Source organism: Leiobunum rupestre, chromosome 6, assembly GCF_980474605.1.
Source record: "Leiobunum rupestre chromosome 6, qqLeiRupe1.1.hap1, whole genome shotgun sequence".
NCBI lineage: Eukaryota > Metazoa > Arthropoda > Arachnida > Opiliones > Sclerosomatidae > Leiobunum > Leiobunum rupestre.
In genome coordinates this window covers 25,535,555-25,607,643 of record NC_143389.1, presented here as the reverse complement: position 1 = coordinate 25,607,643, position 72,089 = coordinate 25,535,555, and the positions used below count along the sequence as shown (strand labels likewise).

Sequence of the window (72,089 nt, the reverse complement as noted above, 5' to 3'; positions counted from 1 at the left end):
GCCTATAGCGCCATCTTACGGCAGGCAGTGTTACTAGATTAACATATATGAGTGTTCGTATAATTTCGTCTGCTAGATGTTCAAAATAAGAAGTAGTAGTAATGGGTTGTTCTTTGTTGTAGTAGTGGAAACTGATTTAAATTAGTGGAGGAAGATGAATGTTTGGTTTTAGTAGCAAAATATTGTAAATATTAAACAATATATATTTACCATTATTTGTCTCTTTTTATACTTTTGGAAAAAAACAGTATTGTTTTTTCTTATACTGTTTTTTCTTTGAAAAAGAAATTGAACGCTTTTCCTTGTTTCATTGTAAAAACAAAAAAAACACCTGGCATGCCAACAACTAGCAGACGAAAATATTTTCTTAAGGACAAACTATTTCCGCTAGATGTCTATATTGAATTAAGTTCAATGGTTTAACGTTGTCAAGCCTACGTACCCAGTCTACCCCAAGATTTCCATCCTTCTAGATCTAACAAATTTTCAAGATAACGTACCATCTGTAGAACAATGTATCCCTCGCCCTGTAGAACATAATCGACACGGGGGAGGGGGAAGCGGTCATATTAAAGGAGGGAAAAGGTTGGTGTTCATAGCCACAGTTCGTAAGTAGAGGTTTCTGAAGACGAAGGTAAAATATTTGGATACCGATGGTGCTTGTATTCTGAATTTTCAATTGGTACGAAATTCAATTATCACAATAGTTCAGCACAGTCTCCTACGCCAATGTTTCATGGTTATTAAGAAACAGCTACCCTCGAAGTGGGATAAGATTATAATAACAAAGCCATTGGAGTACACTAATTTTATATTTTTGCAGGCACACCGAGAGTCCCGAATTTGCACAAAACCCGGATTATATTTGGTCTTTGGATTATGATGGTTTTGATCATGATGAGTGCCTTTTCTAGTCAACTGAAAACTGCTCTTATGTTGAAAGGCGAAGACGACACCATGCATAGCCTGGAAGACTTGGCTGGCAGATCTAACATCACAGTCTTTACCAGAAAGTCGGGAGTACTCGAGGAATCATTAAAGGTACAAGCCCGTGTTTTCGCAGCTCTTGAACCACTCTTATTTAAGGGTTTCACCAACATCGTAAGAGGGAGTTACAGGTGCCCCCTCCCGAACCTGTCCGACTACTGAAAACTGAAAGAGGGAAATACTGAATGTAAGGTCCAGATTGTCTGAGCGGGACGCATGTTTCTCCTACATAGTGGCTGGTGAAACCCATTAAGTGGTAATGCGCCAGTTTATAAGTGTGTTGGGTCAGGACCCCACAACACAATATTTGGAAAGATCATCGTACGAACCCGAACCCATCAACGACACTGACCGTCGTTAATTTGCCCAACAAAAAAACACAATAATTCTGGCACATGTTCCATTTAATAAACATAATTCCCTATAAGATCATGTTTTTCGGCTTTTTTCTCTCCCGTCCTCTGAATAAAATCTGAAAACTCGGATAAACTCCTACGTCGAGTTTGCAAGTTATCTCCTCACTGACTAAAGAGGTTTCCCACAGCGTTATTCGGTTTCCCAGTTCACTAAAATAACATTGTTGAGGTTAACGTTTATAGTAGGTGTGGGAAGCTGTTGGTTCGCTTGGCATGACGGGCTGGCCTCTACCTTACTACGTATTGTAACCCGGCCACTTCAATTAATGGCATTAAAAGTCGCTCTACGGTTCCTTTGGGAATGAGCCTAAAAATATTGAAATTAGGTATCGTTACAGTAACTCAAATGTAGGGTTTTCTTTATGGGTTTTCTGTGCCATTATTTCTGAAAAACGGGTATCCAAACCTTCAATTACATATTTTTTAAAAGCCAAACCATTTCCCAACTTATTAAGACTAGCTAATGTCAATCTTTATCTGATACTAAGTAAGAAGCGCTAATCCCAGATAGCACTGTTCTTGTCTTTGGATTATGTTGACGCAACAGCAATAGGTCGAAAACAATTTGAAACAGGGCATTTATAAAATTCCTTGTAGTTCCTGTGAAAAAAACTACATTGGTCAGACGAAACGATCATTAAAAAAATGGATTAATGAACACGAAGGCCACACTCGACGTGGAGAATGGAACAAATCAGCTATCGCTTTACACTGTAAGAACACAGGACAATATGCTAATTTTCCAAATGCGAAAATAATCGCACAACCGAAAATGTGGAAACAGAGAGACGTACGCGAATCTATTGATATATACAAAAATAGAAACTCCTTAATTAATGTTTCAGAGGGACATTTTTTACCGGTAATCTACAAAAAAATAATTGATAAGCATAGTTCAAATTGAATGATGTTTTTTTTTGTTGCTTTTTTTTAATGTTATATATATTGTTTAACAATATCTCGCCGCTCTTCATTCTCGCCTTGACAATGACACAAGGTTGTGTCGAAACTGGTCGGCCTTTTTATATTTCATTGTAAATAAATATAACTACTTTTACTTACGCAATATGAACGTGTTTTTTTGTTTATTATTAGCGTAAGGTGTTTTACATTTTATATTATTATTAAATACCTTAGTATTTACTTGATCTTTAGTCAAGTAAAGTTTATGCTTGAAAAACTCTTTATTTGAAGTTAGAGGCTATGGTACATAACCAGTTGCGCCACGCTTAAAAACTTAAGTCTGTCTAAAAATAAACTATATCGTCTAAAGTCACTTATGATGATTTAGTACAGACAGGCAGTGTAAATATAGTCCGAGTAGCGATTTAGCTCTTGGATGGACAGACTTTATAGATTATAAATTATTTTTATTAATTATTATAAATTAGTCTAATACCAACTTTTCAGAGCTCTAACATGGAAGTAGTGCAAAGAATCTGGCAAAATGTTCTGAAGCAAAACAAGAGGGGCTTTACCACAAATGATTACTTTTTCCGTCGGGAAGTGTACGACTTGGTGAAAGCAGGAGTTGGCACACTTATGGGAGCGTCAGAGATTAACAAATGGGTTGTATCTCATTTTTGTCCCACTATGGTCGGCGATCGTTGGTTCTACTTTATACCTGGAGGAGAGTTCGTCAATATCTTAAGGATTTATACTTCCAACAACTTTCCAGCCCATCAACTGAAAAAAATTAATCAATTGTAAGTTACAAGAATAGCCCTAAAATAGTCCGCTAACTATGACGAACCCGTCTTTCAATCTGTGCAGGTCCTTAACAAGGGGTGCAATAACTGTTGGCTTTACCAGAGGGTCAGCCTGTTGGGGTCCGGCACTTGTAACTCATAAGGGCGGTGGAGCACTGGGATGTTACCCTTGATCAAGTGGTCCGGCCTCCGCCTTCGACTTCGGTCAGGTAGGGGCCGGGAACTGGGCTTCTGTTAAGGCTAACGGAGGGGTCCCTGTACAGTTGGTGATCTAGCGGAGTTGGTTCTTAGGTACACCGGTATATAAATGCTTGCAGGTCCTTAGCGCTACAACCTGATTAGCTACTGCCTGGGTAGCTACACGTGAGCAGATACACCCAAACAGCTACAGAGTAATTAACTGCTACTGGCTCAAACTGCTACAAACGCGGATAGTTGCGACAAAAATAATCATGAGCGCATTTCAACCTTAAATCAATTTTATTGATTTTTTATTATTAATTAATTATTAGTTTGCAAATGGCGTTAACACATTCTATTCGAAACATAAAACGAACAGTCAGTGAATGGCTTATTTCCGTACTGATTCATAACATTAGTTAACCGCGTCTTGAATTGCCGGTATTTGAGATGTCGAGCCGGTGGTGGAGCACCTGCTGCAGTCTGATTCAAACGAAATGTGGTGTGATTCTGCTCTTGCACTTGACACTGTCTTGGTTATTATTTCGCACGGTCGATCCTGTGTTGTCGTTGCCAAGGACTTCATGCTTGCAGGTCCCTTTGCACCTCAAAATGAGATGGGTCGGCGAAGTGATTATGATTTCCGTTGGTGATTTCCACGATTCCATTCTCTGCAATGCTCCCCTTCACACTTGACACACACCCAGTAGGATTTGTCTCCACGCTGCTGAACAGTTGCCACCTTTTCGATTCTTTACGAATTCCATGCTGGGTCAGTCTGAAATTGTGACAACAAATTTAAGACAAGGACCGGAACAAGAAGTTATCACAGCGAAGGCAAGTCGTTAATGAGTGTTTCCTTCCAAAACTCAGGCTGCTTTTATACAAAGAATCCTCTAGGAAAATGAGTATGTAAAAATAGATCAAACTTTCCATTCATTCGTTTTTTGTTAAACTGTAGTTGTTTGAGCCTGTAGCTGTTTTATACTCTGTAGAAGTTCAGGTGTAGCTGTTCTGGTGCAGCTATTCATGCTGTAGCTTTTCAGGCTGTAGCGCTTAGGACATGGAAGGAAAATAAATATCTGACAGAATACACCTTACTCAATATAGACATGGCGGTGCATGGACGATGTGTCAAATATTTCTCAAAACCTTTGAAAAATATAATAATATCATCGAGATATGCGAGGTACACATTCCATAACGAGCTAGATAAAACTTGATCATTCCCCGAAGGTGGTTGTTCTGTTACATTATCCGAGAGCTAGAACGTTATATTCAAAAAGTAATTTAGAGCTGGAAAATGCTGTTAGTCTTATCTTCTTCGGTTAGTTCCACTCCTTACATGAAATTCCCAATTATAAATTATTATACATATGTATATGCATAAACTTCCCTTAATAACCTACGTGCGTGCTTATTTTGCATAATGGTTACTCCATCCCTCGCTAGTTCAACCTGACAGTAGTGAAATATTACCGAAGTGTCTCGAGCAGAGCCTTACCTAGCCCAAATGGCACCCTGGGCATAAAAAACATAATGGCGCCCTCAGAACCTTAGGTAGAAATTTTTAATTTTTCAACATCCAATTTAAATGAAAGTCTTTGATTTTGCGCCCCTAAAACTTTGGCGCCCTGGGCCACTGCCCCGCTCGCCCTACTCAAGGGACGGTTCTGGCCTCGAGAGTATGTAGTAGTCGGTGGACGTTTCTTGGTGATATTATTAACCCCGAGGACGTTAATGCACATTCGATCCTTTGGTCTAACCAATATGGTAGGTCTTCACCAGGGTGATCCCGATTCTAGAATTCTACGGAATCGCTCAGTAGGTTTAAGTACGCCGAGATTCCAAGGACGTTGATCCTTGACAATTTCGTTGAATATGATCAGAACTATCACACGCGGAGCAAATGGATGCGCCTGTGTCTGGAATGCATCTGTGTAGTGCTGAATAGGGCCCCAATTGAATTATGAGATACAGGGTTCACTTTGTAGTTACTTGGCACACAAGAGCTTCCATGAAATTATAAACCGCAGAATTTTGGTGGTAATTACTTGTTTCTTAAGTGGGATTTATTTATCCCTACAGGCTGTAATATTTGTAATAAAGACGGAACCATATGGCACTACCACATAGCAGTCGAAAGACTTACGCTACTAGGTTGTTTAGGTCTTTTTGACTCTTATTAAATCTTCAAACTAATTAACGATACCCCATAGGCGAGAAAATTAAAAGGATAATCTGGTTTGAGTAGATAACGTAATTTGTCGCCATCAGACATTGCCAGTCCATTTTGCCCATGCTTTTCGAGCTCAATTAAGATTCATTAATACTGTCCCAGCTATTTCTTGGCGTCCACATACAAGTACATGTTCAAACAACGTTAGCCATTCATTGATGTTCCCGTCGGGAGTTATTGTAAATTTCTTCGCTTAATGGTCATGCTTAATCGCACTTCCGTGACTTGTATAATTTGTTAGACTTACAAGGAGACTACCCGAGGTGTAACTCACCGATTTTGTTTAAATTCAGGGATTAAGTAGACCTTCGTGTAACTTAAAAAAAAACCCCAAGGGGAAAAAATGCGATGAGCTTTAGTTTTACCATGGAAACCATAAACGTTTTTGACAACTAAACTTTTATATTTATCTATGTAAATTAACATGGGAAAATCGAAATTATTAAAAAAAATTTAAACAAATGTGGTTAATTTTGGGTAAAAATCTAATTTTGGGTAAACATCTAATTTTGGGTAAATATAAAATTTTGGGTAAATATAAAATTTGGGTTACATCAAATTTTGGGTACATATAAAATTTTGGGTAAATATCAAATTTTGGGTTAATATCTATTTTTAGGTAAATATCTTATTTTCGGTAAACATCTAATTTTTGGTAAATATCTTATTTTCGGTAATCATCTAATTTTTGGTAAATATTTAAAATTAAGTATTGAAATTCTTATCCAAATTGAAATACTTACCTAAATTCCATTTAAATATTTAAATTTAAATATTTACCCAAAATTTGATATTTACCCCAAATTAGATATTTACCCAAAATTAGATGTTTACCCGAAATTTTATATTTACCCAAAATTTTATATTTACCCAAAATTTGATATTTACCCAAAATTTAATATTTACCCAAAATTTGATATTTACCCAAAATTTAATATTTACCCAAAATATGATATTTACCCAAAATTAACAACCTTTTTTTAAATTTTTGAATAATTTCATAACGGGGGACCCTTAGAATATTCGATTTTCCCATGTTAATTTACATAGAAAAATATAATATTTTAGTTGTCAAAAACGTTTTCGGTTACCATGGTAAAACTAAAGCCCATCGCATTTTTTCCCTTCGGGGGTTTTTTAAGTTACATGAAGGTCTACTTAATCCCTGGATTTAAACAAAATCGGTGAGTAACACCTCGGGTAGTCTCCTTGTTAGTTGGGTTACCTGCTTACTAAAGGGCTTGCCGTCCATTAGTTCTTGGTGGCTCTACATCCTACTTCTCGTAGCTGGTCCGTCTTAATGTGCGAAATATAACAAACTACAACCCGAGGATAAAATTGGGTTTCCATACATTGGGGAAAAGTAAAGTAAAACGAAATTTTAATAATCAAATATTGTGTTAATTGGTGGAATTCTAAGAATGTATGCGGTTATGGGAGTTCTTCATTACATCGAATGATTTACAGAACTTAGCCTAAGCCAACACGTATTAGCATGTTATGTAGGTGCTAGGAAAACTTAACGAAAAGATATACCCACTAATAATGTTCAAGTTCAAGTTCAAGTTTTATTAACAATCTGATATATTTTTTATACATAAGGTATTCTAGGGCCAAGTCAATGAGCGACTTATAGCCCTTTTAATTTAAGGTAACAATCTTCTTTTAATTGTAAAAAACCGACAAAACAAAAAAATAAATAAAAAGGGACTTGTAAAAAGAGTTCCCTTTTTTGTATAAAAGAGAAAAAAAAATCAACGGACACAAAAAGATTAAGTGTTAGAAAGTTAATTTGCAAATCAATTAAGAATTACTAAGTTAATTAAAGAAATAAAATAAAAAATAAACATAATACATAAATATTAAATCGCTCGCGGCGAAATTAGCGAAATGAAATTAAATAAACTACTCTTTTTTTAGGATACTCTACCTTTCTGAAAGCTTTATTTTTGAGAAGTGGATTGAAAGGGCAAATGACGATTTTTACACCAAATGTCTGACAAGTGATTCTACGGCAAAAGAAAATACAGAAACCAGCTCTTTAACTCTAGAGCATTTACTACCCATGGTGTATATTATACTGTCACTTCAGTTCGTTTCTCTGATAGTTTTAATAGGAGAAATGATAGTCTTCAAAATTAAAAAAACTTAATTGGAATCTGTTTGAACAACAAATAATCTAGCAGCACAACAATTTCATTGAGTTCATTAATTACTGGCAATCAATTAGCAATGTAGCTGATACCAAGTTTACCTGACAGTGCTGAAACTTGCACACAGTGTAGAGATATAGCAGTAATATAGATTAAAAATGAAACGGAATTTAAAAGTCAATCAGATCCAAAATTATAAGACTGCGTATTTTAAAGTGTTTAAGGGGGGTCGGATGACAAATCCCCGCTAACTACTTTTAACAAGTGAAACTTGGTTTTGGCGGATAGAGGAAACCCTATTAAGTATATCTTAAAAAAATGGTATAGATATGTTTACTGGATAAAAAGATATGGCAAGTGTTGCAAATGGGGGCGAAAACAACCACAACAACAACACTTCACATCTATCTGACGAAACCAATAGTTCCACAGTACTTCGGCAGAATATGCCTTCGGGGCAGTTACAAAATTAATTCTAATAAATTGAAGAATTTAAAAAGGTTTCAACACGCGTTAAAAAAACTAGACAAACAAAAAGGGCGGTAAAAGGGACATGGGTACCAAATCAAACAAATTAAATAATAACAAAACTAAAATACAGAACTGTTGAATAAAAACCTTTAGTGAAACGAAAGGTTTTTGTTATTCCCAAAGGGATTTGAGTCCCGAAATTAAAAATTAAAAATTAAACATTATCGGTCCATAATTCAATAACCGTTGGTGGCATCTTCTCATTAAAAGTAATTCCATGTATAGCGTAATTGGCAATAGATCCTTAGACATTGAAAGTACAGACAAATAATTTCCTACTGATAACTATGTGAATTTGTACAGCACTTGGAAATAATATTCCCTATGCCTAACTTGTACCAAATAAAAATCTTGACTAGAGTGAAATAAAAAGCATAAATTTTCCGTGCTACATATATGTAATTAAAAATGTGTTCATTATTAAACTTAAACACGTTGGCAAGCCAAAATATACCTCTCCTCGGAAGAATGGTCCCTAGTGGTATTAATTTCTCGACACGACCCCCAAAGATATCTCCGCAATTCAGAGTTATTTACGAAAAACGTATTCTAGGTTCAAACCCTGCCCGGTATAAAATTTTAATTTTAATAATTGAGACGAAACAATCGAGTTTAATTTATTCAGAATATTATAAATTAAGTAGTTACAACAGCGAGTTAGACTTACTAAAACAATGCACAATTGAATTTAACCCTTTTTACAGTACATGTTTATCAGTTGAATATAATACTAAGCAAATTTTAATGAAAGAAATATCTACAGATGGTAATTGTATTTTTCTCGCTTACGAAATACTTGCCGCATCTTTAACGCTCATTTTATTTCAACCGCATGAAAAAGGCCAATGCCGTCCAATTTCCAATATCATATAATGACTCGCACACCCAGGAAATCATTGACTGCGTTAGAAATCGTAGATATCCAAATATCCACACCAAATATATTTACAAGAAGCAAAAACCTTACCATCAACAGAGAGCCACTTGACTAACCGCAATAAACGTTAAATTATCGTCTTTGAATTAACACAACTATATATAGGTCGTTAAAAATACCCGTAAATAAATAACAAAAAACTAACAAAGTGGACCACCCACAGGGTCTACCCTTTAACCCTCTTATCTCGGCTGACTGCGCTAAAACAAGATTTAACCTTTAAAATTTCATTCGTAAAAAAACCAGATTAGGCCTTTATAAATTCATTAATAAAAAAAGACTTTATTACCTATTATGCTTACGATGCGTGTCTTAATTTCAGTGAACCTAAGCAGCTATCGGTGGTTCTGTGGTAGAGCGCTCGACTGCCAAGCCGAATGGTCTGGGTTCGAAACCTGGCTGGCGCATTTGTTTTTAATCAATAGAGAAACGCTAAATTAGAATTTCTTCGATGCAATAATTTCAATTTCAATTCTATTTCAATTAAACCAAAATTTCGTACTCTATTAAATACGCTTCCGATAAAGCTGAAGGTCTAATTTTCAATAAGGCGTAACAAGTGTCGGTGGTTCTGTGGTAGAACGTCCGCCTGTCAAGCAGGAGATCTCGGGTTCATATCCCGCCCGATGCGATCGCAAATTGATACTAAGACGAATACCGTGTACAACTGGTGGAAACCCTGCCATTGGACGTTGAGAGGTAGCATTACACTCAGCACTCGGTCCGTCCCAAAGTCATTAAGAAGAAGTTGGAGAGAAAACGCCCATATAAACACAACAGACTCAACATGCACAACCATCAGAACACAAACACAACAAATTCAACACTCACAACCTACGCATAAACATTACAAAACGTAATACACCAAACCGTCACGACGGTGAGCGAAAAAACACCATCCAAACCAAACCGCAAATGCATCCGTTAACGCTCACCGTCACACGGTGGTTTTGCCAACCCTTCGAGAAACTGCGTATGCAGTGATTACACTTTGCACCGAAAATGCGAACGCGTTCGCAGGCCTGACAGACAGACCCACAGACAGACACGGTGGTTGTATAACCCCTCCTAGGGGACTTTGTCCCCTCGGAGAGGTAAAAAATGATTAGTTGTTTTCACAGGTAACACAACATTTATGTTAGTCATAGAACGAGCCTTAACTTGACCACAATATTGCATTCAATAAATACAATTTTTTTTTAATTATCGCTTCTAATTGGTATAAACAAAATAGAGCATAGTTTTACGCGACGCTAATTAGTGCTGTATTTTCTTTGGGGGCTGTCAAAGACCATATAAAGCTACGCGTAGCTTTATATAGTCTTTGGTGGCTGTGAAACAAGGTCTCATTTAAATTTTTAATAGAGAGATGTTAAACAGAGGCACACTTATGAGTAACTATGTTACATATGATACTATCAAACTAAAACATTTACGCTAGTATTAACAATACTGTACTTATTTACTACCTTTTCACTAGTATTATTATCTATACACTCTTTTCAGAAACTTTTACTGGGCGCCGCCATTATCGTACAGACAACCAACGAGCCAGCCCTCTACCCCAGAAATTTCATCCCCCCAAAACCGGTTTTTTCACCGCGTATTTAAGTCTATTATCACAAATTATTTTATCTTTGTATCAAAGGAATTTTTAAAATATAATAGACTACTTATTGGTGAATACAGCTGATACGTTTCTGTACTTATTACAAAATACGAGGCGAGGCAACTCCAAAGCCGTTTTCGTTTATCTCTCTCCGATCCCAGCTACCTGCTGCAGAAAATCTTGGTGCGCGCGGTGCAGTGGTGCCAGATCGTTTGGAAATTATTAATTATTTTTAATTTTATAACGCTAGTACGGTGCACCCAACAGCCTAGAAATCGTAGCACTACCAAAAGAAAATACTATGTAGTTCGAATTTAGATCTCAAAACGCAATTATTATACTTCAATAATGGAAATTAATTCGGCGGCGAAATAAAAATGTTTCGCCGCCGCCGAAATTAAATACATCCTCAAATGTGTTGGTTATTTTGGCTCGTAACAAGATTCAGGGCTTTGCACGATTGTGGACTTAAAATTGGACAGGACTTCAGCGGTTATATGGAATTTGCAGTCTGCCCAAACTTCTGTAATGTCTGTTTCTCACGTCAATGTACATACTCCTACTAGTGGCACTTCTTGGTCATTATAATTAAATACTTCGATTTTTGGCATCTACTACCTCTATAGTATTAACTCTACGATGATATCGCTTATTTTTCTTGCCCTTTTCTTTCTCCTTCTTACCAGTTTCACATATTTTTCCGTAGGCTGGGCATTGTCCTCGAGCGTTTTTTCGGCCGCAATATCTTAATTTGTTCTATCTCTTGAGGACTGCTGTTTGTTTGTGGTATGCTTGAAATGGCGTTGACTTCCTACTATTAGAAAACGGGAGATTTAATTTATAACATTTCGTAACTGTTTAATTGAGGTGGTTCCATTAGGTTCATAGATATTTAGTATAATTAGGTGTGTTCCCAGGGAATTAGGGCTCCCACAATATCCAGGTCAGATTTCGACAGTGGCAAGCTGTAAGCATTTATGTTTGGAAATAAAAATAGCGACGATCTTGCAATGGTATGAGCATTAAAACTACTGAGGTTCCACTGTAAAATTCGTAGGAAATTATAGTTAATTGTTTTCCTCCTAGCTTCTCTTGTGAGGTCATGAAAGTGTAGTTCTGATTCTTTGCTATTTGAAATTGGGCATGGGCATCCTTCAATACATGAGTGATTGGACACCTTAAACGACTGCAAGTACTACACTTTAGCTGCGATCACACTAGACACTTTGGAACCGTTTTAAATTTAGTAAATTGGTGTCCATATTGGAAAATGGCGACGACGCAAACTTGAATGCTCAAGACTTAACATAAAAGTATAAATTTTTGCATTTATTTCGTCATTGTTATCTCTAGGAGGATTAATTCGTTAATTAATTAATCAACCAGCTTTATTTATTTTGGTCTTGACCAGCTTGTTTTTGAAATTTCTAATATCTTTCCTCTTGTTAGTTGGATTTTCTTCCGCAATATCTCGAATGAAAGATATGTTTTAATTATATTTGTCAATGGACACAAATATTATAATTTGTATGTGGGTTTTGAATAATATTCAAAATTGTCAAAAGAAAAGTGGGTGGGTAAATTTAAAAAGCGTGGAATTTCAAAAATGGATACAGAAAGCTAATAACATTATAGGAAATGAAATATAGTGCATTGTTGTAGCTTTTAATTGATATATAGTACGAAACATTATGACAATTAGAACCGAAGTTATAGGCAATATAGTAAATCGCGCGTCGGCCATTTTGGAACGCAAGCGTCCTTCAGCTTGGGACTTTCAGTATTTTTTTTTAGGGTAAGTTCTATTTATATGCCAAAATCCAGCTTTTACCTAAAATTCCCCGTATAAAACTCTAATTGCATTGGCCTATCTAGGCCCTCCGGCTAATCTTGGAGTGTATTTAAAGTCCCAAAAAAGTGGATCGTAGTAAATTTTCGCTTTTTGCGTGGTTTGTATTGGAATGATGAAAGCACCATGAAATTAAATTGGAGATTAGCCATTTGTAAATTCATGGGTCAACAAAACCTACGTCGTAAATGCTATTTGGTAAATAGTCTTCTTTTGAAGTTACTGATGGGAAAATGTAGTAAAAGAATGTGAGATTTTCTAAGTGCCTTGCCTATAGATTATGGTGACCCTACAACTGGTAGCTAGTAAACCTTTAAGTAGCCAAGGACTATAAGTAGGTTTTCCCAGAGCTGGTAAAGGGGCAGTCTATAAGATTGCTAAAAAAAGTAAGATTAAACAGTATTTATAAATAAAGTATTCTTAATATACATTTAGGACTTCAAGAGTATGTAGTAGAGTGCTTAAGGTATTATTTATTTAACCTGTTTTGAATCTATCTTTTACCCTCTCGAAAAAGATAACAAGTTTTTGATAATATCAAATTTATTTAGTTTCAATAAAAAATATAAACATTTTTGAACGGCCCATATGTTTACTTTAAACATCAGAGCCAGATGAATCTTCAGGTTTATTTTTCAAGAAATACACAAGTATTTAATTGTTGTAGCATGGATTAATGAAACTTAACGTTGAAAAAGAACAATCGTCAATCTGAAAAACATACTTGAATATTTGAACACATGGTAGGGAAAACCAACATTAGGGCACCCAAGTTTTAATTACAGGGAATAATAAATTTTTGGGACCAATATGTAAATATTTTTAGTAAAAGACCAATTAATTATTAGAAACCTTATCATAAAAAATTTAAGTGTTGTAGGTTATTTACATGCTTTAAAATTATCTGAATACATTTCATTATTGTGTATTGAAATCAGAAATATGTTAAAGGAAATATGAACTTCTAGATTTTTGGTGGATCAAACGAATTTCACATTTCTTCCACCAGAATCTAGAGGTGGTTGGCGCTAGTTACGTTAAAAACAAATCATCGCGTGTATTAGCAGACGATTTCTCGATTTAATTCATACTCCTTGAAACCAAAATTATTAGAGACCACTTTGTAGCGTGGCTCATTTTCTCTGAACCACTGTGCCACAGCAGGATTGGATGGTGAAGCACTCCAAATTCTACCACTCCTAAAATAATCCAGCACATTATGAATAGACTAGTTTGCCACCCAGTGTAATCAAAAGGCTAATTTTGGCCAAATACCAACACAAACGGACGTCCGATTTTTTTTAATTTTTTTTTGATACTTAAGACGATACTGAACATTTCTGTGTCAATTTTTTTTGCGGAAACGAAAATACGATGGGCATAAAAGAAATAAATATGCAATTAAAGCATTTTCCAATATTTTATACGGGAATGATTTAACTTGCGTAAGCTAAAGTTACAAAAACATTTTACATGGTAAAGGAGCAGGGGAGTGCAGGGTAGCTGCTGCCTTAAAAAACGCCAAAAACCAATTCCCCCTTGAACATTACTGTGGAAAAGTTTCAGGAATAAAACTTTTCCTTCGACATGAAGGAGGAAGGGCCCTTTTAGCGTGTGCATAAAGTCCTTGTACACGATTCGTGTGGACCCCGATTTCAGGATCTCTGAAGAGAAGGGAATGGTTCACTGTAAAGTGCCTGAAATCGGGGTCGTATTCCAACAGTCAGTGTAAATTAAGTTTTGGCGCCGAGGAGCGCGGTGCCACCCCAACCCCATTCTTGCTAAACACGATGGGCCGTCTAGCATCGCGACTAAGAGGCCATATTACCAAGAACAATAGAATATATTTGGTCCCCACCCAATAAAAAATCGCTTTATTTCGTGTACCCTACTATACCACAAATGGAAAATGGGATTAGAAAACGTTAATTTAAAACAAGTAATATCCGCGTATTTTCATTTCCGCAAAATAATTTTGACACAGAAATGTTCAGTATCGTATAAAGTATCACAAATAGAATCGGGCGTGCGTTGGTGTGTTGGTATTAACCCAAAAAATAGTAGGTAAAAAGACGAAACAAATAAATTGATTTAAATTTCTTAACTTGATTTTATAGTAGTAACACTAATTTCAACTGGTAAGAATACACAGTTTGATTTAATATCAAATATACTGTCCACTTTTTGCCATATTTAATAGTTAAATGCTCACAGCGGGATGGAGAGCTCCTTCAAGACATCAGGCGAGTAAGTATGGGATGGATAGAGAAAAAGGTGGCTGATAATTTTGGTTCTTATATTCCTGCCATAATTATTTTAAATAATATTTTTTGTTCTTTACACTCTTTCTGGGTGCACCACTAACATAATTATAATAAAGACTACAGGCCCTCCCACCAAAATGTAAGAAGTAAAAGGGAAATAGGAACTATATTTTAGAATATAGGGCTTAAATAGACACAAAAGTTAATGTCTTCACACCTTTGGCTATGTTTCATGATATTTCTTGGGCAGACGATGCCAAAATCGAGGTGCATGACATCATTAACAAGATCACACAGCCACAATAGTAGCCTCTTCCTCCTAGCACTCTTGATTTTACCCCTTTGATTAAAAACAGCGGCTCAGCACTGGCATAGGTAGATAGAGAATTGATACTAATCGAATGACGCCTAAAATAAATTGATATCGAGTGCCGTTGAAGTAGTCTAGGCACTAGGATGGTAAAAGCAGAGGGATAGTTCCTCTATGGTAAAAGGATCACTAGGGCATGAAAAAAATCTGGGGCACACGAGGATTTTCCGTCATATTGTAAAATGGCCGCCATTTTTAAATAATTATTATCTCAGAAACTATTTGACCGAGTTTCATAGAACAATATCAGTAAGGTAAAATAAATTGTAAACGAAATTGGGGAAAGTTGTAGTTTTTCTAACACTTGCGCCTTCGACTCTATAATTCAATTGCTGGCCACTTCGATTTGTGACAGCGATAAATTGAAAGAGAAATTGGAGGACCTTAAAGAAATTCCCATATTTAGCTTAGCTAATTTAATATCCAGTGAAGGTATTAAAGTTACCACTTATCAAAAAAGAGGAATAATTTTGTCGGGTGTTACTGATCCAGAAATTTGGCCCAATAAATTGAAATATTTCAATTGTAACGAATCAGTGCCCATATTGTTAAAGAAACTTTTTAAAAACCATCCTATTTATACCTCTAAAAATCTCTGTTGTAATGCTCTTTGCACGGAACCAAAATTAGAAGAAAACCCTGGTGTTTTATCCCTGGAATGCCCGCCTAAGAATATTACGTGTTTGCAGGAAATTGTGGATAAATTTATTAATGGGAGGGAGGCTACATGCCATAAATGCGAAGAGACAAGAAACATTACAATAACCTATTTCCAATTCCATCTAATGTTAGAATTGACAAATCTTGACGAAAGATTAGATTTTGAAGGCACATATATGGCTAAGTTAAGTGACATACCATTGACGTTAAAAATCGGTGAATTGGAAATGCAGCTCAGGGGCGTAATTAGCTACAAGGGGCCGAAAATAGCAAGTTCGGCACATACAATGGGTCATTTCATTTCCTACGCTTGTAGAGATGACGGGTTTAGTGAAAGTGGGAAGTCTATGACGATTTGGCAAAGCAAAAAATGACTATTCGAGTAACGAAACGGTCTTCGTAAACACACTCTACTGAATATAATTAATTTAGTATATTTTGTATTTTTTCTTTAAAACGTATACGAATAAAACCAGTTTTCGAGTTCAATGGTCGATATCAAATGTTTTCAAAAATTGTCATTCAATTGTGCGAGTTTAGTCTAAACACTACTATCAAGGAGACGACCCGAGATGATAATCACCGATTTTGTTCAAAGTCGGGTATAATGTACACCTCCATGTAACTTGAAAAACCTGCAAGGGAAAAGTTGCGACGGGCTTTCGTTTTTCCATGGCAACCGAAAACGTTTTTGACAACATGATTTGGAATTATTTCCATTGAAAATAACATGGGAATCTGAAGGATTTTAAGCCCCCCCCCCCAATTGACCAAATTGCATTAAAACTTGATTAAATTTAATTTTTAAATCAATTTAAATGTATTTTTAACGGTTTTGAAATTTTCGAAATCTTTCATTTTTTAAAAGGTTTCACAGGGGGGGGGGACACCCTTAAAATTCTTCAGATTCTCATGTTATTTTCAATGGAAAAATCCCAAATCATGTTGTCAAAAACGTTTCCGGTTGCCATGGCAAAACGAAAGCCCGTCGCAACTTTTCCCTTGCAGGTTTTTTAAGGTACATGGAGGTGTACACTATAGCAGAGTTTGAACAAAATCGGCGATTATCACCTCGGGTCGTCTCCTTGTAAGTGCAGTATCGTAAAATTATAGCAAATATAATTTCAATATAGGCTCCAACATGCAACGTAGGCTGCGGATCCCTTTAAAGACACGATATGAATCGGCGCACAGTTGTATCAAGAATGTATTTATTTATACTCAGGGAGAATGAATATGTTGAGATTATTTTTAGCGTTTCTCTAATTCCACCCGTTGGGGCCCCGGTATGCTCCTCCACTTTAATAAAATCAAATAATACTGCAATCTCATTGGTTCTTAAAAATTACGTTTTTCGACGCGATTAACGCTGCTGGGAGGACGCAAAAAATAAGACCACCTCCTTTTTCCCTCCCCCCCCCCTTTAGCGTGACGGGGTTAGGGCCTCAACGTGTCCGTCGCTAGTCTCGACATATTCATTCTCCCTGAGTATAACTAAATACATTCTTGGTTGTATGTACAGTCCCGGACAAAAGTTTCTGGACACTTTGTTTTTCAAATATTCCAAAAACCGTTAAGAGTAGAAAGTCGAATGATACCTTTTTGGAAAGTTTAAAGAACAGAGAAACTTTTGGCTATTTTAAATTTTTAAAATGTTAGGAATTATTTAACCAAGGCTAGCATTTTTCATAAATTTCGGGGTAATATGTCGGCGTCTTTTCGAGTTTTAGATATGTTTTGAACTATTATATCGACGTTCAATTAATTTTGGGTTAATATGGCGAAGTGTTTTGACATTTTTAAATTAGTTTCGGATTAATATGTCGGCGTTTTTGGGCGATCTTAATTAGTTTCGGAGTAATATTTTCGCGTCTGTTGGCGTGTTGAATCAGTTTCGAGCTATTATATGTGAGTTTATGACGTTTTCAATTAGTTTACGGGTTATGTGTCTGGGTTTTTTGACATTTTAAATTAGTTTCGCATTTACGTGTCTGGGTTTTTTGACATTTTAAATTAGTTTCGGGGTTGTCTATTAGTGTTTTTCGACGTTTTAAATTAGTTTTGGGGTTGTCTATTAGTGTTTTTCGACGTTTTAAATTAGTTTCGAGCTAATAAATCGGAGTTTTTGGCTTTTTTTTAAAGTTTCGGGGCTATTCTTCAAGGTTTTTGAACGTTTTTAATTATTTTCGGGGTTATGTATCTAGGATTCTTTGTGGTTTTAATTAGTTTCGGGTTTGTGTGTCTGGGTTTTTGACGTTTTAAATTAGTTTCTGGGTTATGTGTCTGGGATTATTTGTGTTTTAATTTAGTTTTGGGGTTGTGTGTCTGTTTTTTTGACGGTTTTTATTATTTTCGGGGCTATGTGTTTGGGTTTCTTGATGTTTATTATTAGTTTCGGGTTATGTGTCTTTGTTTTTTTGTGTTTTTAGTTAGTTTCGGGTTTGTGTGTCTGGGTTTTTTTGGCGTTTTTAATTAGTTTCGGAGTTATGTGTTTGGAGTTTTTGACGTTTTTACTAGTTTCGGGGCTATGCGTCTAGGTTTTTGAACGTTTTTAATTATTTTCGGGGTTATGTGTCTGGGTCTTTTGGCTTGTTGAATCAGTTTCGAGCTATTAGATCGGAGTTTTAGGCTTTTATAATTTAATTTTTGACGTGTTAAATCAGTTTTGAGCTCTTATATCAGCGTTTTTAATTAATTTTGGGGTAATACGTCGCCGTTTTGTTTGCGTATAATCAATCGCGTTCGTGTTATTATACAGTTTTTTCGCAATTTTGGAGAGGTTTCTGGCGAATATTTTTGCGTTTTTAAGCGTGTAGGGTAAGTGTCCAATTTTATAATTACGTAAATAATGCAGTGGTTAATTGGGCTTAGTTTAATAAAACTCAGGTAGAGAAAGTAAAGCGTGATAAATAATTTAGTTTACTTAAGATTACTGTTTATTTGGTAAAGAAAAAACAAAATTGAAATGTTGTACTACTCCAAAGGATTTTGAGCCTTTCAAGAGATAATCCACTCTTATTGTTAATTTGTAAAGGGCGCACAATATTAAAACCCGGATCAAATATAATACCATCCAATGTTTTAAGTTGCGACACGGCAACATACGTCATTTTAAGTGAAACTCGTTGGGTCCGATGTCCGCAACTGCTTTCTCCAATGTTAAACTCGGCTTCTCTCGTTTCAAAATACTACAGTTTAGTTAAAAGAAAAACTCGGCTTCTCTCTTCAAATTCGAATAACGAAACTTTTTCTTGGACCCGTTTATTTCCAATAAGTTACAAAAGATGTCGCAATATGTCCGTGTCATTCTCCACCTAAATCGGATGGTTCTATTGAATATTTAAAAACGACACACTCAATTTTGGACCTGTTTTAATATAAACCACCTCCTGGTAGCCTACTATGTTTTAACTTCCATGTCATTCGGAGTTGTAGTTGTTGAGTTATTAGGGGAAATTACGCCATAAGAGTGCCTTGATAGAGGAGTTTCGCTCGTTACGCTCCAAAAATTAGTTTTAACTTTATAATTATTTTATTAAATATATTTTTACTCTACATATTTAGAATAGAGCGATTTAAAAATAGCCGCAGTGTGCTTGGCCACTTGAGTTCGAAAGGGGTAAAGGTTTAACCGAATTTTTGTTTAACCAGGAATGCTCAAGAAAACTACATCGAAGCGTGAAATTTTATACATTATCATTTTTAACAAACCATCGTTTGAAGAGAAATAATAGATATCACAATTATTACACAGACAAAACCAATTTTAGAAAGCAATAGATCGCCAACTCCTAAAGTTTGACATTAAAATGCTAGTTGGTCGACTAACATTCTTAAAAAAGGTTTGGTTATCGACTCTGAAAAGTCTAATTCCAAAATGAACCAACTCGAAAAAAGTCAGAAAGCGAGACCCTGACTTAAAGCGACTTCAACGTTTTCAATAGTTGGTTAGTCAAGGTGGCGGCAATGTTTCGTATCGGAGTCCGCGTCTCAATGATCTTAGTTAGAGATAACAAGTATGAAACTAAGCAAGTGTAAGTGGAGTTGGGCTGACTACCGGAAAAGAGGCTTGAATTCAATTTACGTCACGAAAACAATCGTGAGCCTCTAACCCGAACCAACATTTTGAGCTTGGAAAAAAATGGACTACTGGGGATTGTTTCGAAATTTCGGTCTAATATCGGTCAACATAATTTGGTCCCCCGAATTCTGTGAAGTGAATATGCCCAACTCTGTTCGTGGCGAACAATATAATAATCATAATAATCCGCTTACAATTTTAGAAAAATCGCACAAAGGTAATTTGCACCATTTCTGTCAAGTGTGCAAAAATTTAAATTTGGTATTGCAAGTTTGAACGCAACCTACCAACTTCCCAGAAATTCATTTTGAACTTGACCAATCTACACACCCCGTTGGAAATTTACGCATTTAATTATACGCCGTGCCAAATTTGCTCGCTTCCATCGAAATTTGTCCACTAAATCGACCAAAGTTTGCCCAAAGTTTCATAAGGTATTCGAAATTCGTGCACATCTGGTAGGAGATGGGCGGTTTTGAACGGCTAATTTGCGCAACTTTGAAGAAAACTTTAGCCCGATTTAGTCTGTAAACTTAATGTGCATAATTGTTCTCCTAAAAAGTTGAGCAGAGTTTCGCAAAAAACTGCCCTTTTACAGGAGTGCGATCAAGATATGTTTTGTGAAATGAGCCTTCCCCTGCCCTGCTCTTCGTATACGACCCTTCTACTTAAACTATTTTCAAATATCATTTTTTGAATAATATTTTACGTGTTAGTTGCCGCAGCTTAGCGTTATTTAATAAGAACGACATGACGTTAAACTCCCTGAAAATAAACGGAAACATGCAATAATATAACACGTAATTTACTTAACTTTCCTGAAATAGCAATGAGATACCGCATAACTATTATAAAATACCGATCAAGCAAACTATGCATACACCAAACCTATACAGAACACCGAACATTTATTAGCGAGAACTCTTGTATACACCGAAAAACACCGATATAATAGCGCGATACTCATTAAAAACGCCAAAAAACCCAGACACATAACCCCAAAACTTATAATAAACATCAAGAAACCCAAACACATAACCCCGAAAATAATTAAAAACGTCAAAAAAACCCAAACACACAGCCCCGAAAATAATAAAAACCGTCAAAAAAAAACAGACACATAACCCCAAAACTAAACTAAAACACAAATAATCCCAGACACATAACCCAGAAACTAATTTAAAACGTCAAAAACTCAGACACACAAACCCGAAACTAATTAAAACCACAAAGAATCCTAGATACATAACCCCGAAAATAATTAAAAACGTTCAAAAACCTTGAACCATAGCCTCGAAACTTAAAAAAAAGCCAAAAACTCCGAATTAATAGCTCAAAACTAATTTAAAACGTCAAAAAACACGAATAGACAACCCCGAAACTAATTTAAAATGTCAAAAAACCCAGACACATAACCCGTAAACTAATTGAAAACGTCATAAACTCACATATAATAGCTCGAAACTGATTCAACACGCCAACAGACGCGAAAATATTACTCCAAAACTAATTAAGATCGCCCAAAAACGCCGACATATTAATCTGAAACTAATTGAAAACTCCAATTAACGCAGACATATTACACAAAATCTTATTAAAAATGTCAAAACACTTCGCCCTATTAACCCAAAATTAATTGAAGGTCGATATAATAGTTCAAAACATATCTAAAACTCGAAAAGACGCCGACATATTACCCCGAAATTTATGAAAAATGCTAAAACAACACCGAAATATTACCCCGAAACCAATTAAAAATGCTTAAAAACGCCCCTTGATTAACCCGAAACTAATTATAAACCTCAAAAACGGCGATAAAATATCACGTAACTATTTCTTAAATACTGACAAGACTATAAAATACGAATTCAATATCCTAAAATATCGAAAAATATACGAAGATATTTAAAAAAATCACCGTCAAAAACTGTAAAAAGTCGTGTAACCGAGTTGTCGGCCGATTCCTCGCTGCCAACTAAAACTGACCTAAAATTTGAAATTAATTTTGATTAAGCTTTAAAAATTCGTTTTTTGGTTTTGGTTTTTCCTCAATATGTCCGGAACCACTTGTCCGATTTGGAAAACGAAACCGGTTCTGGAACGGACATAATTCGGCGCGTCGAATGGCGTTAGTAACGTGCACGAAATTGGAGAATTTCAATTGGTTGAAAAAGCGATGTTTTATTTGTTAAGCCTTGGTTAAATAATTCCTAACATTTTAAAAATTTAAAATATCCAAAAGTTTCTCTGTTCTTTAAACTTTCCAAAAAGGTATCATTCGACTTTCTACTCTTAACGGTTTTTGGAATATTTGAAAAACAAAGTGTCCAGAAACTTTTGTCCGGGACTGTACATTGAGTTTTAACGATATTGATAATAGAAACGCCTAATAGTTTGTTTATCGGGTACCATCAGGTTAGTGTGGAAATTGAAAGAAATAAGCTCTTAATTTTTTTGGTTTCGGTCAGTTATATTAGAACCGCTCCCAAAACATGAAGTCGTATACACTCTTTTACGAAGTCGGCCATTTTATTTCAGGCCTAATTTAAAATAGTACCGGCAAGGGCGCCTGTACGTGCTCATCAGCTCAAGACGTCGCGTGCACTTGACCGCGTGAAGCGGCCTTGCATGCACTATTGGAAATCAGACCTGTAATAAAATGGCAGCCCTCACAAATAAGGATATAAAAGAGTGTATAGGGTTATACTTAATGTTTTTTTACTTATGATACAACAACCTCCACAAATCGATTCTAATCAGACTGTTCATACATTATTTTGTGTCGGACACTTATGTGACATTGATTCTATACAAGCTTTGATTTCGGTGGTGCAAGGTGGGTGCAAATATAATTCAGGGAAAAAAAGACCTTTGGAAATTCTGGGGGGCTGGCCATTAAGTTGGGCCACCAGTTTAATTTTGCCGGTGGGATCTTCCCTCTTCTGGTGCAAGCTTTTATTTTGGTGGTGCAAGGTGGGTGCAAATAGAATATAGAAAAAAAAAGACCTTTGGAAATTCTGGGGGGCTGGCCATTAAGTTGGGCCACCAGTTTAATTTTGCCGGTGGGATCTTCCCTCTTCTGGTGCAAGCTTTTATTTTGGTGGTGCAAGGTGGGTGCAAATAGAATATAGAAAAAAAAGACCTTTGGAAATTCTGGGGGTCTGGCCATTAAGTTAGCCCCCCCAGTTCCCTTTTGCCGGTGCAATCCGCCCTCTTCTGGTGCGAGCTTTTATTTTGGTGGTGCAAGGTGGGTGCAAATAGAATATAGGTCTCTGATAAAATTTCGGGTTGCTGTTGGGGCTAACTTAACGGAGCCCCATACTTCAGGAAATAATAGGGGGTGGAGGAGGAAATCGAATGGAAGTTTATAGAAATAAAATTTTTGAGTGGGCACGGGCCCACTGGGCAACCCCTAGAACCGCGCCTGAACCATAGCTATCGCCTAGACTTAAGATAATTCGTCGATTCCCGGGAGCCTACATATGTATACGCCGTAATTTCCAATCAGGGGGCGAAATATTAAACTTGTATTGAAAACCGCGGCTCAGCACTGGCATAGGTAGATAGAGAGAACTAATACCAATAGAATGACGCATGAATTAAATTTAGATATTGAAGAGAATTCGTCGATTCAAGGGGACCTATACGGAGCTATAGACTATATGGACCTATAGCTTCCACTGTATTATACATAAGGAGCGAAATAACAGCGTCACTTTCCTCTATACTAGAGTAAAAATCTAAAAAGTGGTATGCTCAGGCAATTAAACCAAATTTGGTGAGGTTTTGGTTCATTGAAGAACTAGGCCGTGGGCCGAGGCTCCGTATCGTTCACTTCATCTTATAGGTTTCCCATACAAAGGTTTCTCAGTTTAGCCATGTAGTACGAGTAATTCTAAGTCAAAAACCGCGTTTTCCGCATTTCTATCGTGGGCAAAGGTGGGCGGTAAATCGGAGGTTCGTTTATCCGTTATTTGCGCGTGATCTACTTGGGCGATTTTGATAAACGTTACGTCAAACGATAGATAACAATCTTGGCTTTCTTCCATTTATACATTTATTACCCATAATGCATTGCAAAATTAACATATTCGAGTTTGAAGAAAAATATCAAAAATAAAATATTCAATATTATTAAAAAACTGCATCATAGAATAAAATAAAAGAATTAATAATTTTTGTTCTACATTCTCCTTGGTCTAAGTGCGATTTTAAGTCATAGAACTTTAAAAACGACTTATTATAAAGCGAGTAATTAATTTTTGAAATTAGGCCCCGGACGCAGAATCAATATCAAAACTAACATGGAAATATTTAATTTAATAGCACAAACCTAGCGCCTAAGATCTGAATCAAAATTCCACAAGCCCTCCAGGGTCCGAGTGATTTTCCCCCTTTCCGCCCCCTTCGGTAAAATATGACTATTACACGGTTTGGATCATATCTTTTGATCTAACTATCGTACAATTTCGTTTTAGAGCTCGAGCGATAGAGAATTAGCTAGTTCGCTTTTTAATTTACGTAACCAAAGCTATTTTCAATCTCAACCAATTTAATCAAAGGCGTAGTCCAAACATTTCTTTCATTAATTGCAAATCCAAAATATAATTGATTAAAGTAGCGGTTCCGGTTTTAGGGTTTCGTTACTACGTGGGAGAGAGAGTGTTGAAGTTATCGAAGAAAGTAGGATGACGTGTAAAATTTTATTAACGCTAGCTTTAATTATTTTCTGTAAAGCCCGCATTTGCATCCGCAAATGTAGGCTTTGTCCCTAACAGTCTTTCCCTTTACTTCAGAGAGTTATCTCGTTGTTTTGGGCCAACGCTGCTGGGGAAGGTAGGGATGACTCATCCTCGCTCGCGTCGTCCACCTTTGGAATTCTCCGAAAGTGGCGACCTCTAACCCGAAGGGTTAAGAGCGGAGTAAAGTTACCGGTGACTTTTACTATTGCACCACAGTGAGTCCGCAAAGATTTCTTGGCGGGCTTTCTTCTCCAGCCAATTAGGTTGGAGACCGGTAGCGTCATCCGAGGGGCCCGCTATATAAGGGACGTCGGGACAATGGATTAACTCGCTCTTGGTTACGGACTCCGACCTAACCAGTCATATCTTTTATATTATCTCTTCTAGAGAAAGTTAGTTTAGTGCCATGCCTTGTAATATTTGGTAACTATTTATATATTATTATTAATAAAGAGTAATTTATAGTGTAACTCTCGTACATGGTTTAGACATAAGCCGACAATTTCCAGGCTTCACATTTTTAAAACAGGGGTACCCAACATTTTAATTTTAAAAATCACCATTCGGAAGGTCTGAATCGCCAAATTTTTTCAAACTATTTCTTATCTACATGTATCAGATTTTAGTATTTTCGAGATATAACGTTTGAAGGTCGAGATCGCCAAATGCTAAAGATTCGAAGTTTGTATACTCCTGTTTTAATACTTAAAACGTCAAAGGTTAGGTAGAAACCAACATTAATTATTGAGAAAGCACATTTTTTTATTTGCTTTATACAACTCAAAATATAAATCATAAGGCCCCACTAACTTAAATCATCTGAAGAATCGGATAAATGGTCTTCGTTGGCTTGTACTTCAACATTTTGACAGTGAGCGCATTTGCACATATCAGTGCACATTCAAGTTGTTTTTGTAACTTTTACAGGATTTAGAATTGCATTTGCTCTTTTTACACCCACACGAAATGGGTTTACTGAGCTCTTTAGGCGCTGCTTCCTTTAAGCTCCATAAAGGATTGAGTCCGTCGTCGGTCAGGTGCCAACCATGTTCCATCGGGGTAGGAGCTTCATTAAAATGTTGCAAACACCTGCGATGAATACCGCACTGATAATTGGCACGTTTTACGTGAAGCATCAGCGAATCTCGAGTCGGTGGAAGAATCATGTCAGTTTTTGAGGTAAATAGAAGGTATCGGCCTTCATCCATATCACTAGCGTTTTTGCATTCATATAGTTCCAAAGAAAACTTTTCTAGTATTTTTTCTAGCTCCAAGTTTGGGGTCCAGTCTTTACCTAATCTCATAAACGCATCAGTGTAATCCGGATTTCCCAAAGCCAGCTGAAGTGGTTTAATTTTTCCTTTAGAACGAAAAGAACTTACGGAATCACAGCCACTGAAAACGTGAATACCGATTAGAGCCGATTGTTCAACGGACGAAAAGCCTCCGATTGCTTCTTTAATATTAATGGTTTTTGGAATATTTTTTGTGCCAGCTTGTACGTATAAGTCTGCCGATATTTCTTGTTGTATTGACATTGCTGAAATTACTACATCGGTGTCTTGGGATACAATTGTTATATCCTTTATGCCGTGTTTAGCTGAGTGTTGAGCGTGTAACAGCATCCTAGTATCCGCTTCTTCGTGGTCTGAGCTCAATTCCGGAATGCACTGTGATATAACCTTTCCGTCGCAGACTTTGTAGCATCGGCATTCTTTACCATAGGCGTAGAAAACGTTGAGACCAAAAATGAGAGACGGATCGCATTTTGACCACTGAGTGGCTAAGAATTCTAGAGGATTTTGTTTATTTTGCGGTTGGCCCAAATATTCGTGAAAGCGTTTCGGCAATTTTTGATCCGGACGAACAATCTGAAATATTGGTATATCTTTGTTTCTCAATCGGCGACTACGTTCTCCACCTTTAATGCTTAAGTCTGGGTAGTTATCGGTAACGAAATCGACTCTATTCGATCCTGATTGTCTCGCTCTTACCAGGATAAAGTTCAATATTTGCGTTGTCAGCTCTGAGAATGTATTCGGAAGATTTTTAAGCTGTTGTAGAACGGCTAAACCGTCAAAAATCCAAGCGCATTTTTTTGGAACGGGGTGTGTAGTTTGAACGTCACGACTCTCAATTAAATAGTTAAGCAAAGCTGACTTCGCACTATGATAAAGAGATCCATCTGGATTCGCGAGAGACGGAGGAATATCGCATAGGTTGTATTTCATTGTCTCTTTCAAAATGAGGTTTTGGTCGTTTCCAAGCACCAGAAGTCTCGAGAGCATATTATCGCTTTGTTTCTCAACTGTGTGCTTAGAGTTAGTTTTCCCTTTTTTTGTAGTGAAAGTTGCTAGATTCAATTTTCCGATACCAGAGTAGAAGTCCTTGTCGTTGGAATATATAGAAGACTTAAGAAAATTTTTAAGTTGAGTTTCACCCCTTTGCCTAGCTTCTAAGAGATCCGAAGTGGTTTCTTTCGAAGCCACCCTCCCACTCGCTATGTGAAGCAAGTCGACTTGAGAGCCCATAAATGGATTTTTCATTCCTAAAACTGTGCCTTTAACCGCTTCTACAATTGCAAAATCTTTCAACGACCTTGACCAATCCATATCTTTTTTCTCTCTCTTAGTTTTTTGACTGTTAGCCATTTCGTCGCAGGCTCTAGATACATCCGCTCTTAGGTGCTGCGATAAAATCCAACGGTGAACTGCATTTTTATTTTGGGTAATGCCAGTTAGTCCAGCTTTAGTCTTCGTATCTCGATTAAACGTTTGTTCAATGGTTTGATCGCACGCGACTTGTGAAAATGAATTTTTTACCTTTGCACAACAAATTCCCAGTCCAAACATTTTTCATGCACCTCAGGGTGGGTTAATTCTAAATTGCTCATTTCTACCCAGTAAATGGATGAGTAACGAGAATAGTTGGATCGATCGTACGCGAAATACCAAGGCATCATCAACCTTAGCGATGATAAATGTAGGTTCCAGTCACCTAGTCTCGTGGCCCTTATGAATTGTAACATGGTTTCCACCATATCCAAATAAGAAAACCAGAAAGCGAACAGCTTACTCTCCTGTTTTCTGGTATTAACAAACTTTTGAAACTCGTCTAGAACGTTTCGAAGTGGATGAGAATCGTCCTGAACAAGATCAAGTGTTCCCAAAGGAAAAGATTGCAGAATGGTTTCCCCAACATTACGCACCATATTTCTTTCGTCGTTAGAAGTCGATTCTAGAAACGCTTCCCAGCACATGCAATATAGAGCTTCGAAAACAATTTTATGGGCACGAACGCTCCGATTATAATGGTGTCCACTTAAAACACCGTTCAAAGAGCCCTCTGATACAACTTCAGATTCTATTACGATTTCTCTAAGCCCGGCATCTTCAAACCGCTTTCCAATGACCGCGAGAAAAGCCATGACAGTGTGAAACTCTTCAAGTCTTACTACGAGACGGTTTTCTAAGTTCTGGTCATTCCATCGCAATTGTTGAACTTTGCAGTATATAGCCTGATAAAATACGACAACAATGTGCTTTAGGTTTAGGGTATCGGCCACGACGACTTTTATTAACTACAGTTGAGATCGTTGGCCACTGAGTTGGCGACGAGTCTATTATTGGTAAGTAACCAATACGACTTAGTGGAGGAATTGATTCGAGGAAAATCTTTGTGTTGAAAGCTGTCCAATTACACGATATATCATTAACTCCAATCTTGGATAAAATGTACGCCATGTCAAGTCGAAGGGCCAGGTTTTGGTGTAATTCTCCACTTTCGATTTCTACGGGAACGGCCAAAGGCTTGGGACCAATTTTCGGTGGAGTACCGGAAGTTTCTAATTCGTCTTGAGTAACCATTACCGTTCTGTGTCGCTCCCTTGGTAGAGACTCGCGATCTTCTTTTGAAGACTCTATTGAAATTTGTATTTACACTTACAGTATAAGTTATTGATAAATATAATTAAAAAATTATTTACCTTCGGAATAAAATATTCTTTGAATAAGAATTCCATTTGTATTATGGGTAGTACCTTTTCCAGTTAGCGTTTCTTCGTTGAAATCATTATTGTCCCAAACAAGTGTAGCGAACTTTCCTGTTTGGAATCCAAAGGGTATGGTCATATCATGTTGGAGTCGCAGATGAGCCAAGCTCGTATCGTATTCTAAACACTGAGTATGTCCTATACAGTGACCAAACTTATTTAGGAGCTTCAACAAATGTGCAGACCCTGTTAAATGGCGAACTATTCAAATCATAAATAAAATATTATCAAAGGCGGTGAGATTTTTAGTGTGATTCTAAAAATTAATTACCGGCTAAAGATAGTGCCAGATGTTTAGGGGTGTACTTCCTTCCGTTTGAACTAAGATAAATCAGATCTTGGGAAATGGATAGTATCTTGGTCCGTTTCTCTTCGGATACTTGAGTGTACCCCGAAGAACAAGGTTCGTCAGTACATCCAGTAACCAAAGCCAAAAAATTGAACACCTCTTCAGGCACCATAATCTGAGCAGCTTCGTTTGTTAAATGTTCGGCTGTTGGAGGCCAGGGTGCTTGGAGCGAAGGAGCGTCTAAATTCCATTGCTCCGTAAAAGGCTTCTTTTCTTTTAGTAGGAGAATGTACTCCCGCATTTTCATTGCCGTCGATTAAATCGTCATCGAACTCTGTCGAATCGCTCGAGCTCTCTGACAAATGAGGCAACGTACCACTAGACAAATACACTAGTTCGGATTTTTGAAAACGCTTGGCGAAGGTGAGATTAGGATATGCAATTGTATTTTTTCCTTAAGCTGGTACTTGTAAATGGAAGGAGATTTAATGCCTTCAGTCTCGACAACACTCTGAATAAACCTCTTAAGTAAGTATTTCATGGAAAATACTTTTTTTCTGTCGACTAGATAGGGTTCAATTACCGTGTTCTTGAAATTATCGAATGCTTTTTCGTACAAAATATTTTTATACGTCGGGATTTTCTGATTCGTCGGAATGTACATGTATTTCCTATAACAGGATCGGTGATAGTGCGCTTCTCTGGCTACTAGATCATCGGTTCCAATCACAGAAACCAATTTGTCGTCCATTCGACGTTGCGCGATTTCAACAATATTTTTACTGGCTTGTAGAGTTTCGCATCTTGTCAAATATTCGGTATGCCGCTTTCCATTTGGGTCTTTAATAGTTTTACTCGAGTGACAAAAAAGGCAGTCTTTCGGTAGTATAACGCTAGACTTACCGCTTGTTGGATAGGATGTCGCTGAGATGAAAGTTGTGCGAAGGTGTTTTTTCGGGATTTCACCTTCAGCGTCATGGCTTTTGGTCGAACTTCTTTCTAATTGTCTTTTGTCAACAAATCTTGCATAGCATCGGCGATGGAAGCCTTTGTCACAAGGGATTTGATTTAAACCAAGAGCGCGGAAGGCCTTTGCTAATTTACCCTCACTTCCGTCGTTGTACAGTGACCATTTCTCCGCGTATGTCCGTACTTGTTGAAAGGTATTTTCCGAAAATGGTATTATTTCTCCTGCAATATCATCGTAATGTATAATGCAATCGTCGCGAGTGTCACCCATTTTCCTAAATAATTAATCTTTGTTAGACATCTCTGCTATAAGTTCCCGCGGTTTTTAGACGCGGTGTATTATACCTCCTCCTCACTAGATGGCAACATAGAGCGATGACCCAGTCACTCCCACGAGCGGGTGATGAAAGGGAATTGAAAAAAGGGGAGGGGACGCAGTGATGGGGATAAAATTATTAAAACACTTTTATTGTTTTTGTGTGTACTGATTAAATTGGTTAGGACTGAAAAACAAACTAGCTAATTCTCTATCGATCGAGCTCTAAAACAACATTGTATGATAGTTAGATTAAAAGATATGATATAAACCGTCCGTGTAATAGTCATATTTTACAGAAGGGGGCGGAAAGGGGGAAAAATCACTCGGACCCTGGAGGGCTTTTAGAATTTTGATTAAGATCTTAGGCACTAGGTGTGTGCCAAAATTCACCCTTTTCCTATTAAATTCAATATTTCCATGTTAATTTTGATATTGTTTCTGTGTCTGGGGTCTAACTTAAAAAATTAATTACTCGCTTTATAATAAGTCGATTTTAAAGTTCTATGACTTAAAATTACACTTAGACCAAGGAGAATGTAGAACAAAAATTATTCATTTTTTTATTTTATTCTATGATGCAGTTTTTTTATAATATTGAACATTTTATTTTTGAAATTTTTCTTCAAACTCGAATATTTTCATTTTGCAATACATTATGGGTAATAAATGTATAAATTGGAGAAAGCCAAGATTGTTATCTATCGTTTGACGTAACGTTTATCAAAATCACCCAAGTAGATCACGCGCAAATAACGGATAAAGAAACCTCCGATTTACCGCCCACTGAACCACGATAGAAATGCGGAAAACGCGGTTTTTGACTTACAACTACTCGTACTACATGGCTAAACTGAGAAACCTTTGTATGGGAAGCCTATAAGATGAATTAAAAACTAAGCGTCTTTTTGATCCTCGGCCCACGGCCTAAACCCTCAAATAATGACACTTGAGTACTGAATAAAATATTCACCTGAGGAAATAGTTTCTCCTTGGGCAAGTAATATGAATTTCTTTGTGAAGAGGTACACAAATCACACAGATATGGAATGTGAACTTGAGGTTTTTCATTCATGTCAGAGTGTGCTAAGAACAAAAAAAAACACGTTTATACCAGAATCAAATTTGATTTTTGATTAAGAAAAAGTGGTTAAAATAAATAAATAACCTAAATATTTATACAAGGATATAGGGCTTTTTAATGCTTTGGTAAATGGGGAAACTTTCTAATTACTCGAAACATGTGCCTCTTTCATGAAACCAGTCAGAGTTTTAGTTTTTATAACACCAAGTGTAGTAGAACATGGAAATAATCACATTTCCTCCTCTTGAACAGGGCACAAAACCCAAGCTAAATATTAAAGTTGCGGTGTTTAAAGGGATACTGAAAAACAGCCAACTTTTAAATTAGAAGTAAAATAAATATGATCACGAGTTTTAATCGCTTGAATGACATTTTTAATTATTTTGAATCTTTTCGCAACCTTAGTCACTCAAGACTAATAGTAAAAAATTTTGTCAACCAGGCAGTTTTCATAACAGCTTTTTAGGAATGGACTAGATTTTGTATAATAAATTACCTAGTTAAAACAGGACAAAAATGCATGTATTTTGATCACTAAGAGGCATGCAAGCTTTATCAGGGCCAAACAAATATAAAGAACCACCAGGCATGATCTATAAAACTAATAGCTCTAAGCATTATTAAGGTTGAATAATCTAAAAAGTTCCAATCCCAGACAAGAGGTTCCTACCTGCTTGAATGGTGGCCAATTGCCAATGACAATCTCTCCTTATCTCCAAACATCTCATGCTATGTAAGCACTGCATCACCTCACCCAAACCACCATCACAATATTAAACTGCTTACCATCAGTAATCAATTTAATTGTTTTAAATAAATGATTCCTTGTTTAAGTTTAATCCTAATGAATGTTGGATACCGAAAAAGTGTGAATGGTCAGTGCAGCACCCTTACCAAGAGGGAATCTTATATCAGTCTTCAATAAGGTTCAAATAAGGATCAAGGATTTTTAAGCATTGTTTAAGTAAGACTTATTTAAGTCCAATAAAATAGTTTAAGTTATATGGAGATTAAATAACACTCAATTTTACTCTCATTTGAAAATAAATGTTTTTGGGGATTTGAATGAGACTCAATTATAAGTGTTGACCTGGTTCATAATTGAAGATTAAAAGTAGACTCCTGTGAGATTTCATTTTTAACTACTATTAAAGTTGTTATTTGTTGGGACTTAAATGAGACGACTTCTAAATTGAAGATTAAATGAACTCATTTATGACTATTTTAAAACGTATTAGAAAACTTATTATTGCGGAACTTAAATGAGACTTAAAGTTTATCATGGTTCAACTGTAAAAAAATTCAGGTATTCATTGTTATCATGGCTCGTTAAAAAACATACATACTAGTACATTTATTAATCTTGTAAAAAAATTTATTTATATACAAATGATATAATGACTTGGAAAATAAATGATACTCAATAATACAACAATGACTAAGTTATAGATCAAGTAAGTTCCAATTAGTGAACATAAAATGCATGACCATAATTGACTCCTGGTTTGTCAGGAATTAAAAAATTAATGAGCTAAATAATATACTTGTAGTGATATGTAAAACGGAGAAACAAAGATAGCTACAAGTAATTAGTATTGAAATTTAGATTGCCTATTTATTTATTCACCTAGAAAGGAAAAAATGCATATTTTTAAATAGAATGAAGGAATTAGTAATCTTTGTTTATATTATGCATTTGTTTAACAATAGTATAATAATTCAACAATGATCAAATTGACAATTCATAAAGTAAACAATCCAATATTTCTAATCAATTCACTGAAAATAATTATGTTTATGTACCTGAGGCTTAACAAAAATCAACTTATTATTAACTCTGACTCTTCTTCCTGTTTAATTAACTTACAAAATTCCACAAAACTTTGGGCAGCATCCCGTGTACTTTGGTCAACTTCCATGGCACTCACTTCAGGTCTGCTGACTTCAGCTTCTACTGAGCAGGAAGCATTAGTATAACCATTTCTACGAACTATTTCACCACTTGTTTGGGAAATATTAACATAATCAATCTGTAAAGTATTATTAGAGTGTTCTGATTCACAGCACGAAGAATCATCGTCAATGTCAACAGGCTCTGCCTTAACTATAGCCTGAGATGGTTCTTTCTGATGATTTTTTGATGTTTCCTTTGATGAATCGATTTCATCACATGAACTTTCACTTGTACAACTTGATTCACTAGAATCAGAATCTACTACTTCAACTACAGATGCATTTGTCTGGGGATTCTCTTCTTCCGCTGCTTGCACAAAAGGCGCTATATTGAAGCCTTCAGGAAGAACACCAAGAAATTTTGTTGCTTCTATAACACCATTCTCCCCCATTTTTACGCTGAATAGATACTCCCCAGGAGATAAGGCAAGAGTGTCAACATCTGCTGCAGTGAAATCACTAATATTTGGAGAGTTATTAGTAGTAGAAGTTTCCATATCGGTTAAACCCAATCGCTTAGCCAAACGATGTGGGGGTCTGCTGCCTGAAAGACAAAGGCATTACAATGTTTAGACAAATAAATTTTAATTTGTATTCAATATAAAGACAAATATAATTTTTGGTTAAATAGCAAGAATTTAAATATGTGTGGTAAGTTGCAATGCAGATAGTAAAACAATTTTGAATACAACCAGAATATATTTATTCTGGATAATTACAATGTTAAGACAATCTGCAGTCATCATGTTGGTACAAAATTGACTTTAAACGAAATAAGCATGTTTCTATAGTAAATAATTTTTTTAATTTATTTATGTCCCTTTCCAATTTGAAGAGGGTTACACCCTTAGACCCCCATTCCTACACCACTGCTTTCAGGCACGGTTCTAGAAAAATATTCTTAGGTGAGCACATACTTCAGGAAATAATAGGGGGTGGAGGAGGAAATCGAATGGAAGTTTACATAAATCACAAATTTTTGGTTAGGCACAGGCCTACTGGGTCACCCCCTAGAACGTACCGCACCTGACCGCTGTGCTGATTTGATTTTTTTTAAGGGGAAAAATTAACTGTTAGATGAGAGGTGAATTAGAAGCAACTCTAAAAATTGCCTCAACATAATTTTTCATCCTCATGAAAAATTATGAAAACAAAGAATTGTCCGAAATTGGTCCCCACTTTTTGAGCGTGAACAGTTAACTTTTAAATTCCTTAATATTCTGAAATTTATTACAGAAAACTTATAAATTGAAATTTTCCCCATACCAAAAAATAAGTTGGATTTCAGTTTGTATACACATTATTAGTTGATATTAACTTGGTATTAAGTAGGCTCAAGTTGTCAGCATATTTCAAGTTACTAGTTGAAGGGGTAATGAGTTGTTATTCAGTTAGTAGGAAAATACTTCTTTTGCTAAGTTTGTAATTAGTTGGTTTTTAGTAGTAAGGAAGTTACATATTATTTTTAAGTTGGTTTTAAGTAGTTAAATGTAAATGTCGATTCTGGTTTAGTTGGAAATAAGTTGATTAATAAAGACGATTTAAGTTATTTTATAGTAGGCATTGTCCTAAATACAAACTGAAAACCAAGTTGAAATACAAGTTGTCGTAAGTGGTTTTTAGCCAACTTATTTTTTCGGAAGGGGGGACTCACGGCCCAGCTTTGACCATGGTTTTCATGATATATACCAAGTAACGATGCAATACCTTTGTTTCCTAAAATTATCATCCAATAAATTGACTTTTATTACATAACCTTTCTTCAAAAAAGGAGTGCCAAATGACAGAGATTAATATTTGGAAGAAAATCTTCTATATTACACTCCTTAGTGGTAATCTAGGGTTTGACTGGTACCAATAGTATGAAACTAGGGATTTCTACAGAATTTGAGGCAGTCTTTCATGTGGTGTTGTTTCAGTTTCACATTTAAAATGTGTGTTGTTTCAGTTTCACATTTAAAATGTTGATGACCAGGGTTGTCTAATTATAATGTAACATTCTTAATGTCAATAGGAATTTCCCTGACTTTCTATTGAATTCCCTGATATTTCCAGGTTTTCAAAGTTTTTCAGGTCTGTATGAACCCTGTGAAAGCAGTTCCGAGCCACATTTCCAGGTTTGAATTCCATAACCTTTTTAAGGTCAAAATCATTATAATTTTTAAAAAGGAAAAGTATATAAATATACTTTTCAATTTTATATTTTACTTCTGTCAATAGTTACTGAATTTTCTTTAGCTTACATTTTGTTTTGTTTCAGCTAAAAAAAACATGATTACATTTAAAAATGACTAATGGTTAAAAAATTTATTACAAAACTATAGTTAAATAAAATAAACAACCTTCATAACATTTTCAAGATTAGATTCCCTGACTTTATAATTAAACACTTCAATTCCCCCCCCCCCCCCCCAATTCTTGGACTTCTCCCTCTCCTAGCTAGGCAACCTTGTTCTTATCATTTAATTTTTCAGAACTAATACAGAAAAAAAGGATCACACACACCTTCATATATGAAGTATTTATAGTCTTTAAACAATGTAATTCCACACTGGGCAGCACTATTTCGATCTAATTTTGAAATTACTCCATCACAAGCACATCTTACAATTGCATTGAAAAAGTTTGACCTTAGTCGTGTGTAATCTTCTGAAGTTTCAGGCTTCTTCCTTCCTTTTAGTTTACCATAATCCTAAATAGTAAAATTTTAGTGTCATAATGATGTATTAGACATTTTTTAGCATTCCACTTATCTTAAATCTAGTGTAATATATTATAAGGAATTTTTATCTACCTTAAAAAGGGAAAGGTTGGTATTAAGTATTTAACAAAAAGGTTAAAGGTAAAAGTAACATAAAGGCTGTAAGAATTAACCATTTAGTACTTTATCCAGCCGCAAAAAGCAAGTTGTTCTTATTTTACTTGTATTATAAAAACCATAGTTTTTTTATAACCTTAATTCCCTGGCCTGTGTCAACCTAGCTAATAGGCGAAACTATTAAGGGGTAAACAAAATAATTTTGTTTCTCGAAAACAAAAAATATTACCCTCGCAGTTTTTTTACTGCAACTAAAGCGCGTATAGGGAATGCGGAAAAAAATTATATTTTGAAAATTAAAAATGAGCTATTTTCAGGGTCAAAGGTCAACTATTTAAAACTTGATTTATTGTATTTAATCTTATATATAGCATGAACCTAAGTGCTTATTTACATTGCACTCTTCAATTCCTTTAAAATGAGCCCTCTTTCCAATTTTTGGGTTACGTAGAAGCTGAGATAAAAAAATTAATGGTATGGTTCAATGTCATTTTCAAAAATGTGACTACACTGTATCTCAGCAACCGCTCAATCAATCTACGGCCTAAATAACCCTAAATACAAGTTTTCACGAAATTTGGCGATGGTCGGGTGAACAAGTGGGAAAATCTGTCCTGGAATGACCCCGAGTTAACTAATCGAAGTTGGCTGTGATATGGTAGTCACATTATTTTGTTTTCCCATTTTAACAAGTTGGTTAAGACCACATTTACTTTATAGTTGAAATTATATTACATGGTTTCAATAACAGTATTGCTAGTATGGGGGATAAATAAAAATATTGCACTTCACCAATGCTAAAAACAAATAAAAAATATTGAAGTATAAAAACGATTATCTGAATTTCAAAAACTAAGTTTAATTTCAGTTTCCAAGCTTTAAAATATAAGGTTAGTCACGATTGCAGGAGCCTTTTAATCAGGTTTTCCAGTATTTTAAGATAAAAATTTGCAGACTTTTCCCTGATCTGTAAATACAAGTGATTAAATTAAAAATATGAAGAATAAACAGTCTAATATTTAAGTAAGAAGTATTTAAAAACAAAGAAATCCATTTAACTAACTTTATGGTATATTTTTAATTAATTTTAATAATTTAAGTGGGTTCTACAGCCAGTCTTAATATAATTTGAAGAAGCTAAAGCTTCGCTGTTGCACTAGGTAGATGTGGCTTTTTAGAGGTATGAAGAAATTATTTTCCTTGGCCATATTTCTTGCACTTAAATAACACAACAGATGGTTTCCAAGCTCATTAAGTTATACGGAACTACGAGGAAGGCTGTATCAAGTCTCCCAATGGTCTAGACGCAATTCCAGTTGCACGCACTAACGAAAGTTATTTGACTACCGATTATTGTTGCATGGTTATCAACAAAATATGAATACTTGTTCTCACTTCCGCAGTCTCACATTAAAGTGTTGGTTGCACAAAAATTTTAAGTTTTTTGATTTTTAGTTGATTAAAAAAATCCTACTAATGAGACTATTATTTGGAATTTTACTAACTAAAAAAGTAAACCTTTAATAAGTTATTTCAGATTAGCTTTAAACCAAATTTTATCCTCGAGCAAAAATAATCCTTGTAGACTACTTACTAAAAAGAGTGCCCATGATTGGTCTTTGAGCAAGGCTTGGTGGGGTTGGAAAGCTTTCTGATTTATTGCTCTCACAGAAAAAATCCATTTATCTCCAATTCTTTTTACAGTTTGTAAATTTTCTCCATATTTGCCAGTCAGTAGAGCTTCACTTACAAATTGCCACATCATGCTCCTAAAATTAAAAAACAACAATGATTTAAAAAACTGTGACTCACAATGTTTCTATTACATGTGTTTAAAAAAAAGGAGAAATGGAACCAGATCAAAAACTACTCGAATAGTTGAATTAATTACTTCACACTTTCCCTTTACTACTAGTCACTTTGAATTTCCTTTTCTTTGAACATACAAAATAGCAAGTTTTCCTACACAAGTAGATATATTTACTGTTTTCAGTACCAACAGTGTGAGGGTTCATACAAGTATTGGCAAACTGATTTCCCAGGCTTTCTACATTACATTATCTGAACAATATAAACAGTCTTTTAGATTTTGGTAGAAATAGTTTTATAAAATAGCAGATATAAATATAAATCATGGTGCGATAAGTTCGGTAATTTGTATCCAATTAATCTGAGATTTTTTAAGTTACATTATCTGCTCGAGTGAATTAGTACTATAGATTTTCATAGAAATCCGATGGCATTTTGAAATATCTCGGATTTAAACTTATGTGATAACTGCCAAAATTATTTGCCGATTTATGTGAAATTATCTGAGTTACATCATCTGACTGAATAAATAAGCTTCTTATATTTTGATAGAAATCTAACGCCATTTTGCAAAATGGCTTCGGATTTCCCTTACCAAAAAAATAAGTTGTCTAGGAACTACTTAAAGTTGGTTTTAAGTTAGTATTTGAGACATAATGCCAACTAAATATTAACTAAAAACCTACTAATTACCAACTCCAAGATAAAACTATTTTTCCACCAACTTATTACCCCTTTAACTTGTTTATTGAAATATGCCGACAACTTAAGCCCACTTAAAACCAACTTAATATCAACTAAAATGTGTTTACCAACTAAATAAAAACTAAAATCCAACTTATTTTTTGATAAGGGATTCTTTACAAATAGAAAGAACTTATTTGATCATTTAATGAAACAGAAAAATTCAGATTAATCAATAAGTAATTACGGAACTTACTTGATCGTGAAACATTTTGACATCTGCCATTTTGCAAAATGGCTTAAATTTTTATTAAATTAATAGGGGAATAATTTCGGCAGTTATCGCATTATGAGATATTGATATCCTCCATTTTGCAAAATGGTGTCAGATTTCTATCAAAATATAAGGGACTTATTTATTCAGTCAGATAATGAAACGTAGAATATCTCACATAAATTTGCGAATAATTTTGGCAGTTATCACATCAAAGTTATATATAAGTCCACCATATTTCAAAATGGTGTCAGATTATTATGGATACTTATAGGACTAATTCACTCTGTCAGATAATGAAAAGTATTCCCTTACCAAAAAATAAGTTGGATTTCAGTTTGTATTTAGTTTGTATACACATTATTAGTTGATATTGAGTTGGTATTAAGTAGGCTCAAGTTGTCAGCATATTTCAAGTTACTATTAAAGGGGTAATAAGTTGTTATTCAGTTGGTAGGAAAATACTGCTTTTGCTAAGTTTATAATTAGTTGGTTTTTAGTAGTCAGGAAATTACATATTATTTTTAAGTTGGTTTTAAGTAGTTAAATGTAAATGTTGATTCTGGTTTAGTTGGAAATAAGTTGATTAATAAAGAGGATTTAAGTTATTTTTAAGTAGGCATTTGTCCCAAATACAAACTGAAAACCAAGTTGAAATACAAGTTGTCCTAAGTGGTTTTTAGCCAACTTATTTTTTGGCAAGGGTTAGAATTCAGATTAATCGACGAATAATTACGGAACTTATCACACCATGAGTTTCATTGATATCCACCATTTGGCGTCGGATTTTTATGAAAATCTATAGTACTAATTCACTCTGGAAGCTAGATAATGTAAAGTAGATTAATCGAATACAAATTACCAAACTTATTTATATTTATATCGCTATTTTATAAAACAGCGTCGTATTTCTATCAAAATCTAAAAGGCTGTTTATATCATTCAGATAATGTAATGCAGAAATATATGGCAGTTATCACAGCATAAGTTTTACAAATACTTTGTACTATACTTCAAATTACGACGTATTTATTCAATTTAGCTCAAGTTCATCCTTATTAGTACAAAGTAATCGAAAAATGAATTTATTTATTTAAAAAAAATTATTACCATTTCTCAAGTTTAGCACAGGATCAGCTAGGCTAATAACCAAGGCACCCTCTTAGGCCCAAGTCATCAAGCAACTTATAATGCCTTTATACAGGTCCCTTACCAAAAAATAAGTTGGATTTCAGTTAGTTTGTATACACATTATTAGTTGATATTGAGTTGGTATTAAGTAGGCTCAAGATGTCAGCATATTTCAAGTTACTATTAAAAGGGTAATAAGTTGTTATTCAGTTGGTAGGAAAATACTGCTTTTGCTAAGTTTATAATTAGTTGGTTTTTAGTAGTCAGGAAATTACATATTTTTAAGTTGGTTTTTAGATGTTTCCCTAGTAGGATTTAAGTTGCTTTTAAGTAGTTAAGTGTAAATGTTGATTCTGGTTTAGTTGGAAATAAGTTGATTAATAAAGAGGATTTAAGTTATTGTTAAGTAGGCATTTGTCCCAAATACAAACTGAAAACCAAGTTGAAAAACAAGTTTTCCTAAGTGGTTTTTAGCCAACTTATTTTTTGGTAAGGGGTGGCCGGGTTACAATGCTTAGGAGGGTGGTGGCAAGCCCTTCATGCCAAGTAAGCCAAGATCTCCCTACACTAACTATTACCGTTAATCTCTAAACGTTTTTATAAATAGCAAGTCGTTGGGTGGTGCAGAGGATAAAGTATGACGTGATGTATAATGTGTCAGGTTTAAATACGAGCTTAAAATGACTAGGCATATAGAAATAATGAAATAAAACAGTTTTTTGTAATTCTTTATTTATTTTCCAACAACATATTGGTCTTAGGGTATTTGATTGGGGTTTCTAATTATCAACCCATTCCCCTTACCAAAAAATAAGTTGGATTTCAGTTTGTATTTAGTTTGTATACACATTATTAGTTGATATTGAGTTGGTATTAAGCAGGCTCAAGTTGTCAGCATATTTCAAGTTACTATTTAAATGGGTAACAAGTTGTTATTCAGTTGGTAGGAAAATACTGCTTTTGCTAAGTTTATAATTAGTTGGTTTTTAGTAGTCAGGAATTTACGTAATATTTTTAAGTTGCTTTTAAGTAGTTAAATGTAAATGTTGATTCTGGTTTAGTTGGAAATAAGTTGATTAATAAAGAGGATTTAAGTTATTTTTAAGTAGGCATTTGTCCCAAATACAAACTGAAAACCAAGTTGAAATACAAGTTGTCCTAAGTGGTTTTTAGCCAACTTATTTTTTGGTAAGGGATCCTTAAGGATAATATTTTAATAAAACAAAGAAGAAATAATACATAGTAAAAAGTCAATATATTTACAAAAAAAAACGATATTATAGATGGGTTCTAAAAAGATGGCTGCAAAGTTACAAGCTGTGCGGTATCTAGGTTCTAGAGTGCTGAACCTGCTATTCCAATACCCAATGGCCTGGTTCGTAACCATGTGCATGGCACTATGGCTGAGAGACAGATCAAGCTTTGGCCTGAGACGGATGGTCAGAGGCAGTCCAAGGAGTTTATCCCTGGGCCTTCTAATAAGTTGGATTTCAGTTTGTATTTAGTTTGTATACACATTATTAGTTGATATTAACTTGGTATTAAGTAGGCTCAAGTTGTCAGCATATTTCAAGTTATTAGTTGAAGGGGTAATGAGTTGTTATTCAGTTGGTATTAAAATGCTTCTTTTGCTAAGTTTGTAATTAGTTGGTTTTTAGCAGTCAGGAAGTTACATATTATTTTTAAGTTGCTTTTAAGTAGTTAAAAGTAAATGTTTATTCTGCTTTAATTGGAAATAAGTTGATTAATAAAGACGATTTAAGTTATTTTTTAGTAGGCATTTGTCCCAAATACGAACTGAAAACCAAGTTGAAATACAACTTATTTTTTGGTAAGGGGCTCACTCTCCAAGAGTAGTTAGTACCATAGTGCACGGGTTACGGGTCTACTTTTAGCATCAATGAGAGTCCAATATCTCAGCGAAGCAAATTTTGTGCTTCATTTTGGAGACTAGGCTTTTCCATGCTTGAAAGGCTGGGGCTGCACAATGGACCTCTGGTTGAAGTACTATATATCAGCTATTCGTGTCCGTTATTAATAAAGTTATATTTTAAGGCCCAACAGAAGGCGCCCACCACATATCAAAATTAAAAACAGATAAGAGGACGAGAGAGGGAGTCGAACCGGCAGTCCGAGTTGGGCGCAGGTTTACTGTATTCTTGGTGGGACATAAATGTTTTTTCGGTTTACATAATTTATCTTTTCTTGTTTATGCAAAATAGTCCGTTACATCAAATCATAACAGTAGTGTATATGATAAAATGTCTAATTTTTCATGAAAAAAAGTTTGCAAGAGCATATCATTGTTTTTTTATTTGTTCACACTCGTAACCACTTCTGAAGTCTGCCACTCAAATAAAATATAATTAGTTGGTTCATAAATAATTTTCTTATTTTAAATGTTTATCTGGAAATCTTTTTATAATACCGGTATCGGTTTCGCTTAAGCCAATATTGGCCAATAACAATATTAGAAAAATAGGCAGATATATAGGTGCATTCCTAATTGTCCACATGACTTGACTATAAGCAGATAATCATAAATTTTAAATTTAATTTAAACCATGGAATCTAATATAAAGAAATAAATTTCAGTTGAAAGACAAGATACTTCATGGGAAAAATCTTTTATTTACATAATGAAAATGGTGAGCTTTCAAAACGTGGTTCCTCGTCAAGCCTCTAATACTCACCAATTTTGTTATGTAAATAAAAGATTTTAGCCATGAATTCAATTGAAATTTATTTCTATTTATAAGCACATAGTATATCCCAGCCTTTGCTAGGGAAAACAAAACAGGCCAAATGAGAGCTTAACTTCCTTCCTGGTGGCTTTAGTAACAATTTAGAATGGGCACCTTTGAGTCATTGGCTCTGCGGACCCATTTTATACCACTGGAAAAGGACAATAAAAGTGGGGTAATTCAGGGAAATAGGTATGGTGGATGAAATTTTATTGAAGTAAAATGTACTTTACTGTAGAGTGACAAGAATAATTTATTTATTGTCACCACATCATGGTTGGCATTTTTAAAACCAATTGTTTTAAACATGTATTAAATCACCGGTCAAAGTTTTTTTCCAAATTTCTATTAATTGTTTTAAACTGAATGTTTTGAACAGGTTAGAAGTTTCATTTTGAACAGGTTTTTATATTTACCTCATAATAAAGCTTTTTAGTTATTTTTTATAATTTCTTTTCATAAAATCAACGTGTTTTTTAGAGAAAAATATGTTTTTAAGGGCAACCTTGAATAAAAGTTACACCACATGTTTAACCTTTTCCTGGGTCTAGTAGTGTTTAAAACAGGGTTGGCAAAAATCAGATTGAATCTTGAAAACTCGTTTGGTTTGATTTTTTTCCTAAAAACCATACTTAATAGGATTTATCCTATTTTTTAGAACCATGTTTTTCCCTAACTATATTCCTATTTTTCAATAAATAATTAAGTAGTACTTGACCTTTAAAGAGTTCGCCCATTTATATGTATTTTATAAATGTACATGATGATAAGCTAGACAATACCAGGTTACGAATAGTGTTCGTACGGGGACCCTGACCCTGAAAGTCGGGGAACCCCGACTTTTGTCCCCGAAGCCCAACTGTCGCAAACAAATTCGGGGTTTTCCATTTTTCGGGGTTATGTTTTCGTAGTGTAATTTTCGCGCCGACGCACCCCGCTTAAATCCTAAAAATATAAAATAGATAGGTTCCTTCTCTCCCTTTTTACGTGGGTGACAATAGAATGATCCGAATGACCTTCAGCTGATGCCGCTGACGTAGTTGTCGCTTGACGCTTGACTCCGACTTGAGTCGCATTTTCAAGTTTTAGTTTCATAATTGCCGTTGTTTCGGGCTCTCTCAGTCTCAGCTAAGGAGTGTGGAGTTACAACGTTTGTAAATAACTTGTGAATTTATAAAACAACTTACTTAAACAATTACAATGCTATAGACATCTTTTTTAATATCTACCTATCTTATCTATTGTTACTATTACTAAAAGTCCCTATAGGCTCAGAGGCTGGCTTACACAAGAATACTATCTAATCTAAACCAGTAAAATTGGGGTATTTTTATAATTTTTCTATTATTAATAAATAAAGAATTTTCCATCCCCGACCCTGACTTGTTTTTCGCGAGGTTAGACCCACCCCGCCCCAGACTTTATTTTGACCACGTACGAACACTAGTTACGAAAGACCAGTCTAGTGTATTGCTAGAGGGGCTAACACTTCCTTAAGTTCTGAACACCGATTACAGAGAGTACAGCAAGAAGAATTTAGATTTAGTGGAGTTGCATAAATTAACACTTCCCATAGTAAAAATGGTATGGCTCAAATATGGGTACTAACTTCTAAAGAATTAAGTATTTTAAGTTACTAAAACTATTTTATGTTAAATAATTCCCTAAATTAAATATTGATTGTTAATTATTTAACCCAACATCTTTACTAGGCAAATAAAAAAAACCTAAAAAATCTGTTAAAAACATTGTTTAATTTGTAGGAATAAAAAACTATCTTGTTTTTTAAGAAAAAAAAAGTTTTCCACCCCTGCTGTGAAAGATTTATGTGTAGGTATAAAGATATGTATAGGTAGTAAAGAATTAAATGAAATATAGGATGGGTATAACATGGGATATAATTACAAGTAAATAACTGAAGGGTTCAATGCCGAATGTTCTACTCCTTATTAAAATGGTCAATTAGTGAACTACCAATTTCCATAGTCTTAAATTTTTCCTTAGACTATCAAGACAATGTATTTTATTAATAGGCTCAGGTAACTCATTATTTCCAATTTTTCACATTTTCAATAAAATTTACATGCATAAGAGTACTTAAAGAAACTGTCATATAGGGCTGTAAAAAAAGCAAAACCAAGACCAATTATATGTTCCCCATGGTAATTACCGTTAAAAAACAATAACTACGAAAAGCTGACAGCTAGACATACATAAAATAAGATATCTATGGATTAATTAACAATAGTAGATAGTCAATTAATCCAGGAGGTTTCAAACCATACAATCCATTTTTGGAATCTGTTGACAAAGAAAACGAAAGTGGCATACCCTTTAGAAACATTTGGCTTTGGAGATTCCTTTCGGCTTTTGGCGATTTCTTTACGTAGCTTGAATTTTCCTAACTCAGACTGATAAATTTCCAACATTCTTAAGCAAAGATGAAATGAAATACAAAAATTACCACTTTTGAGAAAAGGAAGGTTAATCACGTTTCCGTTAGGCTACAGTGAGTTGTAGTTGTACTTAAGTTTTACTTTCACAAAGAAATCATGGACACCGTAATTCAATGCGGCTTCTCGCGGATGTGGACATGTAAATTAGTATATAGACATAGTCTTTGGAATATTTTGTCCATGTTCAGCCTCATAAATTGGTTAAACTAGATGGTGCGTCAAAATATTAAAATTATATCTTCAATTCGATTTAAAATTAAAATAATTAGACTTTTCAGTTAACATCAAGAATCGTAGTTTATAAACTGCTGTATTTTCACCTGTTAAGTAGTCGAATTAAGTTTTATAATAAATCCAGAAGATTAATAACTTCTTGAGTTGGCCGGTGACACTTCGTGAATAACATACCAAACAGAACTAGGCCCTGAATAAGAGATACATAATTTTGGTAACCAGAATTCCTTTGGAAAGTTAGCAAAATTAGACTTTTCAGTTTACATACATAGTGGGGTGCTGGAGGGGTTAGCACATTCGCCTGGCAGTAAGAGGAGCTTCCCTATAAGATCATCGTTTTCGGGTTTTCTCTCCCCTCCTCCGAATAAAATCTAAAAACTCGAAACAACTCCTTCTACGTCGAGTTTGCCAGATATCTCCCCACTGGTTAAAGGGGTTTCACCCACAGTAAGTGTATGGAGCTGGTGACACGCGTGGCATGAGGGGCTTGCCGTATAATCTAAACCCGGCACCTGAATCAATTGCATTAAAAAGCGCTCGATCTTAAGGTGGTGCCTTGCCTAGCGGATTCTTTAATATCATACAGGCACGAAGCAACCAAAGAGAAAAAATCATAAGTTGCTAGATTTCTGTCTGCTAAGCAGACACTTTGTGCTTAGCAGATAAAATTCAAGCAGTTTCTTTTCTTCGCCTGACATTCCTCCTCCTTGTGTGGGGTGCTGTGCTTGTTGCTCCTAGGTTTCAGCAAAGATAATTTAAACTCGTACCCTAGATTCGAATACTGAGAGCTTTCCCCTTGACGGTTTTGTTACGAGCCGTTTACCCTTTTCCGGCACGTGACCTCAGAAAAATCGGGCTCCATCGGTTGCGGTAAGGCGCAAACCATGGAGCGAATTTTTTCAGAGTTCCAGCGGGAAGTGGGTAAACGCTATCGGCAACGCGCGAGAGAGTGATATCGAATCTAGGGTACGAATTTAAATTATCTTTGGTTTCAGCAACTGTAACATAAGGAACCACGTGCCAAAATTTAAATAAGTCGCTAGCTATCTCGTGCGGAATATAAACACGACATCCACTGGTTGCCTAGATTAAGTGTTCCGTAACATCCAAATACATCTAAAAACATTCGAAGAAGCTCACTGAAAGTTTATAATGTGTCAATTAACGTCCAACGCGAGAAGCTCATAAACACATGGATTTTCGTTTAATAATGAAACGGTATTATAAAAATCAATGACGAAAATCCAGCAGTTTGGCGTTTCACGTTGACGCTATTGGTCGTTCCCACACCACGGCTTATATAGATAAATAGATATAATTATATAAGCCATGCCCACACCATTTGTGTTCTTTAAAAAAAAAAGATTAAACTATGTGACTTAACTGACTTTATTAAAAATTTACAAATTTTAAAATCTCAAAATTTTTAATGTGAGTTCATTTAGTTATAAAGGGACCAGTCACCAGATCTTCAAACTGGTCCACACAATTGATCTTTTGACTTTGAAAACAGTTTTGTAAGTTTATAGTTTGTGATCATGGCATCGTCATCGGGTTGGAAATCAATCGACCCAGATTTGGCTTTAGCCATTAAACTCCAAGCACAGTTTGACGAAGAAATTGCTTCGACGCACAAAAAAGAAACAGTAAATTTATTTTTAAATTACAGTATCTAAATAAAAAAGTGGGATTGTTCCATTGGTAAAGCTTGGGTATTATTTTTTATCTAGGGTGGTGTCAGTTATTAGTTTATATTGATCACCATGTATTTATTAATATTAATGTAGAAAATGATTGTTGGCCCCCGAATTCTAGCTGGCCGCTTGTCAGAACCTTGGGCAAGCAATGTGACAGGTTTTTTTTGTTTGCGTAACAGCCCTTAACAAAGTCAAAAGACGTTTTGAGTAAAATATAGAGGGGGCTGGTTGGACATCCCGGTCCCAGCTGTCAAGGAATTATCCAAATTTTCAGAAATCTGTATTTTGACAAAAAACTTTTACTACAACAATATTACACATCCGAATATACCTTGGCAACCAAATTTTAAAATGACTGTTATGGCTTCGTACACATAATACTCTTTCATGAGGTACAAATATGGTAAAAACACAAGCCAAAAAGAACACTAAGCAGTGATTCAAAATCTACTCATTATTTTTTAGATAAAAAACTTTCAATATTCAGAAATGTTAGTTTTAAATAGATGAACACATGAATGTATTTATTTATACTTAAGTAGTATGACAACTTTTAGTGCTGCTCATAAATTAACCCACCTCACGCTATATCAATTTGCTACTTCTTCCTAGAAAAAAATCAAATCGACCTTACATCTTGTAGAGGTAATTGTTAGTGAAGGGAGCTGTTGCCCCGCGTTGTTCTTGCCACCACCATCCTACCCATTGTAACCCGGCCACCTGTTTAAGGCATTATAAGTTGCTAGATGACTTGGGCCTAAGGTGGTGCCTTCGGTATTAGCCTAGCTTATTATTATTTTTTATTATTATTATTATCTTCTTGTGTGACTTTTTTACTCCTCTCCTCCACCCTTTTCTTACTTCAAGCTCTCAGTTAAAAGTTTAATTTTATGGCACACTTTTGAGTCTTATGTCACTTTTGCATTTTCCTTGTGGATTTGACAATACTTGCAGTTAGTAATTTTCATAGTTATTAAATATATCCATTTTTTGCCATTTTCAGAGGAAGAAAGTGATTTCATTGTTGGATTCAGATGATGAGGATGATAAATATGATTCATCTAAAGAAAATTTAGATTTTGAATTAGCAAAAAGGCTTCAAGATGAATTGAATAGGGATATAAGTGTTTCAAATGCGAGTTCTAAGCCACAGGTACAAATTTTTGTTCAAGGATTCGAAAAAAAAGATTGTTAAAACCCCACATGTTTTGCCTAGGGTAGGTATTTCCATATCTTTAACATTTAATTTGACCCCCAAAATGTTAATTCAACATGAAAAATACATACTCGTGGCTAGAACGCCCGCCTCGTAGCAAGAAAAGCCAGGTTTGATCTCAGCTAGTTAGTACGCCTTTGAGTATTAAAATTATCTCCCCTTTAGTTAATTGGATTTTTCCCAAGTTCTTTGGTTTCCTTTTAAATAGAAACAAGTTTAACAGTAATAGATAGTAAAAGTAATGTAAGTTGGCTCACCACCAGTGCCGTAACTAGGGCGGTGCCCAGGCACAGGGCGCAGACCCTGGAGGGGCGCCGAAATGACCAGACCAGGACCTATACTTAGACCGCGTTTACATGGTCGCACTTTACGCGACAAACAGCGATCTTTTTTTGGTTCGTCATGTAAACGCCAAAATTTGACAGAACGCATAGCTCCATTTTCGGTAGAAAGGTGCGACAGCATGAGGTAGACTTTTTCAATTGGAGCGACCCGAAATCGCCATAAAGACTCTGTCGAACCCTTTCGTAGAGGTTTTTCCCTAAAAAATCATCCGCAAAAGATTTACCGATTCGGAAATTAAAGCTTTGATTAATGTTATTGGTGAAAAAAAGCTGCTAAGTATTTTAGAAGGGAAAAGGCAGAATAATGCAGACGTTTTTAAAAATATCGACAAAGAGTTGAAAAAATTAGGGTTTAAAAATAAGGATTGGCAACAAATTAGAAATAAATGGAAAAATTTAAAATGGAATTTATTAAAGAAAAATCTAAGCGATCGAAATCGGGATCAGGAGACGCATCTTGTTCAGGCTTCAAGTATTTTGAAGAAATGAACGAAATTTTAAGCTCAAGAACGATAGCCAAAGCGCAAGAAGTTGAACTAGAAAGCGAACCTTAAGATATTTACAGTAAGTTTCATATTTGTTATTATCAGTTTCTAGCTATGGTCCATCGAGCCGGATCCTCGTGACATCAGTGAGCCGCTACAACTCAAACTGAGGGATCTGGTCTTCTAATCCTGGCGTGTGGGACAGTTCGGTCATCTAATTTAACGAAGTATGGATAATCTAATCAACAAACAATGTGGCATCAAGGGACAGTTAACAAGACTTGAAGGAATCGTCACCAGTCACGCAACTTAACCACTCACAGACACCGCAGTAAAACTATACCAAGGCAAAGCGGAGAGAGTTGTACATGCTTCAAACGTCTATTATATTAGCCAATACTGCCATACATTTTGACACAAATGAAACTGAGTTCAACAAACTGATCAGAAGGGCAGAGACACTAAGCATATTCTTTAACGATCCTTTGGCTCAGCGAACAGCCGCAACAAACCCAGCCAGTCTGAAGAGTCATCAATGAATTCTTATGGAGTCAATTGCTTGGTATCAAGAGAATCTTGGACATCATCCCAGGTTGTCTTAACCACGACAAGGATCGATGTTGAACTCTCAAACGGGCAACTACGATCAATACGAGCATTGTTTCATTTAGGCTCACCAGCCCGTTTTATCTCTGAACAATGCTGCAAGAAACTACAACTTAAACGAAAACGTCCCACGGAGGAGTTGGAGCCGGCGACAATGGCACTTCACGAGGAAGCATCCAGTTTACCATCAAACTAAACGATGGAGATGGCCCAATCCAGGTTGACGCATTGGTAATGAGAACTGTTACTAACGATCTACCCAATTTTCCGATTAACATTAGTACAATGGTGAACACAACCCAGCTGATTGCGCCTCTACGTGTATGTCAGCCGTTGAACTCCACAATTATTCATTATGGTGGAAGGGGCCGTCTAGGCTCAATCAGGCTAGAATCCCACCATCAAGTCATTCCAGACGAAACTGAAGAGTGCCTACTCGATGCTTGACCTATTCCTGCTTTTTCTACGCTGGGTAAGGTAGATGCGTCCTTACTTGATAATTACTCATCATTGTCCGTGTTACTTCGAGTTACGGCCTTACATCCATCGATTCCTGAAAAACACTCGAACGTCCAAACCTAACAGGACAACTGGTCCGTTATCTGCAACGGAAATCGACTCCGCACACAAATATTGAGTAAAGACTGTTCAACAACTAAATTTCAGTGAAGAAGTGTCTAAAGACATCTTCACCAATTCCGTCAAAAAGTAAATTATTGTCATTAAATGCATTTCTTGATCCAGATGAATTACTTCAAGTTGGAGATCGGATTCGAATAGGCAAAAATGAATACCGATCGACTCCATCCGATGATCTTACCACGAAGAAACAAATTAACAGATCTGATACTTGTCCATGAACATTTAAGGCATTTACATGCCAGATCGCAGCTGCTTATATCAGTCATTCAGTGACGCTTCTGGGTATTCGGAATTCGAGATGCGGTCAGATTTCATATAAGACGTTGCGTGCCATGAGTCCGACAGAAAGAGACCACCCTCCAACAAAAAATGGCAGATTTACCAGCAGCACGCGTCAACCCAGCTAGAGCGTTGTTACGATGCGTTGTGGACTACGCCGGACCATTTACCCTCAAGGTCTTGAAAACTCGTGGACAGAGGACTTTCAAGGCGTACGTAGCTCTCTTCGTTTGTTTTGTAACCAGAGCGATTCACTTTGAAATTGTCAGCGACATGACTGCAGATGCCTTCCTAGCTGCCTTGAGACGATTCACAGGTCGAAGAGGATAGAGCTCCGACATTTATAGCGACTGTGGGTCCAACTTCCACGGTGCAAATCGATAACTTAAGGTTTTTCTAAAGTTCACGACAACACGAATTAGTCGCGGTGCAATTTCATGGTTTACATCGAATGAAGGTATTCGCTGGCATTTTAATCCACCCAGCGCACCAACCTTTGGAGGTCTCATCTAAGGCGAATCGTGGGGCTAACTCATTTGACGTTCGAAGAGATGAATACCTTACTATGCCAAGTCAAAGCGTGCCTGAATTGTAGACCCTTGTCAGCATTATCAACTGATCCCGATAGCCTTGTGGCTTTAACACCCGGACATTTCCTGATTGGTGACGCCTTGACTGCAATTCCAGAACCTGACCTAACGACTACCTAAACAAACCATCTCACACGATGGCAGTTGGGACAACAACTCCTTGAGCACTTTTGGCGTAGATGGAACAATGAATACCTCACCCGATTACAACAACGCCCTAAATGGCTTTCAGTCAAACGAAGCTTACATGTCAACGATCTCGTCCTACTTAAGAACAAAGATCTTCCTCCGACCAAATTGAAGTTGGGCAGAATACCGGAGATACATCCTGGCGCAGATGGTTGTGTAAGAGTGGTCACCGTCAAGACAACTGACCGTGTGCTGCAGCGACTCATCAATAAATTATGCTTACTACCAATGAAATAATGTAATCTGAATAATTAAAATGAGATTTTAAGAACACCTGGATGTTCGCAACTACACGTTTTTATTACTTGTAATGGGTTTTTTAATCGCAGAGTAAGATGATTGTTATCTAAACTTTATTTTTTATATTCTGATTTTCTGTATAAATATCATGGCCTTTCAATTTATGGGCAGTATTGTTTAGTATTCGAAGTAGACATGAACGATCAATAAATTACGGTTTGGTAGTTTTAATTCGTGAGTTATTGTTGCGGTCACTTACTGGGTTGGTATGCAATTTTCAACGATTAACTTGTTGTAAAAGATACGACTTCTAGCTTGCAATTGATTTTGAAGTATTTCTATTAACACGAGATGCGAGGGTAAAATAATTTTTCTCAAATAGTTTCGTTGTATATATGTCACAAACCAAAAAATATTAAACAACTAAAATAAGCTTTAACCAATTTGATTCGCGTCCATTTTCACTCTGGAAAGTCCTCCTAAAAATACCAAAAACCCTAAAAAAAGATCGCCCCGATTTCTGGTCGGTCAAAGTTCGACCTTGTAAACCCGTTTTGAAAACGCGTCGAGCCAAAGGATTAGTAACGGTGCGACTTCGAATGGTTCGATGCTACGTATGTATAAACCCCCTCTTAAACAATTTTTTTTCAAGAGTGCAGTTGTAGAAGCTCGCACCGGGCGCATAAAAGGCTATTTACGGCACTGCTCACCACCCTCCTATGCATGATAACCCAACCACCTGGAATGGCTAGTACAAATCATTTGATATATGGCTTAGGTAAAACAGGAGATAATAAAAAAATCCGTAAATTAATAGGCATATATTTTAGGGTAAATGTCTTTTAGAAAATGAGTATTTGTGATTTGGAATAATTAAGTAATTTTGAAGCAATCCATCAAGGTAATTAAGTAAGTGAATTAATTATTTAAGTTATGTGTTGCCACAGCTTTGACTGTAATGAAAAACCGTTTGTAACTCCAGTCACTGTAGCACAAACTCTCTGGGAGGATGAAGCTGGTGTGTACAATTTTCCCCAATCTACAGAGTTAGTCATGGTGTAATTTGGGCAGATTGTTCCATGTAGTTTTCCCCACTCTGGTTTTGATGCCTTAAAAAAATTCTTTGCTCCCTCATTTAGTAGCCTAAATGAATGGTGCCCTGAGATCAAGCTAGAGCAAGGTCAGGGTGAGCAGACTAAATGTCAAGAATAGGTGTCACATGGGTAGCCAAAACTATAGTTATTGTTAATGATTTTATTTTATGTTGCACATTACATATGAGGCTATACTAGGTACGTACTGTCCTCTAGGTAGCATTATAGAAGGCCCACTTGGTTATAAACAACGGGGCGAGGGGGGGGTGCCGTTTATATATATATATATATATTTATATATATTTAAAAGTGTCGCGAACTTGTGCATAATTATAGCCACAGCCCCTTACCAAAAAATAAGTTGGCTTTTAGTTTGTATTTAGTTGGTATACACATTTTAGTTGGTATTAAGTTGGTTTTAAGTTGTCAGCATTTTTCAATAATCTAGTTAAAGGGGTAATAAGTGGATATTAAGTTGGCAGTATGGTATAGTTGGTAATAAGTTGTTTTTATGTATGGTTTTAGTTAGTATTTAGTTGGTATTTGTCCCAAATACAAACTTAAAACCAAGTTCCTAGACCACTTAATTTTTGGTAAGGGCTAGTAGACACCCATAACACTTTATTGAATTAGTGTATTATTTCAGAGTGCAAAAAATATAGTTGATGATCAGTGGGAATTAATTGACCCAAATCCAGATGTGCATTCACTTTTTTTGGCATTTGACGAAGAATATTTCTATGGAAAACTTAGAGGAGTTGAGGTTAGATGGAGTCCCAGAATGACATTGTAAGTATGAAGTTTAGTCATAAGCTTATACTAGCTCCCTATTAATTAGTTAGAAATGTACATAGGCTGTGCGTTAACAGCGATTTAACCCAAGACGTTGAGGTGGCGGCGTGTCGCCATCTGATAGTAAAAAATAAAAATATGAGCTTTCCTGTGAAATCTGGTTTCGTTTAAACAATGGTTAGAAACCCGTTAAGCCTAAGAGATAAGCCTAAAACTATAAATATTTTACGACAATACCTGTTCATATTGAAATAAATAAAATATTATTTCTAAATGTTGATAAGTATAAATGTTTAAGTCTACTCTGAGGATTAATGAGTAAATAGTTGGAACATCGTACTTAAGGTAGTGCGACAAGCCTTGGTAACATTATTAAATTGTTAAATTAAAGGAAATATCAAAAGTCTTATCAGAATTCTGGAAATATTAATACCAAGCTAATTTTGGAATTTAGTTCAAAAAAAGGTCTCATTTGGTTCCAATTTTGAAAAATTCGGTCCCTATTTTTATTTCAAAAAGAAACTATTTTCCCTACTTTGTTTTAAAGATTTTCGTAGGATTGCCCGGAATTAATTGTAAATGTGGCTTGTATAACTCAGCGAGGTAGCATTGAACAGTTAGGCTACTCCCCAAAATAAACAAAAAAAAATAAGTTTACTGGATTGAATACTAACCGGTAAACTTAATTACTATTTGAGCTAGCTAGGTTCTTGATAATTAAGTCTAGTTTAGTTTTCATTGCCTGCTGTACTCAAAATTTCCATGACTTTAACATATTTTACTTCCATTAAAACAACAAACGTTAACAACTACTACTTTATTTACAACCATTTTTTTTTCTAAAGTTTCTTGCTTGGTGTGCATTATTTACAGATGTGCCGGACTTTGCTGTTATGAAGGTAGAGGTGGACTATGCTCAATTCGTCTGAGCACGCCTTTGTTAAAGTTAAGACCCAGAAGGGATCTTGTTCAAACTTTGCTGGTAATTTTTTGTGTTAGCACACTTATTTAATCAGGGCTAGAACTTTTTTTATTGCGATAGAAAGGACCAGTTTGAAACCCTTTCTATAATTTTTTTTTATTCCATTCAATTTTCTTGTGTTTGGCTATAAATCAAGTGCACATTAAGTTAGAAATCCTTTATTTCAAATTATAGCTCAACAAACTAGATGTTATACAATTTTTACGAAATTTGGTATTTCAAATTGAAAAAAAAAAACATTTTTTTTTAAATGAAGGCTTTTTAATGTGGTTAAACATTAAATTTGAAATTAAATGTCCCTTCATGTTTTTTTATTTTCATCAAAGTAATTTGTTCTAGTGTCGAAAATTTTTCTGATTTTCAATACCAATTAGTTTTTTTTTTAAACCAATCATTTTTTTAATCCTTCTTGGCCAAAATATGGTACATAATCGAAAATGAATTTAAAACTTTGTTTCTGGCTAGACTTTTGTAATAATCGGAATTGAAAGAAAATTTACATCGAAACATCTTAAAGCGATATACTGCTGTTCCATAATTGCTTTTTTGGCTAATATAATCAACTAGGCACAGAGAAAGCATCTAAACTTGTGTTTTTGTTTAATAATGATGTTAAAGAGTCAAGTGTAATTATAGTCACAGAAATTTTTTTTAATAAAAGTATATAATTTTTGTACTTTTGGCCGAGTTAGAATGGGTAGGAGGGTGGTGGCCAAGCCCTCCATGCCATGCGAGCCAACAGCTCCAGCTACTCCCTACGCTTACTATTAACATTAACCTCTACAAGTTTTTATTGAAACCTTTTCTATCCACATATTTAGCTCCAACAGACAGAACTAATTATAAATATTGTAAATTTAATAAATTACATGGCTGAAAAGCAACGAATTTGAGAAGTCCAACTGGTTTCTGCTATATCCCTTACCAGGTTTCATTTAGCTGCGTATAACCCCTGAGGGGGAGACAATTATTTAAAATCCTACTCTGCCAGTACATAAAACCACCATAAGAAGTTAGAGGGATCAAATATTATAATAACCTTTAATTTTTTCTTTATAGCATGAAATGATCCATGCGTACCTGTTTGTAACTGGAAATAACAGGGTAAGATTCTTTAATTTCTTAGAATATTGTATCAGTTCTATTCAACCTAATCGTATCCGAGTGAGGATGTAACATGATTAGATTAACTGTCACAATTTAAGGTTCGGGTCAGGTAAGTTTTATCTATGAGAATTTATGACACGAGTTTAAGCATAATAAATAAAAGATCTATTATTGTCCTTTGACAAATATCTCAAAAAAAGGAATTGTGATCAACTTACAAAATAAGACAACCCTCCTTGGCTAGTCATTTCAATGTCTCTGAGGCTCAAAAGGAAGATATAAATATGACGGCTAAGTTTTTGTAGTTCAGAACCAAAAACTGTCCACTTAACAGAATGTGGAATTTTTAACAGCCGGCGACGACACTTCGTGCGGTCTGCCTTTTATTAGCCATGACATGCCGCGGATCTTCCTGGCTGCAAAAAAAAGAATACTAATCTTCAATGATAAGCGATCCAGTCATCATCTGGTGCCTGGATCAGTTACAATATTACTACCTGTAATTGTATAGGTGAAATCGATAAACAATAAATCTGTTACATAAGTATTAATACTTGCAAGTGAAGTGATTTTGTACCACAGTGCCAATGCACCATATTGTGTCCCTTAGCATAGTTCTATTACTGGAAAAAGTAATAATTCCAGTGCGATTGAACTACTAATTCACCAAAAATGTTTCTTAAAACATTGCTCTTCACAGAGATGTTTTGAACACAACTACATTTGTTACCCGATTTCTTTGTTAAAATCTCTAACTAGAGTGGTTTGGGCTTTGTTGATTTGACCTGGAATTAACTCCAATGTTATATTATAATTTATCACTTAACTGTTTCTAGTAGAGAACCAAGCAAGCTCAAATATATTATTTTTGTTTAATTTCATTTAGGATCATGATGCCCATGGATCTGAATTTCATAAACATATGAACAGGATAAACTCAGCCACAGGCGCTAAAATTACGGTAAATTAAAAAAAAATGAATTCATATAAAATATTTTAATTCAAAGTTATATTTTTTTCATTATACACAGTTAAGATTTTGATATCAGTAAAAAAAATATATCTGTTAAACATGAAGTTCCAAAAAAATTAAATTATATTATAGGACTAAATTACCAATTTATTGGGGTTGAAATAAAGAAATGTATTTAAAAGGAGTTTTAACAGTATAAGCCAGATCAGAAAAGAAAACTCAAAATCTTTTAAAATCTGCTCCTTCATGAATTCAATTTTCATGAAAAACATGACAAATTAAACATGTCTTTGCTGTGTAAATCATTTAAAATTTTATCAGTTAATTTTTAACCGAATATGCTAAAAATATTGGAAATATAGCATAACAAATTAAATTATAGGATTTTATAGGGCCATTTTAAAATTTTAGGAAATTATAAGAATTATAGGACATGGAAATTCTAGAAATGATTTTGGGTTGAACATTTTTTCACTTTTAGACTGGAATAAGACCTTTAAAATATAAACAATTTTCATAAGTATAATTCTTGAATAAATTAATTTAGACCTCAACAATGTTTACATTTTTTTCCAAACAAGATCGACCCTTACAAAATTACACCAACTTGTGCTTCACATTTTGTGTGGCCTTTTAAAATCATAAGTTTCATATTTTGTGTATTTTCAGGTATATCATAGTTTTCATGATGAAGTAAATTTATACAAAGTTCATTGGTGGAGATGCAATGGCCCGTGCAAAGAAAAAACGCCATATTTTGGATATGTAAAGCGATCAATGAATCGACCTCCTCAGCCTGCTGATTGGTGGTGGAAAGATCACCAGGCCACTTGCGGAGGAACATACACTAAAATAAAAGAACCTGATCCAGTTGAGAGAAAAAGAAAAAACGTTTCTGGTCAGTAGAAAAAAAATTCAATCAATGGTACGAAGAATGTTTTTTTTTAATACTCTGCGGGAATTCTGGTCAAATGTCCCTCTGGCACGATAGGGGAGGTAAGAAAACGTCACCGACGTGGCCTTTAATTGCTTCTGAAGAAGTCTTGGAGCACGAGATACTGTATTAGGAGGAAGGAGCTTACTCTTCAAGCATGAGGGGGATATTGAAAGCAATGCTAAGAATCGTCTCAACTTAATCATTCTTCCTTAGTATAAACATATGTAACATAATTAGTCATAAGTGTGCCAGAAAGAACTTTTTCTCAATGAGACCTTGTTGCAAGGATATGACGTAATTGACGTCACTTCCCAGTTGATGACGGTTTTATCGTCATCGAAACTAGTTATGCCGGGTAGGGAAGGAAGGTAAAACCAGTTTTACGCGACGTTAGTCCATATTTTCTTTGGTGGCTGTGAAACAAGGTCTCATTTAAATTTTTAATCAAATGTTAAACAGAGGCACCCTTATCAGTAATTATGTTACATATGGTATAAATAAATGTATTCTACATCATATTTATTATTCTTATAAGATGTACTTGGTCCTTAAGTGCTAAAGTAAATTGTCATGTGGGAATGGTGAGAACTAGCATGGTTACTCATGTAATTTTGCTTTTTTTTGGCGGAGAATGTAGCACTTGACTATTTTTTTGGGCCCCCAAATGATTATTTTTTTAATTAACTTAATTTTAAAAAAGTAGTAATTTTATGGGATTACCGTTTTTTGGGTTTTTGGCGGAGAATGTAGCGCTTGACGCGTAGATTACGAAGTTATTTGTTTTGGGCCGCAAATGATAATTTTTTTAATTAACTTAATTTTAAAAAAATAGTCATTTTAGTAACGTTTTTCTAAAAAATAGTTCCGTCGTGTATCCGTCGACCCAACTTTTCTGACGCGCCCCAGCCCCATTCCGAGCATTGACGGTGGGCCTTCTGTAATCGTACCTAGTGGCATCGTTCCAAGGAAGTTCCTCTTTGGTGCTCTCATACAACACCAAAGCTACTAGCTAGCTTCAATATGTCACTGTGTAGCTCTGCCATGTATTTTTCCCTCCCCACTTTTGTTTCCCTTTAAGTTTTTCATTTTATGTGTTATATCTAAGGTATTTTTCATAATTCTCTTTAGACAATAAAAGTTCAAAGAAAGGAAAACATTCGCAATCTATAGAGAGCCCTAAACCTTCCACCTCAAAGGATATCAGATCTTATTTTGATGAAAAGAAAAGTCCTAATCAAAATGTATCGAACATTCATACCTTATCTGATGGAAATGCTAATATGAGTATGAAGAGGATGAATGAGTCTGCTTCAAACAGTGGTAATGGTGTCAAAGGACCACTTACAAAAATGAATAGCTCTAGTACCGTTACAATTGCAAACTTCAAAAATAGCAATAATTTTAAGCCATCTAACACTGGTTCTAATGTTTTTACTATCAATTCTTTTTCGACAAATTCACCCAAGAAGAATTTTCATAGTTTTTCTGGACAAGGTAGAAGTTTAGGGTCATCTTAACTGCCACTATTGTGTTTGTTGTATATTGGATTTATTTTGCTTGTGTTAAAAGGAAACAGTAAAATTATATATTTTAAAAACGTATTTGCTCATTGACTGTCATGTAGTACCACATTGGGTGGGACTATTACAATGTTAAATACTGTGTTCAATTTTAGGTAAACACTTAGGTGCTTAAATTTTTAAAGATTTTCAGTGTTACCAAAAGGCCTGTTTTTTAAATAAAAGTCTGTCATTGAAAAATATGGCATAAAGGGGATAATGATTTGTCATACCCTGTCGTATAAGATTAAAGAACTAATTTCGAGCCCCTCCCAAATTTATATGTATAAGACCAAATTACTATTTTAGTCTTATACGCCGTTTGGTTCAGATTTGAAGGTTAATTTAGTAATATTTGGTAAGAGCACGTTTAGACCAATCGAATGATACCAATATCAGGTCATATCAATATTCAAGGTCACCGGAAGTAACGTCACATGGTTCGTATTTCCGGAAAGCCCCCACTTTGACCCGTAAGACAAACAGTTCTTTGTTACAAATCATTAACCTAATTAAAAAATACCTTGACCCATCGTGTACCTTGTAACAAAATTGTATCATTCATACATTTATGGTCGACCCCCCTCTGATAAAGAAATATTCCACTGGCTCTGGCACTCCTTATACCTTATTATGGCTCTGGTCTTTCCCTTTTTGGGTTTATCCGTGTGACGTCAAGGCTCCTCCAAATATTCCGCTCTTGCGGATACAATTTTCCACCCCGTACGGAACGATGACCGAAGCTATAAAGTGAGGCACGTGGGGTTTCGGGTCAGAACGTTTTTTGATCAACGAAACGCGTATGCGGTATGCCACTCTGTTGGTACTACTTTGTAGCCGGATTCCTGGTGGGCTGAAAAGCCAAAGTTTTAAGTATGTTCGCGGAGAACCAAAATCGAGTGACCGCGATAAAGAAATAGTGCAGTGCGGATCCACGCCGTTAGTACCACGGTTACCTCCGAGGGAAATGAACCTATCTCTTCGAAACTGTAAGACTTTAATAATTAGTTAAGACCAGAGCCAGAACCACCTATTACTAATAATGATAAATGTATGTACGTTTTACTAATACCATAAATTAAGCGACGAAATAAATCTAAAGAACCTTTAATTAAATCATTTTTATTTACTAATGTGACACCAATTTGTTACTATATAAAATTACCCCTAGACATAACGAACCAAGTACCTTAATTAACCATAATTAATTTTTACCCCGTTAAATTTCGTTGCAATGTTATTTCACCTTTCATGTTTAGTTTTAAAATTTGTTACTTCGCGTATAAATTAAGTTTTCATTGGGCTATATTTGTTTCACGTAAAATGTTAGGGTTTTTTTTTCATTACCAGTTTTTATATAATTTCCGTAATTAATTTTTAATGATTTTAGCTGAGTTAGGAGTATTTATAGTTGGTTGGTCACTACGTTCCCCTTCGTTATTTTCTTTTAATTATGTTTTTGGCGTGCTCTCTTGGGTTTCGGGCAATTGTTTTCTTGTTGTTGGTCAATGAGTGTTTATAGAGACATACATACACGAGGTTGTTCTCCCCAGTTAGGCAAATTTTTAAGTTGCCAAGAGTGTTACGAAACTTATTTCGCTATTGAAGAAAGTGATAGGGAATCACATCATTTGTTTGCCAATATGCCTAACTCCGCTCTCCCTAATCAGGCTGATCCGAATGCGGCGCCTATTTTAGCACTCCAGGCCCAGGTGGCTCAATTGACCGCGTTGCTACAAAATCAAAATAACGCGGCGCCCCCCGCGGCGGTCATGCCCGACTCGTGGGCACAACCCGTCACTCTCCCTAGCTTTTCCGGTAATTTTACCGATAACAATACGAGATAATTTTTATTGAAAGCGCGCCAAATTCTCGCTTCTCGAAATTGTCCCGAACCGTATTTTCTAAAGCATTGGATTCCTACGATGCTCACAAGTGCGGCCCTTGAGTGGTTTTATTCCCAACCTGATTTTGCCTCTTTCGCCGATTTTTCGAACGCCCTTAACGCGGAATTTCAGGCCCATAACGATGATGATCGGCTCCTCGATAAATTAGATAATCAGTTTCAACAACCCGGCGAGTCGGTTAGCACCTTCGTCGAGAGAATGATTTCCATTGTTCGGAATTTGACCACCCCCATGTCCGTTGCGGCCCAGATTCGGTGTATTCGCAGAAATTTAAACGCGGATCTTAGAGTTGCCCTCGCGACGTCGCAATTCGCCACGGTTCGCGACTTGGTGGCGTCAGCCGACTTAGTCGAGCAGGCCAAGGCCTCCCGTAGGGGGGACGAAATTTCCAAAAACCAACCCGGGAAAACCCATGAAAATATTGTTTGCCTTCGTTGTGGGGACCGCGGACATTACCAAGACCATTGTAAGGCCCCAGCTAACTCCCCTTCTCGCAACGGCATTGCAAATTCACAATACCGCGCGAATCCCAACACCGAACTTTTGTAAATAGTGGTTCCTATCAACCCCAAAATAATTTTTCTAGAAATGGGAATAATTTTCAGGTGCGCACCAATAACTTTAATCGGCCCCGTAATGGCGGCGTGGTGTGCCACCATTGTGGTGAGCCCAATCACATCCGCCCCGCATGCCCTCAACTTAACATTTCCCGCCAAAACCAACTTAACACCCCAGCTCAACAACCCCTTCAGCGCAATTCGGGAAACGGGGCACAGGGAGGCTTACCCTCCCACAACAACCCCCCTGTTCTTCCCGCCCGACGAAACTAAACTCCCAATCCTGTAGCGCCGGATTCACAAGTGGTAATATTCCAAATTCAAAAATGCCAACTTTGGCCAAATTGAAAGTTTCAATTAACAATTCTTCTTGTCTCGCCCTTGTGGTTCCCGGCTCAACTTATACCCTTATTGACGAAAAATTTAGAGAAATAGTTTTAAACCGTATTCTTAATGAAAGTAGGCGTGTTAAATTAGGAATTAAATTAGCGAATAAAACCAGGGTTACTTCTACCGGGAGTGGGAAATATATCACGACCTTGGACATGAAGTCCGGTTATTGGCAAATTCCGCTTGATGTCCAGAGTCGTGATAAGGCAGCGTTTGTTACGCACAGAGGCCTCTTTCGCCCGAAAGTGCTCATGTTTGGCCTAACCACGGCCCCGGCGTCCTTCCAGAGAATGGTCGACAATTTGCTAGGCCCCTTGCGTCACGAAGGCGTTAGCGCCTATCTTGACGATATAATTATTATTTCGTCAACTTTTAACGACCATATGGCTACCCTCAGAAAAGTTTTCACCATCCTTAGCGACGCTGGTTTGACGATTAAAGCTAGTAAAACCCATTTTTGCAAAACCGAGGCACTTATTTTAGGACATGTTGTCAATGAAAACGGTGTAACAGTCGACCCAGCTAAAACTTCCGCCATTCGCGATAAAGTCCCTCCCAAAACCTTAAAGCAATTACGCAGTTTCTTAGGCGCCGCTTCCTACTACAGAAGATTTATTAAAAATTTTGCCGCCATAGCGGAACCCCTTTACTCCCTTTTACATAAAGACGCGGTTTGGAAATGGACCCACGCGCACCAAGAAGCATTCGACACCCTTAAAATTGCGCTCACTTCCGCCCCCATCTTAGCTCAACCCGATTACGCAAAACCCTTTGACGTTTATACGGACGCCTCTAACTCTGGTTTAGGCGGAATTCTTAGTCAGACAGTAGACGGGAAGCCTGTCGTAATCCAGTATGCTAGTCAAGCTTTAAATCAGGCGGAGCGTAACTATTCAGTCACTGAGCGTGAATGCTTAGGAATCAAATGGGCAATAGATAAATTTAGACCATATATCGAGGGTGGTCAAGTTACAGTTTATAGTGATCATAGCGCTCTTCAGTGGCTGCGAACGGCTCGCGACCCCACGGGGAAGTTAGCTCGTTGGCGCCTCGCGATTGACCCCTATGTTTCGGCCATTCGGCATGTACCCGGTAAGTGTAATGGGATGGCGGACGCGTTGTCCCGTTTTCCGGATGATGACGAATCGAACTCGCTGGTCGGGTCCGAATCTAGTCATCTGGAAGATCCAATACTGGCTACAGCCGCTTGTGTAGATTTAAATTCAGTTATTACATTCGATGAAAACATAGTTAAAGAAGCGCAATTAACTGACCCAAAGATTAAAGCCCTGAAAGAATACCTAGAAAGTAAAATTCAACCGACTGACACTAAATTAAAAGATTTTGTTTTAAATCACGCCCCAAGATGTACTCTTCTTGACGGTATTGTTTTTAAAATATTTTGCCTCCTACTTCTAACGATAGTTCGTATCGACTTTGGGTCCCATCTTCTTTAACGGAAACCATTTGGCGTCTCAACCACGATATTCCTATTTCGGGTCATCTCGGTATTTTTAAAACCCTCAGAAGGGTTCAGTCTCGTTATTTTTGGGAAAAGATGACCAATACAGTAACACGATACGTTCGTTCTTGTTCCATTTGCCAAGCGAATAAAAATCCGCACCTAGCGCCCGCGGGTCACATGAAGTCGTCCTTGCCTTCGGATCCCTGGCAAGTGATCTCTATCGATCTGAAAGGCCCTTTTGTCCCCAGTAAACGTGGCTTCACCCAGTTGCTCGTGGTAGTCGACACCATGACCAAGTGGGTGGAGATGTTTCCCCTGCGCCGAGCAACAACAAAAGCGATAGTGACTAAATTAGTCGATGAAGTTTTTTCTCGTTTCGGAGTCCCTTCTACGGTCATTTCCGACAATGGTCGTCAATTTGTAAGTAAAATAATGACAGAAGCCTTTAAGCGAATGAATGTAAACCATCGTTTCACTTCCTACTATTCTCCCAGAGATAACCCCGTTGAGCGATATAATCGTACCATTGGTACTTTAATATCTTCTTATATTTCGGAAAATCATCGCGATTGGGATCTAAAATTACCTGAAAAGGCAATGGCCTTAAGGACCACACCTAATGAGACAACTCGTTTTACTCAAGCTTATTTAAATTTCGGCCGTGAGCTACGCGTCCCTTATGGCATAGCCCCTGCCGTTTGCCCAGAACAAAATTTCGCCGAGGCCAACATAAGTTCCCACGCTAATAGCACCGCAGACCGTGTAACGTCAGCTATTGATAAAGCGAAGGACAATATATTAGTAGCCCAGGATAGACAGGCACAATTTTTTAACGCTCGTCGCAGAGACTTTGAATTTCAAGTCGGTCAGATGGTTTGTCGGAAGACACATTTTTCAGTCTTCCGCTGGGGATCGGTTTATGGCGAAGTTGGCGGATAGGTGGGATGGACCTTTTCTGATAGGTAAAAAGTTAAACTCCCACACATACCACCTAGCTGACATTAAAACCAACCGTATACTGAAAGGCACATATCTCGTGGATCAACTGAAGTTGTACATTGCTCGAGACTCTGAGAGTGTCCCAGAACAGTCCCCAGTTTCTAAAGAAGCTCCCATTAATACAGAGGAGTGTGGTAGTTCTCCCTCTAGATCTAGTTCCCCTTTTTCAATGGATGGTGCGCTGCCTACGTAGGCAGCGGATGGTGACCAACCTCCTATTCGAAGGCGGCTTAGGCCTAGAGACCCTTTAACTAAAAGAGTGATTAGTCGACACAATACTTAGTTTTTTGTTTTAATTTTTTTTGTTCAATAATTAAGTTTTTTTTAATATGGCCATTGTATATAACTTATTTGATATCCGGATTTGTACATATTTGTTTTTGTTAGCGAATCAATATTTCTTATTTTAGTGTTCTTTTGATGTACTTTCGTTTCTTATATGATTTTTGTTGTTCAATAATTTTTGTTGTCGTATATCTGGTCGAACGAGGTCGTTCGACATTTGGTGGTGGGGTATTTGTAACAAAATTGTATCATTCATACATTTATGGTCAACCCCCTCTGATAAAGAAATATTCCACTGGCTCTGGCACTCCTTATACCTTATTATGGCTCTGGTCTTTCCCTTTTTGGGTTTATCCGTGTGACGTCAAGGCTCCTCCAAATATTCCGCTCTTGCGGATACAATTTTCCACCCCGTACGGAACGATGACCGAAGCTATAAAGTGAGGCACGTGGGGTTACGGGTCAGAACGTTTTTTGATCAACGAAACGCGTATGCGGTATGCCACTCTGTTGGTACTACTTTGTAGCCGGATTCCTGGTGGGCTGAAAAGCCAAAGTTTTAAATATGTCCGCGGAGAACCAAAATCGAGTGACCGCGATAAAGAAATAGTGCAGTGCGGATCCACGCCGTTAGTACCACGGTTTTACGTTGAAACCAGAAGTTACCTCCGAGGGAAATGAACCTATCTCTTCGAAACTGTCAGACTTTAATAATTAGTTAAGACCAGAGCCAGAACCACCTATTACTAATAATGATAAATGTATGTACGTTTTACTAATACCATAAATTAAGCGACCAAATAAATCTAAAGAACCTTTAATTAAATCATTTTTATTTACTAATGTGACACCAATTTGTTACTATATAAAATTAACCCCTAGACATAACGAACCAAGTACCTTAATTAACCATCTCATTTAAAAAGTGTCACAACCTTATCACATGCTTATTTGGTCATGGGCTCTTGGACTATTTTCACACCTCCCTGAAACCCAGTCAAACTAGCATCAGCGAACGTAACAGATTGTCGAGAAAAACTACATTGAAGGACGATTGTACCGCGAAATCGAACCCAGCGCACCTATAGCAACCTGGTCACGAAACGAAGAAACCTCCCAAACATTGCCCCGTTATGGAAACTTTACCGTTTCTTCAGCGTTCCCTCATACGAGTCCAAATTCATAGCGCGATGGATAAATTTCCCGTTTGGCATCCACGCACCCAAGATAAAAAAAACGAAGCACAGTGGGGTGCAGGAATGGTTATCTTTTTCGCCTCGCAGCAAGAGGAGCCGGGTTCCATCCCACCTGGTGGCACTGGGCGAAAACTCCTGCGTAGAGTTAGCAAAGTTATATCCCCACTGGTTTAAGGGATTTTCCCTCGGGCTCTTCGGTTTCCCCTCCCGTAAAAACTTGTTGAGGTTAACGGTTAACGATCGATTGGCAAATCTGTGGAGTTTATGGGAAAAAACGAAACTATAGGAAAATAGAAAAATTTATCAGACGTGTGATACTTAGCTCCCTAAATAATAAGCCTAGGCCTAATGGCCCACCTTGTGATGCATTGCCTTGAAGTTGGATGTCATTGTCTACACAATAGGATAGATGAAAAAACTATGGTAACTTGTGATCTATGCCTCATTTATTTCCACCTGGATTGTATCAATTTGACCAGCACTCAAGCTAAAAGATTCTATGCCTGTAAAGCCTGTAGGGAAGTTTGGACCTATCTTAAGCCTAATAGCCTAACAATAGCTGATAAAACTAAAAAGGATATAGAAGCAATAAAGAGGGACATAAAAATACTAACCACCACTATTAGTAGTAGAGGACTAAAACTTAACCATTTTTTCCAAGATGGCCGCCATAACCCCCCCAAAACAACCCCAAAATATTTTATAAAAACAAAATTTTTGTCCTTGGAAAAATCGAAAAACATATTTTTGTTTTCAATCTCAAATTTCACCTTGAAGATGCTCGAGCACTGTCTACCACCCCTAAGCCTCAGTCTATCACCCCAACAAGTTGGGACACGATCGGACAAGGTCGGCCCGAGATATCGGCGGTAATATGTAACCCCCCTGATTACGTCAACTTATTTACTTTTGGTGTCACTTTTTTCGTTTTTTTCGTTTTTTCGCCATTTAAAATGCTAATTAGTTATTTGTGAGATGGGGAAACCTTCGCTTTATATCCTTGGCAAGTTTGTCTGTCACGTAATATCCAACTTACCCCTGTTGAAAATTAAACTTTATTTACTTTTTGGAAATAAATAAATAAACAATCAATACATAGTTTGCATTCCTACGTCATCAATGACGCAGTTCCAAGTATAGATATAAGAACCAAGAATAAATATTTAATTTGAGCTAGAATGAACGGTTCTATGCCGCCATTTTGCCGGTGTAGATTTCTTAGTAAAACGAGAGGGTTAACAGTTTCAATCGTCTGTTTGCGGATTTTAATTATTTTCAAATGATTAAGAAATTAGTTTCACGTTAAAAATGGTTATCTGCCTGGTTAAAAATTGTTCGAGTAGTTCAATTACCAAGGGAGAGCGAAAATTGTTTATTTTATTCGATAGCGAAGGTAATTGTAAAAAGGATGACCGCAAAGGCCTAACTTTGATAAGCTTTGTCAACTTCTTTTCGTAGATATTTCTGTCGTAATTTGATATTTTATTTAAATAACCCGGCCTTAGAATCTTATCTGACTTTGTTTAGGGCCCATTTAAAATTTGAAAGCATAAATCTAATTAGTTTTGTCGCTTTGACGAGATTACCAACAAAATGGCTACCTATTTAGTAGCTACGCGCGAAATGGTTTGAATTTTTGATCGCCCTCCCAGTTTCCTTGGAGACCATAGGCCCCTCCCTTCGGTGCAAACTATGTATACACATTTTAAAACAAATTACAATGGGGCTGGTCTCTATCCGCCCGAGATATAGCCCTTTATGTATTCCCGGTCGAAATAAAATACAATTTAACTTACCCTGTCGAAATAAAATACATATTTTAAAAAACACAACAAATTTCAATAGGCCTGATTGGTCAATATCCGCCCAATAACTTATGTTTTACCCCTGTTGAAATGAAACTTTATTTACTTTTGGAGATAAATAATACAATAACGACATAATAAACAATCAATACATATTTTAAAAACACAACAAATTACAATGGCGCTGATTGGTCAATATTCGCACGAGATATAGCCAATTTTGTTTATAATAAATAAAATAAAATGTATTTACTTTTGGAGATACATTGTTTTTAACATTTGCAATACAAAGGTGTAATTTTATCAGGGAAATTGGTTTTCAATAGTACTCCAATACATTCTAAAATAATATAATCAAATAAAAAATCCGAAAAACAATTATTTTAAAATAATAAATTAATTACATAAACAACCAACAAACATTTTAAAAACATTACAATTAACTTAATCGGGCGATATCCGCCAGAGATATAGTCGCTAATGTATTATGAAAAAATTCAATTTATTTAGCCATTCAAAAGTATAATGTTATCCACCTACAATAAAACGTATTACTTTACCAATATAAAAATAATTCTTACATTTTTGAAGATACAATGTTGTTTTTACCTCTCCGAGGGGACAAAGTCCCCTAGGAGGGGTTATACAACGACCGTGTCTGTCTGTGGGTGGGTCTGTGGGTAGGTCTGTGGGTGTGTCTGTCTGTCAGGACTGCGAACGCGTTCGCATTTTCGGTGCAAAGTGTAATCACTGCGTACGCAGTTTCTCAAAGGGTTGGCAAAACCACCGTGTGACGGTGAGCGTTAACGGATGCATTTGCGGTTTGGTTTGGATGGTGTTTTTTCGCTCACCGTCGTGACGGTTTGGTGTATTACGGTTTTTGTAACGTTTATGCGTAGGTTGTGAGTGTTGAATTTGTTGTGTTTGTGTTCTGATGGATGTGCATGTTGAGTCTGTTGTGTTTATATGGGCGTTTTCTCTCCAACTTCTTCTTAATGACTTTGGGACGGACTGAGTGCTGAGTGTAATGCTACCTCTCAACGTCCAATGGCAGGGTTTCCACCAGTTGTACACGGTATTCGTCTTAGTATCAATTTGCGATCGCATCGGGCGGGATTTGAACCCGAGACCTCCTGATTGACAGGCGGACGTTCTACCACAGAACCACCGACACTTGTTACGCCTTATTGAAAATTAGACCTTCAGCTTTATCGGAAGCGTATTTAATAGAGTACGAAATTTTGGTTTAATTGAAATAGAATTGAAATTGAAATTATTGCATCGAAGAAATTCTAATTTAGCGTTTCTCTATTGATTAAAAACAAATGCGCTACCCAGGTTTCGAACCCAGACCATTCGGCTTGGCAGTCGAGCGCTCTACCACAGAACCACCGATAGCTGCTTAGATTCACTGAAATTAAGACAGGCATCGTAAGCATAATAGGTAATAAAGTCTTTTTTTATTAATGAATTTATGAAGGCCTAATCTTTTTTTTTTTAAAGGTTAAATCTTGTTTTAGCGCAGTCAGCCGAGATTAGAGGGTTAAAGGGTAGACCCTGTGGGTGGTCCACTTTCTTAACGACCTATATATAGTTCTGTTAATTCAAAGGAGATAATTTAACGTTAATTGCTTTAAAAGCTGGCGGTTAGTCAAGTGGCTCTCTGTGCTTTGTTGATGGTAAGGTTTTTGCTTCTTGTAAATACATTTGGTGTGGATATTTGGATATCTACGATTTCTAACGCAGTCAATGATTTCTTGGGTGTGCGAGTCATTATATGATATTGGAAATTGGACGGCATTGGTCTTTTTCATGTGGTATGCGTCACAACGTCAACAGGAAGTGAACGAGTCGTCCACTACCAGATATCTACGGTATCTTCATCAAGGGCGAGTGTTGAAATAAAATGAGCGTTAAAGATGCGGCAAGTATTTCGTAAGCGAGTAATTCCAAAAAGCCTCTGTAGATATTTCATTAAAATTTGCTTCGTATTATATTTAACTGATAAACTTGTTCTGTAAAAGGGTTTAATTCAATTGTGCATTGTTATAGTACGTCTAACTTACTGTTGTAACTACTTAACTTATGATATTCTGAATAAATTAAAATTGGTCGTTTCGTCTCAATTATTTTAATTATAATTAAAATTTTATACCGGGCGGGATAGAAATGGGTTAATATTTTTAACAAATAACTCTAAATTGCGGAGATATATCTTTAAGGGTTATCTCGAGAAATTAATACCACTAGGGACAATTCTTCCGAGGAGAGGTATATTTTGGCTTGCCAACTTGTTATTGATACTTTTTACTAGTGTTCGCAATTGTTTATTCATTATCCACAAATTTTCCGATTTATTTTAAAAAAAGATGGGAAAAAAAATATAATTTTAACTTATTTATGTTTTTACGCAACAAAGCTTTTATTTGAATAAAAGTGGTATTTATTTAAATAATTGGCTTATTCATTTTCAATTATTTAAACATTTTGCAATTTTTATTAAACTATTGGTTATTTAAATAAATATTGAAATAAGCCGAGCTTATTTTTTTCATGGAAAAAAATTAATCGACTGCCGAACACTAACTTTTGCAACTCGAAAGACTATAATTTTACCCAAAGGGATGTCTGGTTAATTTTTAATAGTAAAATAATATATTCTAAAGTTGGAAAAACATTTTTAAGTTACGTAATCAATAAGAATTCCAAAACCCATTTATTTAAAATAAATAAAAAATAATTAACTTTTTTAAATTAAAAATAGCAACATTGTAAATAGAATTTTCTCTGACTATACCCAGTGAACGAACGGGTATTTATTGGTGACTATATTAAAACAAAATTAAGTTTATTAATTCGAATTATTTTCAAAATTAAACATTACTTACATTGATTGATAATTTTAACTTTCTGCTGAAACACGTTACCAGAAACACGCTCTATGAAATTCTGCCGGATTGCGAGCGATATCTTTAAATTCATAAATTATAATTACCTCTAGGATAGAACAGGTTCAATTGCATTAGCCTGGTATAAGTAATTTGATACCCACCCTTAATTATCGTCACGTGTAAACGTTATCAACTACAGTTACAACCTTGTAAAACTAGTTTGGATTTTTCAACAATTTTCTATCAAACGATAAAATCATAAACGCAGCTCACGTTTCACAAGGAAACATTCAACAGAGCCAGTGAGAAGAAAAAACTGGTTTTTACAAACAAATGCTAGATATTAATAAAATATTAATTTATAAATCCTCTAATTTGAAAAAAATTGTAAATAAAAATGAATTGTTTTAAAAACAAAGCTGATTAACAATTTACTTTTTGAAGATACAATCGTTTATAATACTTAACAACTATTAGTAATAATAATAATAATAATACTTCTTTTGCAAAAGACTAACTGTATTGGCTACCAGGATATTTCAATAAATTAAATTTAATTATTAAAAACGTAAAAACAGTATCATTTTTGTATTTTTATATTGTCAGCATAGTTTCTATAAATCAATTATCTGTAAGAGCTTTTATTATAAATTAATATAAAAAATATAAGAATCATTATGAAAAAATAGCAAGATTTGGAATGTCTCACTAGAATTAAGTGAATTTTCTCAAAAATACTTTTATCTTATATTAATAAATAATAAGTGTAACCTGGTACACTATCGAATGTTAATTATAAAACAATTTAATTTTATCGTATATGTTTTTATATAGAGGGAATTATTTACGTGTTTAAACAGGCAACGTAATTTGTTGAACTTGTGTGCTTTTTCGAACGTAGGGGCGCAACGGTCTTAGATTTTGTTATTCTAATAAAAAGATAAAACTAAACATTAATTAACACTAATTATATTCTGTTTTCAATCCAAGGTATCAGATTTCGAACAATTTAGCTTAAATTATTATTTACTAATTAGACGACATGTTCTACAACCTGTGTCATATAACCGTTTTATTTATGGATTTCAGTTTAAACAGCAGAACAGTTATCATATTCCCAATCACAAAGACAATTCAACTGTTAAGTACATAGAATTCAAAATAGAAATATTAATTGCAGAAGCATGTTCCTTAAAAAAGAGGATATTTAAATCGATTATTTTTTAATTTTAAACCTTAATTACCGTGTCATTATTAATTCTGTTACATTCACAATGCGCTTCTGATTTCATCTGTCTGTTATTAAAATTTAAATATTCGGTT

General features: G+C 35.8%; 2 protein-coding genes across 3 annotated transcripts; one reads left to right on the top strand and one right to left on the bottom strand.

Moving 5' to 3' along the window:
* Positions 1 to 13,217: 13,217 nt before the first annotated feature.
* On the bottom strand, positions 13,218 to 45,412 carry LOC149940496 (uncharacterized). 2 transcript variants are annotated; one of them, XM_090177524.1, is made up of 6 exons: positions 45,181 to 45,412; positions 37,802 to 37,976; positions 35,895 to 36,081; positions 33,304 to 33,933; positions 31,326 to 31,438; positions 13,218 to 13,321 (listed from the first exon to the last, which is right to left on the bottom strand). In XM_090177524.1, the coding sequence occupies exons 1-6, from the start codon at positions 45,276 to 45,278 to the stop codon at positions 13,265 to 13,267; spliced, it is 1,260 nt and encodes a 419-aa protein (XP_090033650.1). In that variant the 5' UTR covers positions 45,279 to 45,412; the 3' UTR covers positions 13,218 to 13,264. The 2 variants fall into 2 exon arrangements, with proteins under 2 accessions (XP_090033650.1, XP_090033651.1); XM_090177525.1 differs by lacking the exon at positions 13,218 to 13,321 and adding an exon at positions 13,786 to 13,809 and having other exon boundaries at positions 45,181 to 45,411.
* A 1,381-nt stretch (positions 45,413 to 46,793) lies between these two features.
* On the top strand, positions 46,794 to 59,302 carry mh (DNA-dependent metalloprotease SPRTN). Its single transcript, XM_090177790.1, has 8 exons — positions 46,794 to 47,185; positions 48,240 to 48,389; positions 53,568 to 53,710; positions 54,587 to 54,695; positions 55,755 to 55,799; positions 56,689 to 56,763; positions 57,445 to 57,673; positions 58,841 to 59,302. The coding sequence occupies exons 1-8, from the start codon at positions 47,078 to 47,080 to the stop codon at positions 59,227 to 59,229; spliced, it is 1,248 nt and encodes a 415-aa protein (XP_090033916.1). The 5' UTR covers positions 46,794 to 47,077; the 3' UTR covers positions 59,230 to 59,302.
* The last annotated feature ends 12,787 nt before the right edge of the window (positions 59,303 to 72,089 follow it).

Coding starts and splice junctions, on each gene's coding strand:
- LOC149940496 (XM_090177524.1), bottom strand. CDS start 45,278: ATGTTGGAAATTTATCAGTCTGAGTTAGGAAAATTCAAGCTACGTAAA. Junction 36,082..37,801: donor AATCATGGGCACTCTTTTTA/GTAAGTAGTCTA, acceptor TTTACTATTTAG/GATTATGGTAAACTAAAAGG. Junction 31,439..33,303: donor CCAAAGTTTTGTGGAATTTT/GTAAGTTAATTA, acceptor TTTTGTTCTTAG/CACACTCTGACATGAATGAA.
- mh (XM_090177790.1), top strand. CDS start 47,078: ATGGCATCGTCATCGGGTTGGAAATCAATCGACCCAGATTTGGCTTTA. Junction 48,390..53,567: donor ATGCGAGTTCTAAGCCACAG/GTACAAATTTTT, acceptor GTATTATTTCAG/AGTGCAAAAAATATAGTTGA. Junction 53,711..54,586: donor TGGAGTCCCAGAATGACATT/GTAAGTATGAAG, acceptor CATTATTTACAG/ATGTGCCGGACTTTGCTGTT.